We start from the raw sequence: 60,948 nt of genomic DNA on the forward strand, positions 1-60,948 counted from the left end.
CAATCCCCTCTTGAACATTTCCAGAGACGGGGACTCCACCACCTCCCTGGGCAGCACAGTCCAATGGGCAATCACTTTTTCTGTGAAGAACTTTCTCCTCACCTCAAGCCTAAACCTCCCTTGGCACAGCTTGAGACTGTGTCCTCTTGTTCTGGTGCTGGTTGCCTGGGAGAAGAGACCAACCCCCACCTGGCTACAACCTCCCTTCAGGGCGTCGTAGACAGCAATAAGGTCACCCCTGAGCCTCCTCTTCTCCAGGCTAAACAACCCCAGCTCCCTCAGCCTCTCCTCACAGGGCTTGTGCTTGAGACCTCTCCCCAGCTTCATTGCCCTTCTCTGGACATGTTCAAAAGCCTTAATGTCCTTCTTAAAATTATACAATAGATGTGTTTATGTAATATATAATTTATTAAAATACATACACATTAAGAGTATTTTAATATTATTCACCATCCTCCACTTTTTTCTGGTTACTTCCAGTAGATCATAACAAATGTCTTATTCATTTACTAATTGTATTCTGCTAGGAATTGAGCTTACACCCTAACTCAGACAGAATTTATATCTAATCTGTTTATTCAGGTTCATACACTAATGTTAGTAGATTTTTAGTGGTCTAATTACTGAAAGTGATGCAGAAATCTGGTGGTTCTGGCTTAATGTGAAATTTGTTGTGAATAAATGATGAAGGATGAACAAACTATGACAAAGCAAAGCCAGACAAGCTTCTGTCTGCAGCAGAGACTTCCACTGGTGCCCAAAATGTAATCAAGACATTGGTGTGATTGCTAGGCCTTCTCATGGAATCAGAGACTTGTCAGGGTTGGAAGAGACCTCAAAGATCATCCAGTTCCAACCCCCTGCCATGGGCAGGGACACCTCACACTACATCAGGTTGCTCAGAGCCTCATCCAGCCTGGCCTTAAAAACCTCCAGGGATGAGGCTTCCACCACCTCCCTGGGCAACCTGTTCCAGTGTCTCACCACCCTCATGGAGAAGAACTTCTTCCTAATATCCAATCTGAATCTTCCCATTTCTAGTTTTGCTCCATTTCCCCCAGTTCTATCACTGCCTAACATCCTAAAAAGTCCTTCCCCAGTTTTCTTGTAGGCCCCCTTTGGAGGAAGGCCACAATAAGGTTTCAGAGCCTTCTCTTCTCCAGACTGAATAGCCTCAACTCCCTCAGTCAATCTGCATGGCAGAGGTGCTCCAGGCCTCTGATCATCCTCGTGTTCCTTCTCTGGACATATTCCAGCACCTCCAGATCCTTCCTGTAATAGGGGCTCTGGAACTGGACGCAGTACTCCAGGTGAGGTCTCCCCAGAGTGGAGTAGAGGGGGAGAATCGCCTCCCTCAACCTGCTGGCTATGTTTCTATTGATGCAGCCCAGGATGTGATTGGCTTTCTGGGCTGCAAGTGCACACTGGTGGCTCATGTTGAGCTTCTCATCCACCAGCACCCCCAAGTCCTTTTCTTCAGGGCAGCTCTCAAGCCAGTCACGGCCAAGCTGTGCTGGTTTGAGCCCTAACTGGAGTTTAAAAGCTCAAATGCTAACAGGCATGTCTCCTAGCATTCTTTCCTGCCTTCCTTTGTGGGTATACTTCTCTCCTGGGCACAGAGAAGGTGATCCTTGAACACTGACCAGCTGTCCTGGGGCCCTCTTCCCTCTAGGGATTTGTCCCACAGTAGTTTAGCCAGGAGATCCCTGAAGATCCCTTTGCAGTCATGTTTTCCTTCATTCCTCCTGCTACCTGCTGCTACCACTCCAGCCTGTTTCTAGTAACCTAGTTCCTACTTGTCTTTCCATGACCAATGACAATATTTTAACAAAAATGTTGTGCAAATAACACTACAGCTAGCACCTCATTATGCAATTATTTTCTTTCCACATTTCCCTGTGAGTGCATTAGCTCATCAAAGGAAAAACTAGCTATTATTTTTTAGTCTAAAAAAGGCAGAACAAGCAATGAGAAAATCACACCTTACAATATGCTTTTGGGACAGAATTCAAAGCCAGTGTATCTGGAGTTTAATTTCAGGTCAGTGATGAATAAGCTTTTAATTTTAGGGCAGAGTGATGTAGCAGGCTTCTGAAGTTGTGACTAAATGGGCATTTTCCTCACATGTATCTATATTCCTGCCACAAACTACACCATCATTTTAAGATTTATTTTTTCTTTTATTTGAGATTAACTGAATCTCTTTTTCTGGTAGAGGCTCTCAGGACACTTTCTGTTAAGTATTTCACATAGAAGCAGGGGATCTGGTCAATGACAGACACCTCTAGCGATGAATATACTGCCAGAAGCCACAACTAACAACAGACCTAATGAGGCTACTTGACAAAGGAATATTGTAGCCACAGTTTCTCAAAATCAGAGACTATAAAGTCTCTGTATAAATTTACTTCTTCCAAGTTAATATGAAACACTAGGAACCAGGTCTTTTACATCTTTCCACGTGTAGTTAAGGAACTTATCTTCCAGTTGTCATTTCAGGTGAACATAAAAATAGTCTGTGTGACTTGAAGTTTTTGCTCTGTAGTAAAAGAGTGTTCTCTCCATCTGTTAAACAGCCCAGAATTCATACCAGTTTAGTTCAGTGTTGTGAGGAGAAAGTTCTTCACAGAGAGAGTTGTTAGCCACTGGAATGTGCTGCCCAGGAGATGGTGGAGTCACCATCCCTAGAGGTGTTCAAGAGGGGATTGGACATGGCACTTGGTTCCATGGTCTAGTAGTCATGAGGTCTTGGGTGATAGGCTGGACTTGATGATCTTTGAGGTCTTTTCTAATATTATTGATTCTATGATTCTAAGATCCCATTTAATTAAAGAGATTATCACTTACTTTTCATATTCCCCATAAGTTTGACTGTTGATTCCATCTATAAAGGGAATTTAGTAATGTCAAACCTCATTGATGAAATTGAATTTGTTCTTCTAACCATGCCTGTGACATGTGTCTTTTGACACCTCAGGGTAATGCACTGAAAGCCACAGGACAGAACATTGGAGAAAGTTTTTGAGGATGTCATCCAGCATGCAGTGACATTCTTTGTAGAGAACAAAATGAGAAAGCATCTCTAAATGAGAAAGCATCTCTGTACTCTTTTATCATCACTTCTTGTGCTCCTGCTTATTTTCTCAGCTGCAGTGAGCATTAGCAAAGTATAAACAAAGAACAATAAATAAAATGCATGATTTCTGTCCCAGGAACAGCTACTGCTTTTGTGAATATAACTCAATACCCATATATTTTCCCCTTTTGGACAATTCATAAAGATAAAAATGTCTCTCTCAGAGCCCACTTCACCTCCTGTGGCAACTTTATCACCAGAGAGGAAGAAATGCAGTGTGCACTGTGATTAGCTTCCTTGCACTTATCTCCTTTTATAACTCTACTGCTTACTTTCTTTGTCACATACCTTGCAGTTTATAGATACCTTTTGGATTTTCATTTGTATCAGGACACACTTGCATTTAGTAAGCCAACAATTTTTATAGCTTTTAAGATAGCTTAAATGTGATGGTTTAGTTTAAGCTAAGAAAACACCAGATAACAGACCAGAGATTAACTGAATGGTGGCATGCCCTTGCTTAGGCAGAAGAAAAGTACACTTAGAGTGCAGTTACCAAAACTGTGATTACTGTAAGTTTTTAATCATTGTAGTAGAGCACATTGATACTGCATTTTAAGGATTTCAGATTCTGCTCAGACCTCTTACCATAGGCATTGATCTTAGACATTGCACTATAGAAAAATCATGGCTCCTAATCAGATCTTTCAGATCACAGAAGTCCTTCATATCTTTAATAAGAAGACATTATGAAGAGTTCCTAGGATGAAAGCCAATCAGATCCTAGGCTGCATCAAGCGAAGTGTGGCCAGCAGGTCAAGGGAGGTGATTCTCCCCCTCTACTCAGCTCTGGTGAGACCCCACCTGGAGTACTGCCTCCAGTTCTGGAGCCCCTATTACAATAGGGATATGGACATGCTGGGACGTGTCCAGAGAAGGGCCACAAGGATGATCAGAGGGCTGGAGCACCTCTCCTATGAGGACAGACTGAAGGAGTTGGGGCTGTTCAGTCTGGAGAAGAGAAGGCTCTGATCTGAATGATCAGACAAGTTCTCAGGAACCACTTAAAAAATTAACTGCAAATCTACAACATTACATGAGAGTTCTCAGTGCAATTTTATTACTACTCCTGCTGACATTTTGTGGAGGAACTGTGATACAAAAGAAGACAGATAAGAAGTTGGGTTAAATGCAGCTGTTAGGTACCCCCAGGTTTTGAATACAGCAAGGAAATAAACACAAAATCATTTCACAGTATCGCAGTATCACTAAGGTTGGAAGAGACCTCAAGGATCATTGAGTCCAACCTGTCACCACAGACCTCATGACTAGACCATGACACCAAGTGCCACGTCCAATCTCCTCTTGAACACCTCCAGGGATGGTGACTCCACCACCTGCCTGGGCAGCACTTTCCAATGATGAATGACTCTCTCAGTGAAGAACTTTCTCCTCACCTCGACCCTAAACTTCCCCTGGCGCAGATTGAGACTATGTCCTCTTGTTCTGGTGCTGGTTGCCTGGGAGAGGAGACCAACCCCTTCCTGGCTACAACCACCTTTCAGGTAGTTGTAGAGGACAATGAGGTCACCCCTGAGCCTCCTCTTCTCCAGGCTAAACAACCCCAGCTCCCTCAGCCTCTCCTCATAGGGCCTGTGCTCAAGGCCTTTCCCCAGCCTTGTTGCCCTTCTCTGGACACGTTCAGGTGTTTCGATGTCCTTCTTAAACTGAAGGGCCCAGAGCTGGACACAGTACTCAAGGTATGGCCTAACCAATGCAGAGTACAGGGGCAGAATGACTTCCCTAAAATTCTGGTTGAATTTTAAAAGAGGCTATAGTGTCAATCAAACTCTCCAATGTTTTAATGTCTAGTGCAAAAAAAAAAAGGCCTCTTTTGAAATAAAATGCTATTCAGACTGTTTCCTTTTGAAATATTTATAGTCAGTAAAAGCCTACTGAATGTAAAAAAAATGTCACTTTCCAATGCAGTGGCTTGTAAATGGAAATTAGCTGGGGAAATGCCATAAGGAAACCCTTTTTTCTGTAATGGTGACTGTCACAACAACAAAATGAACAAATTAGAATGAATCAATTACAACAGCGTTAGAATGTTAATAGCCTTCATAGGGCTTACTTTGAAATGTTTTGTTGGAAAACTTCTGATATAGCAGTAGCAGGGAAAGCATTCAAATGTTGTGAGAAAATCTGACAACACAAAGAAATGAATTGATTACAGAGTCATAGAGTGGTTTGTTTTGGAAGGGACTTTTCCATGTAATCCAGTCCAACGTCTCAGCCATGGGCAGGGACACCTTTAACCAGATCAAGATGCTCAAAGCTTAGGAATAGAATAGAATAAACCAGGTTGGAAGAGACCTTCAAGATCATCGTGTCCAACCTATCATCCAACACCACCCAACCAACTAAACCATGCAACCAAGCACCCCATCAAGTCTCCTCCTGAACACTTCCAATGATGGTGACTCCACCACCTCCTCGGGCAGCCCATTCCAGTGGGCAATCACTCTCTCTGTGTAAAACTTCCTCCTGACCTCCAGCCTAAACTTCCCCTGGTGCAGCCTGAGACTGTGTCCTCTTGTTCTGGTACTGGTTGCCTAGGAGAAGAGACCAACTTCTGCCTGTCTACAACCCCCCTTCAGGTAGTTGTAGACAGCAATAAGGTCACCCGAGTCTCCTCTTCTCCAGGAGAAGAACTTCCAGGACTTCCAGGACTTCCAGGGAGGGGGCTTGAACATTATGGACAGGACAACATGAAGAAAAAAGCTAAAGTTTTCAGTGAAAGTTCATAGAAATCATGTGGCATCACTGTAAATCAATGCCCAGTAAGTGTCCTAAAAATAAAGAACCCAAATTGCTTTCCTTAAATAATGACAATTCAGCATAATTATTGTGAACATTAATGAACTGAGCATATTTGGTGGTCATAAAAATGAAATTAGGAGGGACAACAGGAAACCTGGACAACTGTTAAGATTTAGACAAATAATGCAAGTAGCACACATCTCTGTTTCTGGGGAAATTGCAGGTATTTACAGTCACATGGCCTTGCTTGTATACAAGATCAGCAGCTAAGTCATTAACAGTAGGGAGTTGGTCTGGTGTTCAAGAGGGGATTGGACGTGGCACTTGGTGCCATGGTCTAGTCATGAGGTCTGTGGTGACAGGTTGGACTTGATGATCTTTGAGGTCTCTTCCAACCTTGGTGATACTGTGATACTGTGTTGCTTCACTTCAGGACCCCTCTGTTCCTGCCATTTGTAGCTCCTGATCTCTCCTAGTCCTGACACAGTAGAAATGAGGCATATTAATGCAAGGGAACAGGAATTTGGAGCACATTCCTATACTGGTGCAGGCTATGAATGCTGCATACATTTGGGGAAGTGGAAATGAGAAATCAAGACAACAGCAATGAACAGGCATGACAGCTATCTGACTAAGCATGAAAACATCAGGGGAAAACCAAAATCAGTATGGAGATGAACTTCTGTCTCTTCTGTGAAAAAGAAGGCTTGGGACAAGGGAGAAATACTGCGGCATGAAACCCAGAAACTCAGTAGGCAATGAAGCACTTCAAATTATTCACTTTAATAACCAGAGCAGGACTGGATAGGGTCTTCTGGAAACATTCTTTAACATCAGTTCTACTGACATGTTTTAGGAAGATATCTTCACAAGCCCTATGAGGAGAGGCTGAGGGAGCTGGGATTGTTTAGCCTGGAGAAGAGGAGGCTCAGGGGTGACCTCATTGTCCTCTACAACTACCTGAAAGGTGGTTGTAGCCAGGAAGGGGTTGGTCTCTTCTCCCAAGCAACCAGCAACAGAACAAGAGGACACAGTCTCAAGCTGTGCCAGGGGAATTTTAGGCTCAAGGTGAGGAGAAAGTTCTTTACTGAGAGAGTCGTTCATCATTGGAATGTGCTGCCCAGGGAGGTGGTGGAGTCACCATCCCTGGAGGTGTTCAAGAGGGGACTGGACATGGCACTTGGTCCCATGGTCTATTCATGAGGTCTGTGGTGACAGGTTGGACTCGATGATCTTCGAGGTCTCTTCCAACCTTAGCAATACTGTGATACTGTAATTCTTGCTACTTGCTGATCAGTGTGAGACATAAGAAGTACACACTGATGTATGTAATTCTGTTGAATATCCTGGACCTGGTGCCTACATGACATCTAAGTTTTAAAGTGTTAGCTATTCTCACAATGCCACAATTCCTTTAAGAAAAGTGAAAAAAACCCTACTGATTTTCTCTTGCAACCTAAGGTAATGAATGGTAGACTCCCAAAGCAGTCTATAAGCCAGTGTTTTGCCAATGACACAGAAAGTACACACCACCTCTAGTAAGGTTTATGTAAAGATACTGCTTCTATAAACTTGTCCTGCATGACTTTTGATGACAGCATTCAAAAGAGAAATAATTTCCAAAAGTTTTTGGTTTTTTTTTCTCCCCAGACTGCACATTTCTGCAAGAACCACAAATCACTGATTGTACATCAATCATGATGTACAATCCCATGTTAATTTATCCTTTGTGTCTTTCAACACAAGTTTAGTTTTTAGACATTTCTGTACAATGCAAATGATATGAAGAGTGGGGTTTAGGTTTCTTTGGGTTTTGTGGTTGTTCTTGTTGGTGTGTTTTGTTTTCAATTACTAATTATCTTATTGATCTGAATGGGTTCTTTCACAAAGCCAGCAGAGTAGACAAAATGTCAGGCAGCATTTGGGGGCAGCTTCTTGATCAGAACTAACTTGGGCTGGACTGTAACTTGCTATGCATAGGCTGGTTGACCAACCCCAGTTAACCAGGTCTATTCATGTCTTCTCATTCACCCTGACAAAGTGATTAAAGGAAAATATTAGAAGCAAAGAATTCCTCATTTTCCAAATATTTTGTAGGGAAAAAATAATAATAATTGTGCTTTCTTGGTGTTGAGGATGCTCTGAGGTCCCTGGATGTATTTTAAGTGCTTTACAATGCCTTGGTCACTTTGCTGCTGGAAAAAATGTTGCATCAGGACAGGAATTGGACCAGAGCTTAATGCTGAAAAATTACAGTGAATGTCTGAAGTGAACAACGAAAAACACACAAACAGAGGAAGACTCTACTGTCATGACTTTCATGTATGTAAAGATTGTGTTGCTCTCTGCTCTCCAGAACACCAACCTACTCAACCTGCTTGTAGCCTGTGCCCGCTCCAGTGTCACTTCTCAGGATGGTGGAGCGTCAGGACGGGTCACTTGCTCGAGACATGGGAGTTTAAAGGGTGAGAAGGCAGGGAGAAAGCCAGGTGGTGAGAGAGGCCCGAAAGCGCAGACCTCAGTCACGAGGAGATGGACAGGGTGGGAGAGGGATGCGGGCATTGCGAGAGATGAGAGGGACGGGCCTGGACAGGCGGAGCGGAGGAGGAGCCGATGAAAAAGCTGTTGAGGGAGTCACCGTGCCCGCAACCGGGTGCCCCGGAGGCAGAGCAGAGTGGCGGGCGACGCAAGCGGAGAACGAGGGGGCTGTGAGGGGTGAGCCCCTGCCCCGCAGTAGCAGCGCAGCCCTCGGTAAGAGCACGGGCTAGTGACGGAGAGGGGCGGGCAAGGAGGCGTGGAGCCGGCAGCCAGCCGCGGCCGAACGGGGACGGCGGGAAGCAGTTGAGGGAAAAGTGGAGTGCGGAGCTTGGGGGAGTCTAGCGGCAGCCCGCCCGCCGCCGGAGCCTGGCGGTTACCTCCCTCTCCTGTCCGCATCGCCTCCCGCCCCTCCGACACGTTCCTATCGTTTCCTCTCTGTAGGCTGCCACGCCTGCGGCTCCGTTTCACCCTACTCCCGGCGGCGGTGGCCGGAGCTGAGCAACCCTCGACGGCAACGCCATGTGAGCAGGACCCTCGCCACCGCCTTAGCAGGCACGTCCAGGATGTGAAGAACCTCCCGGCTGCCTGCACCCTGCCGCAGCCCGGCCGCTTCGAGGGCCAAAAAGTCGCTGGCTTCCAGCCCTACCCCGCGCCGGCATGACCGAGGTGAAGGCCAAGGAGCCCAGACCGCCTCCGCCTGCCAGAGACGGGGCGGTCCTCCTGCAGGGCCAGCCCGGCCGAGACCCCTTCCGCAGGGAAGCCGAAGCCATTGACATCTCTCTGGACGGACTGCTCTACCCTAAGAGCAGCGACGAGGAGGTTGACGAGGAGGAGGAAGAGGACGAGGAGGAAGAGCCGCGGCAGCAGCAGCAGCAGCTTGAGGAGGAGGAGGACCGGGACTCCCTTTCGTACCGACCGGGGTGCGGCTCCCTCTCGGACAAGGACTCCTTGGACACCGTGCTGGACACCTTCCTGGCGCCCGCGGGTCATGCCAGCTCCTCAGTGGCCGCGGCGTCTTGGTCCTTCTTCGGGGCGGAGGCCGCGGAGCCGCCTGACGCCCCTTTGAGCCGCGGCCCCTCGCAGAAAGTGGGCGAGGCAGCCCAAGGCGCGCCTGGCACCTCGCAGCTTGCACCGCGGCCCGCCCTGCTCTGGCCGGCTGGCGACGCCCTGACCACCGCCGCTAAACCGCGGCCGGCAGGGCCGGGGACCGGCGCGGAGGGTCCCACCACGGCCCCCAAGGGTGAACCGCCGGGGTTGGCGGCGCTGCCCGGCGGCGGGGGCCGGCCGGGAGCAGGAGAGCCGGGGCAGGAGTACCTGCATGTGCCCCTGCTGCCGCTCAACTCTGCCTACCTGGCATCGCGTACCCGGCAGCTGCTGGACGTGGCGGAGTACGAGGCCGGCAGCCCCGCCGCGGGGCCGCGCTCCTCGCCCCCCGCCTCGGACCTGGCGGGCTACGTCTACCCGCCGGCGGACGCCAAGGAGGGGCATTTCGCCTACGGCGACTTCCAGCCCAATTTGAAGATCAAAGAGGAGGGTCTCAGCCTCGCCACCCCGTATCAGGGCGGCAGAGCCACCGCTGCGGCCGGCTCCGCCGAATTCCCGCAACCCCCGAGGGCCGGGCAGGAGTCCTCGCTGGAGTGTGTTCTCTACAAGACGGAGCCCACCCTCCTGGCTGGGGTGTATGGGTCAGCGGCGGCGCCTCCTGATAGCCTGCCCTCCACCTCGGCCGCGCCACCGGGCCTCTACCCGCCCCTGGGTCTCAACGGCCACCAGCCGCTGGGCTTCCCGGCGGCGGTGCTGAAGGAAGGCTTGCCCCAGCTGTGCCCACCCTACCTCGGCTACGTTAGGTAAGGAGGGCGGCGGGCGGCAGCCAGGCCCTTTAGCGGGGGTGTCCTCGCTGAGAGGACGAGTCGAGGGGTCGCGCCACTCCGCGGGAGAGCTTCGCACTTTCCCTTCAGGGAGGGCGGCTGTGCCGCAGGGTGAGGGGCTGACACTGAGAGGCACTCTCGGACGGCCCCTAGTCAAAGACGGGCTAAGTTTTGCTCTTCGAAGCCCCCTTCAAGTTTTTGATGCACTAACTGCAGCCGCGCTTCCATTTTCTGTGTCGTTTGTGCTCTTCTGGGTGTCTCAGGTCCGTGTGTGACCAACACAATACTAACTGTGCGGCAGGCACCTCTCATTTCTTCCTGGCACGATAACGCTCCTGGAGAAGCTGCGGTTTTATCCCCATGATGGTTCAGTGCCATCCGATGTTTCAACAAGTGACTGTCTCCAGAGAGGTCCAGGGATTCAGAATGTTTTCCAGGTTGTCCTCACTGACAGCGAGACAATATTCATAAACATCTAAGTAATCTCCAAAATATTATCCCTGGTATGGGAAAAATAGTTAATTTCAAACACACACACACACACACAAATTCAAACATTTGTGTATTGATTTGTTAAAGTGAAATGGCTTACTATTGTGCTGAGATGTTGTGCTCTACCTAGAAATGTATGCAGAAGAATGTATATGTGATGCTACAGTTTCAAATGAAATTATTTTTATGAGCTTAATGGTTAAACTAAACTAGTCAGTTTAGTTTCTTGGAGAGGAATTTGGAAATATCCCCTGATGTGCTCATCAGAGTTACTTACTGATGAGAATGCTGCAGCTGAATGGGAGGTGACAAACTCATTAGTAACGATTTTTCTAGCTGAGATAAAACTCAATTATTTCCCACTTGAAAGAGGCTTTTGAAATTCAATTTACTTCTGTCTCATGCTGTGTCTGTACCATTCTGTGTACAGGAAAAGCATTCTCAGTCGGTATGACTTCACTCGCAGGAGCTGTTGATCTGAGGATGATGGGCATTGTAATGTAGTATTAGCTGTACCATTTTCAGCTAAAATGGATTAAAATACAGCTATGTTTTTTAATCACTACTTTCTTGTTTAATTACTCTCTAGATATTACAAATGTGCCTTTTACGCTGGTAGACACAAACCCTTTATCAGGAAAGACGATTGTGCTCCGCTTTTTCTTCTCCTTCTGTACTTTGGTTATGAATTCTAAAAGGAAATTTTTGTTATAAAACTGATTAATGCAAGTAAATATTTAACTGTTGCAAAACCAGATGATTCATTTCTCTTAATCCTTTTTATTTTGAAGGTCAGATACAGAGACCAGCCAAAGTTCTCAGTACGGTTTTGATTCGCTACCCCAGAAGATTTGCCTCATCTGCGGAGATGAGGCTTCTGGTTGCCACTACGGAGTACTTACCTGTGGAAGTTGTAAAGTCTTCTTTAAAAGGGCAATGGAAGGTACTACGTGATGCCATTGTTCCTAATCATTTGAAATAAATCTCTCCAGGCACTGATAAGGACATACTGTTTATTTACTGTTAATATCATCACTGCAGGTCATGTTTTCTGTTTTGGCAGCTGTTTAAGTATTGCACTGAATACTAAAGGTTTTCTGAATTGATTTTTTCTTACAATTGTTTTACTTTAATTGCTTGCTATTTATTACTCACTGTTTTTTAATTAGGCTGAGCAGGCAGTTCCATAAAAATCTTGTGTATTACTTAATTTGTTTTAGAAAGTGGAAACGCTTTTCCAAGGAAACATTTGTGGTTATGAACTAGTGATAGGCAGAGAAGAATTTACTTTGGCTTCGTTCTCTTCTTGAAGTTGTGGAATTTTTATTGCTTGCAAGATGCAGAATTTGGCTTTCTGGGAACTATGGAAGTATTTCAAGTTTCATGGAACTATTTCAAGTCATAATAATAGTAAATGGGTTTGACTTTTGTCCCAAATAGCTGCTAAATCACAAAGTGAAGCTTCAGGTTTAATAAAGCAGTAGGAATACCTCTGTTTATTTTTGATTATTTTTGTTTTATTATATGCCTTTTCCACTTAGTTTTTAAATATGAATGCAGGAGCAGATTGCTTTGTATAGTTTGATGAATCACTAAACCAAATCCATCCACATCTGATGCTTTGTTTCCTTTCCTGATTTTTATCTGATCCAGTCAGAACTAGGATATTCAGAGTTCTTCTCCATATACTTAACAAAACCAGTGCTACAATACATGGGATTCCTTAAAATAAAACACAGTGTTTTGTTTCTTGTTGTGATACATAGCTCATTCAACTGTATAGAGTTTATTGATCTCTGCAGAACAAGGGGAATGTTGGAAAATTAAAAGCTTAGCAAAATAGTGTAGCTAGAATTGTTTCCAGTTGCTGTTAGGCTCGTGCTCATGTTCTCCCTTTAATACAGTAGATGCTGGCAAAGTGTTAGCACAAGACTAGGTGGGCTAGATGAACTTTGGAGTTAGTGATGCATTTTCCCTAATACATTTAACAGGATTCTTAAGGAAGCCATTAGAAACATACATGGTAACACCTGGCACTGAAGTCACTTACAGGAATACGTTTAAGTTTCATTGATTGTGCTACCTGGTCTCTTTGTTTGTCTTCTTTTTTTTCACCTTTTTTTTTCTCCTATGTTTGTTTAAGAAAATCAATGATATACTTAAAAAAAAAAAAAAAAAAGTAGGTTTGGTTTGTTTGTTTCTTTCTTTAATTCTATGAATTTGATTCTATCACTGTTGAATTTCATCGCTTTCCTAACTAGGGTTGAATTATTTTTGTGCAGGAGGTGAACTTGCACAAACCCACATTGTATTACTGTTCAGTGTAAATATTCTATACAGAGAGAGTGATTGCCCGTTGGAATGGGCTGCCCAAGGAGGTGGTGGAGTCGCCATCATTGGAGGTGTTCAGGAGGAGACTTGATGGGGTGCTTGGTGCTGTGGTTTGGTTGTTTAGGTGGGTTGGATTGGTTGATGGGTTGGACGCGATGATCTTGAAGGTCTCTTCCAACCTGGTTTGGTTTATTCTATGTAATTCAATGTATTCTAATGATAAATGTTAAGAAGGCATATAAATTGGTACTAGGAATATCTTAAAGCTGCTTTACCCTGATTATTTCATCAGAGTCTGTATTTACAGAATCTTACCAGATCAAGAATATAGACATGCAGAAAACTAAAGTCAGCAGAGTTACACTAACATAGCAACTTCATACTGTCAATATCTAAATGGTTCTCCTGTCCATCATTTATTGTCTCCGTCACTGGTGACATTCAAAACCTGCTTGGCTGTGCTCCTGTGTGACCTTCTCAAGGTGAACCTGCCTGGGCAAGGGACTTGTACTTGATGATCTCCAGAGCTCCCTTTCAAGCCCCACCATTCAGTGATTTCTTTGAGTTGGAATGCATTGTTTACCTTTTAAAATGGTCAGTACTACTGCAGACATGGGGTTTTGGTTTTAACAATAATTCATGCAAACAAGATGTTAAACTTCCTGAGTGCAAATTCACCATCAAATCTCTACTTTTCATATACTTTCCACACTGATCACTATGAGAAATTAAAACATTGTTGGATGTAGCTGGCTTTTGCTACTTCATGGATTTTCTGTATTTTGAGATGTCTTTCTTATTTTGCAAGGCTTTAAAATGCATAGGTGTTGGCTGTTTCATACCCAATAGCATATGTAGTTTGGTTTCCCCCCTTTCCCCCCAGACATTGTTCTGTTCACACACAATTTATTTTACCCTCCCCTAGTGTGTGGAAAACACTGTACTGGTTAAATACTTCCTTTGGGATAGAATGGATAATTCAGAAAGCTCTTTTTCTGTCTCTCATCTTTCTGAAATAAAATCAGAGCTTATTTAAAATGCTTAGACTGAACAATCATTTAAAACTATGGAGGGGAACCTAGAAATGTTTCTATACTAAAGAGACCTTACTACTTTGTACAGCTGCCTGAAAGCATGTTGCAGCAAGGTGGGTGTTAGTCTGTTCTCCCAACTAACAAGACATAGGACAAGAGGAAGCAGCCTTAGGTCGTGCCAGGGGAGGTTTAGCTTGGAAGTTATTCACAGAAAGATTTGTTCAGCAGTGGAACAGGCTGCCCAGTTGAGTCAACATCTCTGGAAGTGTTTAAAAGATTCGTAGATGTGACAGTTAGGGACATGGTTTAGTGGTGGACTTGGGTCCTTTTGACCAACAGTGTGAACTTTTCTTCTCTCTTGAGATACGAATTTGGCAAACTTTACCTGAAGCCTGTAGTGTTTCCTCAAGAGTCTTCGCTGTCTGTACATGGAGAGGTACCAGAGAGGGAAGCGGGGAATTAAAGATGGGCTAAGTCTTAGTAAGGAGGCTGACTATGGTTTCAGGCAAACTTTCTGATAGAGTTTATCTCACTTGTGTTATGTGTGGGCAGTTTTGTGAGGGTGGTGTGATTCACTGTGGAAGCTGTGAGGAAAATTGTGAGTCTAACCCGTTGTGCTTTTCTGTAGCTGAAGAATGCAAACAGCACAGCATGCCAAGTATTCTCAAAAAATGCTAGCCACTAACAGAAAATCCTTTTTGAAAACAGACTGAAATGCAATACTACAGAGATCCTTCAGGTGTGAATTTGATGAGGCAGATGTAAAAAGTTCAGGCTTTTCTCCAAACTTTGCAGGAATTTTTAATCTTCAATCCAGCTTTCCAGGCTGGGTCTTGCTATTAGAATTTGTAAACATCTGCTGTAAACCCGAGAGTAAAAATGTCTCATGAAGCAGAAAGCATGTAAACATACACAGGCAAGTTGGGAGATGAAAAAGCTTTTCATTTAATGTGACAGTTTAAATATTATTAAAGCTCTTTTGTTTTTGCACATGACCAAAAATCTGTTGATGCATAGTAAGCTAAGTGTACTTCCAAATTCAAATATAACATACAAAGTTACTTCATTGAGGGTCCTAAAACTGAAGTAGGAAAAGTCATCTTTGTGAGAATAATGAATTTGTGTCATGAAAAGGGCAAGAAGAAAATCTGTATCATATGCATAGTTGGATACCTTCATGATGTTTCTGATTTCAAAAGTATTTGTTGTTCAGCCATTTGTCAAACATGAATTTGATGAATTAATTCATGTGAGGCTCAGCAACTGTGTGAGCTAAGATTGCACTGCTTCTGGTACTTTGGTTGTTGTGCTACTGCTCTCCTTGTGACTTATTACTGGTTTCCTGATAGGCATGGCTTAGAAGATAATCAGCTGCAGAAATGTGAACAACTAAATTTTTAGCTTATGTAGTAGTTTAGAAACAGGATTGAATATTATATTAAACATCTGTTTTGGGTAGTGTAGCACTGCATGATTGAAAGAGCACCAGCAACTGACTGCTCAGTGTTGCTGATACTCCGTCATTCTGACTTCACGTGTGCAATGTGAGTAATCTGAGCTGCTCATTTTAAGTTCACTTCACAGTGAATGGAGAGAAACAGGAATTTCTAGGAAGTAATTTACTGACTTAAATACCTACTTGGGAGTAAGCAGTATTCTAGCAGTAGCTGTTTCTCAGCACTGAGTGTAAAGGAGCATCAGGGATGTACACTGCGTTGGGTGATATGAATCCCTCCCGTATCAAGGTAGCTAATACATTTCTGTAGTATATAAAACAAATATAACAGGTACATGACATATTTCTTTTGTATTACCTAAGCATTATATAGATGAAGTATTAGGTATCTTATTGCATATTGGCATGGCATTTATTTTAAATATTAAAATACTTATCAATTAATTTTATAACATAAGTACATAAAATACAAGTGTTTACAGTCAAACTGTTATCTGCCAAAACAGATACAGGTTTAATAGTGTCTGTCTCCTGAAGCTGTGTGTCTGTTCCACAGCATTGAAGATCTGCTAGGAAGAGGTGGTTCTTTAGTTGCTGCTTAACAAATGGTATGTTACGATCTGCAGTTACATGTAGTGACACATGGCTGCACTTGGGTTTCCTGGTTATACCTAGTCACAACTTTTTCACAAGTGTCTGTTGCTTAACATCAGTTAACACTTGAGCACATTTCAACATCCTGGAATGTTTTGTACTTACAGAGTTACATGCAGATGTCGAGATTAGAAGATTACCCTATTCTTGTTATACTGTCTTACTTTTTCCTCAAAGAGCAGTGTTTTGTGTGAGATTTGTTTCAGCAAGCTACAGGCATTTGCAGTGTGGACATCCATATTTGGGCAAATCACTTTATAAATATCCTGTGGAGAGCAATAAGCAATTAAAGAAATAAAATTCAGACATCTGATCGAAGAAGATTCATACTAAAACATCTGGTTTTCTCTTAAGAAGGGTGCATGGTTTTACAGAGGCAATGTTTCTAAACTTGAGCAGGGTAGATTTAGGTTGGGTATTAGGAGGAAAATATTCACAATGAGAGTAGTGAAATACTGAAACAGGTTGCCTGCAGATGTGGTGGAAGCACTACCCCTGGAGACATTCAGGGTCAAACTTGATGGGGTCCTGAGCAACCCAATCTATTTAAAGATGTCCCTGCTCACTGCAGGGGAGTTAGACAAGATGACTTTGGAGGGTCCCGTCCAGTCCAAAGCATTCTATGATTCTAAGGCAATCTACACTACTTGTTTTGATGGTTGTCTAAGCTTTAGAATCTAATTAATCAAATTAATCTCTTTCAAGTTTTTCAGCAGTTGATTGTCCATTGGGTATTTCAATCAGTGGGTAGCAATATCTGCCTTTTGCACATTGCCTTTTTCTGCCAGTAATGTTTGTTTATTTCTACCTCTATTACTCTGAGAGAGTTACTGACCCTATCTTCCAGTTGTAGGACAAGTCAAGGAATAAGAGGAACTATTTCTGAAAAGGTGTACCATAGTAATGGTTGTAGACAGGTGGGGGTTGGTCTTTTCTCCCAGGCAACCAGCACCAGAACGAGAGCACACAGTCTCAAGCTGCACCAGGGGAAGTTTAGGCTTGAGGTGAGGAGAAAGTTCGTCACAGAAAGAGTGGTTGGGCATTGAAATGTGCTGCCCAGGGAGTTGGTGGAGTCACTGTCCCTGGAGGTGTTCACAAAAGGATTGGATGTGGCACTTGGAGCCATGGTTTAGTTGTCAGGAGGTGTTAGGTAATAGGTTGGACTTGATGGTCTCTGAGGTATTTTCTGACCTGGTTGATTCTGTGATTCTGTGAAACCTTTATTATGGGAAACTACGTGAGTCTGTTGTATAGATTTATTATTTACAGGAAAAATCCTGATACTGCTGTATTTAATAGTTAAATCTGTCCTCCTAGTATCTAGTTGGTCTTTTCCAACCTTATTGATTCTATGATTCTATGATAATGATGGGATGACTGAAATATAATGCTTCTTATGTTGGTAGAAGACTATAGTGCTCAGGGATCAGAGGAAGAACAAGGGGCATTTTAATGATGCATACCTCTGAAATAGTTGGAGTGTTTTTAAAGTGAATTTTGTGCTTGAATCTCATGTTCTATATGTTTAAGAAATGGACCTTTACTGGCAAAAGAGCTGACAGTTCTATCAGTTTACATATTTCTGCCACTGATGCAGTTAATTACTTAAAAGCAGTGACCGAGGACCAATTGTGATACGCCGCCACAACAAGAACTGGAAGTACTGAACTGTAGAAGCCAGTATCTCTTCTGAAAGGCATCAGCTGTGAAATGTTTTAATTTATTTTTTTTTCCAGTTCCTGTATTTAGACTCCAAAACTTCATGGCTTTCAAGATGTTGTACTCGTAAACAATCTTGGCAAATCACCTGCAAAGAGTAATCCTGGTTTTGTAATAATTCGTGGTAGTTTCTGTGAAATAGGACTGAATGTTGCTTCTCTTTTTGTTTGTTTTGGTCTTTTTTGGGGGTGGTGGATTATTTTTTGTTTGTTTGATTAATGGTTTTGGTTTTTGAAATGATGAAACAGGGAAATTTAAATGGCTGAAAAACAGGACTAACTTTCAGGTCTGTTCAGAAGTGAAGGTTTTCCCTTTTGAAAACAGGATAGATAACATTATATTGTTCTGTTCTGTAGATACCATAAAATCCACGTGGTGCAGCTGATGTATGGAGAAGTGTTTTTGGAAGGAAAAAGGCAATGTTGTTGCAGCATTGACAGCAAAAGGCAGAAAGATTTCGAAATCAGTATACAAGAGAAGGAAAGAGTCAGACAAGGAAGGTTCAAACATTGGAAGTGGTTTAGGAGGGGAGGCTTAGGTTGGATGTTAGGAAGAAGTTCTATACAGAGAGAGTGATTGCCCATTGGAATGGGCTGCCCAGGGAGGTGGTGGAGTCGCCATCATTGGAGGTGTTCATGAGGAGACTTGATGGGGTGCTTGGTGCCATGGTTTAGTTGTTTAGGTGGGTTGGATTGGTTGATGGGTTGGACACCATGATCTTGAAGGTCTCTTCCAACCTGGTTTATTCTATTCTATTCTATTGATGAGAGGGAAAGCAGTGCAAGATATATGGTGATTTGAAAATGTACTGTTCTAGAGTAAAAAAACACAATACTGACAGAGGATTTTAATATTACAATCTTAAAAGCAGTTGACAGTGGAGTGGAGGAAGACACTGAAACAGGTTTCATAGAGAGATGGAAGAAGCCCCATCCCTGGAAATATTCATGGTCAGATTGGAGGGTGTCTGAGCAACCTCATCTACTTAATGATGTCCCAGCTCATTGCAGGGCAGTCAAACTAAATGACCTTTAGAGATACTTTCCCACCTACCTTTTGCCTTGTCTGGTTCTGGATGCTCTGCTGTGAAGCAGATTTGTGTCAGCGGCAGGTCTTAATGTCAGTGTAGACTACAACGTAGTAGCCAGGACACCTGCTTAAGAGCTTTGAGATGAGAGTTTTGTTTCAATGGACAAAGAAGGAGATTGAAAGCAGTCTCCCACTAGTTGCTGAGCTTTTAATATAAAGGTTATGCATGTTAAGGTTACTGGGGGATGTGTGGTTTTGGTCTCACTTTGGGAACTGGTGTTTTTTTGGTTTTATTTGGTTACAGAAAACATTAGCTCAGAAATGAAACAGGTATTAAATGATTAAAAAATACTGTTTGGAGACTGTAATGGCATAAAATGGCATGCATGGACATGAACAGTCTATTTTCAGTATTACAAACTGTGTAGCATATATTCCTACTTCTCCAAGATCAAAGCTCATGAACCCACATAGGGAGAGGTAAACTCAACCCACACTTGGTTTTTGCACATTGAAATAGTGTAAGTAAAAGAGTGTTAGGTGTAGGTCAAAGCAAAGGTCAAGTTAAGTGCTGTTTTCCATTACTGATGCTGAACTAGGCTAGATCTAGTTGCAGAAAACCTGACTGTCAGAGCAATCCTTACTTTACTACATTGTGTTAACTTTCAGAAGTCAAAGTTTTACTCAAAAGCTACATCTGCACCATTGTGTTTAGTACAGGTGTACAGGTGGACCTGTTCCCCATTTTATTTTGAAACCATCTTTATTATCACTTTCCACAAAACCCCCCTGCTAAAAAAAAACGTATCTGGTTTTCTAAACCTATTTCTTTAATTGGTACTTTTGAAATATATTGTTAAGACTGGTAAATTATTGAGCAAAACCTGGAGGCATGCCCTCAGGAAGCAAAAAGTTGGCACTGGGAGACATCTGGCAATAAAATACTTTACAAAGAGATGCAGTAGATGCTTTCAGGTTGTAGGACTGAAATTTAGACTAAATAAAACACCATTACTTATTTTGCAAAGAGTCATCCTCCAGTGGTGAGGATAGAATGATTCCATACAAAAGCATTGCCAGTCAGGAGTGGCATAGGGAGGCAAAGTCACATATGGGAGAGAGAAAAAAGACTTGCAAAAGTACTTTTATTTGCAGACAGGAAGAACTGAGAGTGCAAACAAGTTGTTTGCTCCTGTGAAGGGTGGCAGCAGCTGGGCACAGATGCACTTACCCAAATAACTGATTGCTTGCATCAGATACCTCTCCAGTGTGGATAGAGCCTTATGTTTTCCAGATTTTGTACATCTGCAAAACTTTTGCAACTCATTAATGTACTTGAATTATTTTAAGTGACTTAACAGCATGTCAGTGAGCTCAGTCAGTAGTGGAGTTTGACAGACACGATGAGCTACTTCCAGCAGTGTTCGGATGACAATGTCTCTCTGCTGGAGTGACATCTGTGCAGCTTTACTGACAGCATAACCTGTGATTGTGCTTGTGGACCAGTGACATTCTGACCACTTGCCCATATAAACCTGCCAGTATAGCAACAGTTATTACAGTACTGAAAACTGTATTTGCCTGTTTGCATTAGGACTTTCACCTTTGCTAACACAAATGGACTTTGAATAGAGGTAAAGAAAAATGCTAACCTACAAGAACATAGAAATAACAGGTGAATTTGTCTCGATATTCTCTATTAAATCTAGGTCAGAAGCTGATACATTGATACACTGGGAGAGAGCTACAACATGCACTTTCAAAAAGAGGTGAAAAGTAAACCTGCAAATAAACCTGTACAGGAAACTTAGCATTGCATGAAGACTTCTGAGAAAGTGGCAGTTGCCAGCTAGCTGCCAGATTCATATTTCTGTAAGAAACACAAATATCAGTCTTTACTTTCTGACTTGTGCTCTAGTGATTAGACTACTGTCCTGTTTTTTTCTTTTCCTGTTTTTATTTTCTTGATAATAATCACAGCAGTTATAGAAAAGACAGTGAATGATAAGCTACCAACTGAACAGGAATTTTATCTTGATTAACCAAATATCTGGTGGATTTTCCATTTCAATCTGACCTTCGGATGGTTCCTGCCACTTAATGTGAAGCAAGTAACAGTTTCTCAGAACCCAGCTCTGTACAGTAGGAGAATATAATAATAATAATAATAATAATAATAATAATAATAATAATAATAATAATAATAATAAAAAACAACCAGGTTGGAAGAGACCTTCAAGATCATCGCATCCAACCCATCAACCAATCCAACACCACCTAAACAACTAAACCATGGCACCAAGCACCCCATCAAGTCTCCTCCTGAACACCTCCAATGATGGTGACTCCACCACCTCCCTGGGCAGCCCATTCCAATGGGCAATCACTCTCTCTGTATAGAACTTCTTCCTAACATCCAATCTAAACCTCCCCTGGTGCAGCCTGAGACTGTGTCCTCTTGTTCTGGTGCTGGCTGCCTGGGAGAGGAGACCAACATCCGCCTGTCTACAACTTCCCTTCAGGTAGTTGTAGAGAGCAATAAGGTTACCCCTGAGTCTCCTCCCCTCCAGGCTGAGCAACCCCAGCTCCCTCAGCCTCTCCTCATAGAATAGAATAGAATAGAATAGAATAGAATAGAATAGAATAGAATAGAATCAACAAGGTTGGAAAAGACCTTTGAGAAAGAGAGCATTTGCTCAGATTTACCTGTAGGTACAAGATCCAATCAGTTGACTGAGACCACAAAAAATTCTTGACAGCTGGGGCTAAAAATACTATATAATTGAACTTACATGTTTTCTAGATAAACTGCAGCTAAATCAAAATTAAATATGAGACAGGAAGTGCTGGGGAGAGATCGATAGGGGCAAGTGGAGTGGAAAACTCACATGAAGGTGTAATTTAGGTGCTTGTGACTGTGGCTTTTTTTTTGTGCTCCTGAAAACAAGGAAGTGGTTGATAGTAAGAATCAAGAAGTGCCTGAGATTTTATCACCATAATCTTGTGGGGAGGGTTGGGCTGGCAGGGTTTTGGCATTTTCTTGCTTCCTTTTTTGTTTTGTTAATGCTAGTATGATGGGGGTGTTATGGAAGAAATACAAGTGATGGCATAATAAAGATAAAATCATTGGTCATTGCTAGATTTTTAAAACACAGTTTATGAAGTAAACAGGAGTGAAATAATGTTGGCTTTTTGAAGATCAAAGCAAATTCTTACTATGCCTGAATGCCAGTTAACAGACTTCATTTTTTTTCCTGTGGTATGCACTGAATGGAGTGCTTAATAGTCTAATCTTCAGCTCCAGAGTGTATGAACACTGAAAAGTAGTTTTCATAATTGCACTTCATTTGCAATTTGTTTTGCAAATGTGGAAAGTTCTGTTGAATCTTGGAGTTACAGTAAGCAGTTTGTGATGTGTCATGTAATGTTGAAGTAATTGATGCATTTTTAATTAAGCAGACATTAGGGCTACTGACAGCTCCTCAGTTATGAAGAGGTTTTTAAGAGCTGTGTAACTGTATCATAGTATCATAGTATCATAGTATCAGTCAGGGTTGGAAGGGACCACAAGGATCATCTAGTTCCAACCCCTCTGCCATGGGCAGGGACACCCCACACTAGATCAGGCTGGCCAGAGCCTCATCCAGCCTGGGCTTAAACACCTCCAGGGACGGGCCCTCCACCACCGCCCTGGACAACCCATCCAAGGACTCTCATGGGGAAGAACTTCCTCCTCACATCCAGCCTGAATCTCCCCACCTCCAGCTTCATTCCATTCCCCCTAGTCCTATCACTACCTGAGATCCTGAGAAGTCCCTCCCCAGCCTTCCTGTAGGCCCCCTTCAGATACTGGAAGGCTACAATCAGGTCACCTCGGAGCCTTCTCTTCTCCAGTCTGAACTGTAAAGTTTTGTGATTTAATTTGTAATGCTTAATCTTAGATACATATATTTAAACACTATTATATAAACAACAGAGGCTATTTACATGTGTATCAGTATAAATCAAGCTGTTAACTTCTGTTTCTGCAGATAATTTCCTGTTCCAACAGGAACAGTGTTGCCATCACTGCTTTTACCCCAACTCTTTAGCCTTCTTGTAGCAGTTAAGAGCACGCAGTGGGATGCTGAGTACGCAAACCACATGCTGCTATCAGGAGTGAATTCTAAATATCGACATCATTCTAGGATGAATGAAGAGTTCTTTGAGTGCTTGGAGAGTGATATTTCATGTTTTAGTAGCTCAATCTTGTTCTGTGCCATGATAGCAGGAAAAGTACAACGTCAGTTCCTATAGCATTGTCAACTGCCTGTGAACATTTACTGCCATACTGCAAATACAAAGTCCCATGTTTTGGTGGACATGGATTACATGGACTCAGATCATGTTGTGTACAGTCAAAGCATTCCCTGGAAGAGGTCCAGAAGGGACATCTTTTTGGTGTTTTTTAGGCACCAAAGAACCAAATTAAAACACCCACAAACAAAAGTTAACCTATGCTTGAGTGTTTCCTTGTAAATTAACTGTACATTAATACATCAGAATGCCACAGAGCTGAGATAATCTTATGCCTCACAGATTTCAGTTACACTGAGAGTATTAAAACTGTTGTTGCTTATCAAAAGCTTTTTTGTAGCTAATAAGGGTAAAGCAAGACAAGGAAAAACTGCAATTAATCCCAAGGAAGGTGTGTTTAAAGTATGTGTTTTGCTTCCTGGTCCACTGCCAAAAGCAAGAGAGATTTTTAGTCATTCTGCTACTTTTGTTGATGTTTGCTCCAAAAAGGAATCCAGATTAGAATCAATGGGAGCAACTAAATGAGAATCCCATCTGATTTAATGCATTGTTTCATTTGAAAATGTTGGGCAGCATGTGAGGCAAGGGGTTTTACCTACCTCTAATAAAAAAAAGAGGCAGTAATAAAACTGACTGTAATTAGTTAACTGTAATAAAAATGAATTTCAGGTAATCAGATTTCTTGTAACTGAAACCAACCAATTTATTCTTAAAAGTTTATGTGTAAAAACATAATTCCTGAAAAAAATAAGAGGTGAGCTCAAAAACTTAATCCAGTCTTTTCAAATGGTTGAGCACTAGCTCCTTTCTTTTGTTGGCATAGAGTGTTCTTCCTCCTGCATTTTCATCTGAGGTTTCCTTTTCAGTTTGTCTTTGAGCTGTGGAGAAAAGTTAACTGGTGAATCATGGCTGATTTTTGCCATGTGCAGAGAAAGGACAGAACGTGGTTACAAAGGAAGCTGAATAACAGCATCTGAGTAGAATGATCATCTCAGTTTTGTTTGCTGCTGGTAACATCAGATGGCTACCTCAGAATAGTACTCATCTAGGTATGAGGGAAAATGTAATAAGTTTAGTATTGATGTCTATTATATTTGGAACTCCACACCCATAATAATCCATTAAGCATACACTTGTCTACACTTTTTTTTGATCCATTTTGTTGCTCTCAGAATGAATACTTCAGTATTTCAGTATCATTAAGGTTGGAAGAGGCCTCAAAGATCATCAAGTCTAACCTGTCACCACAGACCTCATGACTAGAGTAGAGAGGACACTACTGCCCGCTGCAGGCTTGAACCTTCCCATTAAGGGTCTTACGTGCTACCAACTGAGCCACATCCTGGCCTTACTTGTTTATTGTTGCTGTTGTTTTCATGCTAGCTACAGGTAAGAAACTGAAAATAGAGAAATGCCAGGCAGAATATTGAAGTTAAACCTCACAGAGTATACCTGGGCTTAATTTGACAGGCTATGTGAAAACAAGCTTTGATTTCTTCTTGCTTAGATACTTAGCTTTGTTTACTTATTCAGTATAAAAATCCAATCACAGAAATTGTAACTATTGTGGTAAAGCATAAAAGTAAACTTTCTGTCATTCTCTTCAAGTGAAATTTGGAGGTATAACTGAAGTTTGTATTCAGAAGAATGTCAGGATATCAGCTGATTGTTTGGGGTTTTTTCTCTGCTGGAAACTAATTTCATTAAAAAGATTAAATTTTAATATAGTAATGACAGGCTTTTCCTGACTAAGTCCTCCAGAACTAAACAATAGGTAGCCTGAACCAAAAAGTTGCAGCTGCCTTCTGTTTGTGCTTTTTGACTATGCTGGCTGCATCTATTCAACTGCTGTTTGAGCAGGTCTAGTAAAACAACCTCCTTCTCCATCAGAGGTAATTTACTCTGCTTCAGAGGGTTTTTAGTTTTGTTCTGTCCCAACTTCTTGATAGAGTTTTATGTTGGAAACTCCCCATATCCATTCAAGAAAAAATTACTGAAATTCTTTAAATGCAGGAGCAATAACTTAAAATATGTTTGAAATAAACAAACTGATCTCCCCTCATGCTTGATTCTCTTCCAACCTGGTCTGGTCTGGTCTGGTCTATTCGATTCGATTCGATTCAATTCGATTCGATTCAACTTGATTCTACTCTACTCTACTCTACTCTACTCTACTCTACTCTACTCTACTCTACTCTACTCTACTCTACACTATTCTATTCTATTCTATTCCATTCCATTTGATTCTACTCTGCTCTACTCTACTCTACTCTACTCTACTCTACTCTACTCTACTCTACTCTACTCTATTCTATTTGCAGTGTGCACAGCTCCATAAAACTGGATTCACAGAATCACCAAGGTTGGAAGAGACCTCAAAGATCATCAAGTCCAACCTGTCACCACAGACCCCATGACTAAACCATGGCACCAAGTGCCATGTCCAATCCCCTCTTGAACACCTCCAGGGACCGTGACTCCACCACCTCCCTGGGCAGCCCATTCCAATTTACTTAAGAAATAATTGATATCTGTTCATACTGCCTGGTAACTATTTTGGAATTTCATAGATGGAAAGTTTCACTCTAAAACAGGCCATATAAATTATTAGAGTTAAATAGAGATGCAAGATTACTTGAAAGTTCCCATGAAATGAAGAAGTCCTGTAAAGGTTCAAGCATACTTATTTTGACTCCTCTGTTATTTCTGGAACATTTGTACACAGAAATAATTTTGCCACGTTAGAAAACAAAATATTCATCTTGTTTTCCTCTTGCCTACAGGGCAGCACAACTATTTATGTGCTGGAAGAAATGACTGCATAGTCGATAAGATTCGTAGGAAGAACTGTCCAGCTTGTCGCTTGAGGAAGTGCTGTCAAGCCGGCATGGTCCTGGGAGGTGAGCTGCTTTCCTAATCTGATTCAGTCAAGAGTACTACCTTCAACCTGTTGAGTTTAAGCAATGTTACTTTGATACTGTAAAGGAAAGAGCCACATTAAAATGCTGTTCTTTGCAGAATTAGCTGATGTTTTTAAATTCCTTAAAACTTTTTTCTCTAGTGAATATCACAGAATCACCGAGGTTGGAAGAGACCTCAAAGATCATCAAGTCCAACCTGTCACCACAGACCTCAGGACTAGACCATGGCACCAAGTGCCACATCCAATCCCCTCTTGAACACCTCCAGGGACGGTGACTCCACCACCTCCCTGGGCAGCACATTCCAACAGCTAACAACTCTCTCTGTGAAGAACTTTCTCCTCACCTCCAGCCTAAACTTTTAGTGGCACAGCTTGAGACTGTGTCCTCTCGTTCTGGTGCTGGTTGCCTGGGAGAGGAGACCAACCCCCTCCTGGCTATAACCACCCTTCAGTAGACAGCAATAAGGTCTCCTCTGAGCCTCCTCTTCTCCAGGCTAAACAACCCCAGCTCCCTCAACCTCTCCTCATAGGGCCTGTGCTTGAGGCCTCTCCCCAGCCTCATTGCCCTTCTCTGGACACGTTCAAGTGTCTCAATGCCCTTCTTAAAGTGGGGGGCCCAGAACTGGACACAGTACTCAAGGTGTGGCCTAACCAATGCAGAGTACAGGGGCAGAATGACTTCGCTGCTCCTGCTGGCCGCACTATTCTTGATGCAGGCCAGGATGCCACTGGCCTTCTTGGCCACCTGGGCACACTGTTGGCTCATGTTCAGCCAGCTGTCAATCCGCACCCCCAGGTCCCTTTCTGGAAATTCTGAAGCAAAAATGCATTTCTGTAGGAGTCTCTCTCCTCCTGTGCACCTTTATATTCATTTTCTTGCAAGGGCTGGAACTGTGTGTTTGGTGTGTGCCTGGGTGCCATCCTGTGCAGCCTGATCTAGGTGACCCTACTTTGACAGAGGGGTTGGACTGGATGATCTTTGGAGATCCTCTGCAACCCTCATTGCTCTGTGATTCAGTGATCTTGGTTACACACCACTGGGAGATACCCTGTTGCTGAGAAGATCCTGTGCTGAGACTTTTTAACCATGATTATGAGGGTGGTGGAACACTGGAATGGGTTGCCCAGGGAGGTGGTGGGGGCCCCACTGCTGGAGGCACTCAAGGTCAGGCTCTGAGCAACCCACTGTAGTTGGGGCTGTCTCTGCATACTGCAGTGGGGGTGGACTAGATGTCCTCTAAAGGTCCCTTTCAACCCCAATGCATTTTATGATTTTATGATTCTATTTATTAACAATTGTGAATCAGAAAATGTGATTTAAATAAAAACTAAAGAAGCCAATGGAGATTGACACTCCAAATCAGGATTCAGCACTATCTTCTCTTTTCATTTGTGTTCTCCATCATTGCTTGGAGTACATGTCAACAAAATTATACCCTTCTGCTCCACTGAAGAGGGTCAGGTAGCAGTTGGACCAACATGACAGCTTGCATATTAGATGTTGGGAATTCTCATCTTCGTATTAGTTGTTGCTGTAATGGATTTGCCTTTTTCAAATGTCACATTAAGCAAAGCTGAGCACCATGCCTTTGAAAACATACAGGGAGAAACCAGTCTGGGATCAGGTAGTCACATTGCAAGTTTTGGTGTATGCAGGAATGGTCCCTAATTGTCCTGTAAGCTTTTCATATCTTTCATGAGAACTTGTAAATGCATACCTAAGATTAGAAGAAAATAAGTTTATAAATGTGATTGAAAGATTATGTTCTCAAAAGGAATCAAAGAAAGGAAGACAAACCCCTACTTTCTTTCTAATATAATTTTTTTGAGTGCATCAACATCTCTTTCTATTTCTGCATTTCATGCATTATTTTTTATCCCTGACATGATATACTGTGCATAATTTCATTATCTTGCTGATCTGTGTTCATTCCTAAATCAAAGCATGTCATTTGTTTTTTAATTGATATTTTGATTGTACAGCTCTATGCTTTCAGCTTCTGTACTGTTGTATGCAGTTGGAGTGATCTGCACACAAGGCCATTGTGTCATTCTTACATTTGATACCTTTACTGGTGATGTGAATCAGTAGTTCCTAAACAATGAGCAGCTCTTGCTAGCTTTTGGCACTTGATCTGTAAGCAGCAGTGCTGCAGCTCCAGAGAGCAGCTGGTGGGATGAGGTGATGCTGCAGTATTCACTGCGTTCTGTGGTGTGCCCCTGAACCTCCCTAGACCTTCAGCACTGCCTCACCTTAGAGTCATCTTCTCCAAACTGCATCCCTGGCACCTCACAGCACTAGGAACAGAGTAGCAAGAGTCATCAACCTATTTGATGTCTCTGTGCCTTGGTGGGTCAGTGCCACCTCATAAAAAGGCAGACAGGCATGTTGGTAGTACTGGACTGGATGAAGAGAGACAAACGGAAGAGTATGTTCTTTGGTATGCTTCTCAGAGAGAAGTGTTGTTTTAAAGCTGGAGTAGTAGTGCAGTAGAGAGTAGTGCAGTATTACTACAAAGTCAGAGCCTAAAGTGTTGTTTACTCATGCTTGGAAGAGGAGAAAGCTAAGGATGCAAGGAACCACAGTGGGCTGTGGCTTGGCAAAGGAGGAGGTGGTAGATAAAATGCCTGTCTTTTAAGGATTGGGACAACTTGTAAGATTGTCTTGAAAAGTTTGAGCAACTTGATCCATAAAAGATGTCCCCAGCAGGGAAGCTGGACTGGATGATCACAGACTCACAGATGTTAGGGGCTGCAAGGGACCTGGAAAGATCATCTAGTCCAACCCCCCTGCCAGAGCACACTGGAACACATTCAGGCAGGTTTTGAGTATCTCCAGAGAGGAAGACTCCACAAACCCCTGGGCAGCCTGTTCCAGTGTTCCATCACCCTCACAGTGAAAACATTTTTCCTCATGTTCCCATGGAACTTCCAGTGCCTCAACTTTCACCCATTGGCCCTTGTTCTGTCATTGGGCATCACCAAGAAGAGCCTGACTCCATCTTCAAAGGCCTCTTTCCAACCCATACCATTCTGTGATTCTAACTGGTGTAAACAGGTCTGTGAATTTTGAACCACCATGAGTCTGATGATGATCTAACTTGAATTTTTATATGTGACAGCCTGGACAACACTAATAGCTAAGCCTCAAATTCATGGGCAGCACTGTTTTGACAAGCAGAAGAGTATGTGGTAGCTCACTACCATAATGTCCTTCTGCTTCAGCATTGTTCTGCAGAGAAATTCTACACAGGAAAGCAGCCAGAAGGCTTGACTTGTTCTACATTTTGCATGTGTTTATGGATGGTTTTGCTCTGGATTTAGGTACCTAAACCTGAAAAAGCAGGATGCTTTTGCAGTATTGCTGAGATGGTATGTCCTCATTAGTGTGTCTTCATCTGAGGATGTTATACCCTTATACTTGAAGCCAGAACTTGAGGGTAAAGGTGATCTGATTGTTAGTTCTTTACTATCAGGTATAAAGAGAGTAAAAACTTTCTCTTTGGATCACTTTTTTTCTCAGCTATGACTAAGCAAGTGTGCTTTTATGTTATTGCTAGGTTATCTAGCCAGTTTGTTGTGTTGTTCAGCCTTTTTCTGAGCATACCTAATCAAAGCTGTCTTCTAGTTTTTGAGGAGACTCTTCTAGTCTAGTTCTCAGAGAGTCGTGGCATATCAGGTCTCTACCCTGATATCTTCACCTACCCCATCTTCTGGCAAGAGGTGCAAACAGGACATAGAAGAGAACAGTGAGGCAACGGAGAAAGGGAAATACCAAATGGAGCCAAGGCTGTAACATCTCTATATTTTCCTCAGCTGCATCAGGTCGAGTGTAGCATTTCAGGCGCTTTTAGCAATGTCAACAGTTCTGAGGGGATTGAGAAGCTAACTATTCTGTGCAGGTTGAACTGAAGTGTTTAATGCTGAAAGGAAAAGAAAAGTCAAATGTAGGCCAAAAAAATAAAGTGAGGTGAACTAGAGTGAGATTAGATTATTTGTAAGTGAGGGTTTAAAGTTCAGGCTCAGAAAAAACCCTGAAGAGAAACTTTAACTGTAATGTGCTTTCTGCTGTCCCTGACATCATTCTTACTTTTGCTCTTCTGACATTTCTTACATTTCCTTTATCTTAGAGGAATCTTATAGCAGTGTTACAGCTATCTTGTAGCAATAGTTCTTGCTGTGCTGGTCAATGCAGCATGATTCATATATGGAATACTACTGCAAATAGTTTTCCCCAGGACACTAGTGTCCATGATCAAATTTCCACTTCATGGAACAAATTACATTCTTATCTATACCTTTGGGTATTTTCAACTAATCACAACTGTAAATGCTTTAAATATTTTCTAGTGTTTACAGCCTGTATTATACTTGAAGATTTTTTGTGTATTTTCTGGTTTCTGCCATTCAGAACTTACCGTAGCTGTGCTTTTGTTCTTTTCTCCTGCTACTTAGTTTCTTGATGCTAGCCTGCAGTTACTAAACACAGACCTCCATTATTGTGTAATCAAAATGAGAAAGGTTAAGGTATTACAAGGTGTTAACTACAAGATACTAACGACTCTTTGGGCATTGGAACAGGTTGCCCAGGGAGGTGTTGGAAAGCCCTGTCCCTGGGGTTTTTTAAGGCCTGGCTGGATGTGGCTTTGGGCAACCTGATCTAGTGTGAAGTATCCCTGCCCATGGCAGGGGGGTTGGAACTGGATGATTCTTGAGGTCCCTTCCAACCCTAACAATTCTATGATTCTGTGATTAATTAAAGTAAACTTGCTGCTGGGAGAAGTACACCTGCCAGTCTCAAGCTGCACCAGGGGAGGTTTAGGCTGGATGTTAGGAAGAAGTTCTTCATGGAAAGAGTGATTGGCAATTGGAATGTGCTGCCCAGGGAGGTGGTGGAGTCACCATCACTGGAGGTGTTTAGGGAGAGACTGGATGAGGCACTTGGTGCCATGGTTTAGTTGATTAGGTAGTGTTGGATGATAGGTTGGACTCAATGATCTCAAGGGTCTCTTCCAACCTGGTTAATTCCATTCCATTCCATTCCATTCCATTCCATTCCATTCCATTCCATTCCATTCCATTCCATTCCACCTTCCACTGAATGATAGTGAGTGGCAGCCATAGAGTAATATTATATTACATTGATAATAGTTCCATTTTTTGACTCTAAGTACAAAGCCATAAAATGAACATGAATTGTAGTCAGTTGTAAGGAAATTACAGAACAGTGACAAAGAGCTTTAGCAACTGATTTCCCTATATGGACTGTTTCTTCTTTCTTAATATATATAGGAGGAAAGTATAAATGAAAGCATATATTCCTTCATTCCTTAGCTGTCATGCTCTGTGAGAGTATAAATTGTATTTGATGTTTATAATCTCATAACTGGACATGTTAATACAGTCCCTTTGTAATCTTCTACCTAATAGGATAGCAGGTAGCTTGGTCAGGTCCTGGAATAATCAAATACCCAGCTATCAGTGAATCTGTAATTTTCCCAGGCTGAATACTGCAAATTTCCTGTTAAGCTGTACTGGTAAAGTCCAGCTTTCTTCATTGTTTCAGTCAGCTTTGAATTCCTGTTGCAGTGGTCACATGCAGGAAATGTTGAATTACTTTCCAGGCAATCTTTTCTGATACAGCTTCAAAGATTTTATTAAAATCAAGGTGTATCACTCCTACTTGGCTGCTTTGCCCTTTGGTTTTATATACACCATCCTAAGGTGTACACAGATCGTTCTGCTACACAAAATACAAGAGCAGAGTGACCTTAGAGTCAGAGCCATACTGTTCTGTCAAGGATAATAAGTTATTGCCATTTTTCACTGATTACAGGATATGGAGACTTGAGACTTTTACTAGGCTCTGTATACCTAGCTAAAGCAAAGCACATAGGTATTTAAATACAGAATAATGATGATGAGACAAAGGCAGTCTTATGTTTAAAATGTCTTTATGCTTTCTGGGTATGGGTAGTGCAAAGACACCAAACACATGCTGTTTGTAGTAATGGAGGGTAAGGGAACTGTGATCACTAATAAGGTGCTTAAGTAGCTGGCTGTCTCAAAGCAAATTACTGAAAACATAAAGAAAAGGTGTGCTGTCTAAATAGGCACAGAGAGGTTCTAATCTTAAGATTAAATGTTGCTAGAGCAGGTTAGTATTGTTTACACTTTATAGTACTAGGTAGAGACATTTGTTTATTGTACAGCAGGAACTCCTCTTCACAGTATCACAGTATAACTAAGGTTGGAAGAGACCTCGAGGATCATCGAGTCCAACCTATCAACAGAGACCCCATGACTAGACCATGGCACCAAATGCCACGTCCAGTCCCCTCTTGAACGCCTCCAGGGATGGTGACTCCACCACCTCCCTGGGCAACCCGTTCCAATGACGAATGACTCGCTCAGTGAAGAACTTTCCCCTCACCTCGAGCCTAAACCTCCCCTGGTGCAGCTTGAGACTGTGTCCCCTTGTTCTGGTGCTGGTTGCCTGGGAGAAGAGACCAACCCCTTCTTGGCTACAACCACCCTTCAGGTAGTTGTAGAGGGCAATGAGGTCACCCCGAGCCTCCTCTTCTCCAGGCTAAACAATCCCAGCTCCCTCAGCCTCTCCTCATAGGGCTTGTGTTCAAGGCCTCTCACCAGCCTTGTTGCCCTTCTCTGGACACGTTCAAGTGTTTCGATGTCCTTCTTAAACTGAGGGGCCCAGAAGTGGACACAGTACTCAAGGTGTGGCCTAACCAGTGCAGAGTACAGGGGCACAATGACTTCCCTGCTCCTGCTGGCCACACTATTCCTAATGCAGGCCAGGATGCCATTGGCCCTCTTGGCCACCTGGGCACACTGCTGGCTCATATTTAGGCGGCTGTCAATCAGCAGCCCCAGGTCCCTCTCTGTTTGGGACCTCTCCAGCCACTCTGACCCTCTTGATATTTCTGTGAGCAGCAGCTGAAAATCAAACATGTTGTCAAATCTCTGATGTCTTCCTTATGTCCCTAAGAGTCTGGGTTACTTTAACACGGTAGATGGGAAAGTGTACTGTGAGTTATTAATAGTCACCTGTGCAGTAGGTAGGCAACAAGTGGAGTTTCTTTGCTTACAGCTGTTGAGCAACATAATCAGAAATGAACACATAAGCAATTCTGCAAACCAACGTGACATTAATTCTGATCCTTTTAATCACTTGGAAACCTGAGTACTTATTAACTACTAACATTTCCATGTGACAAGCACTCTGTTTGGTTTCTTTTTTTACTTGTTCTCTGAAGTGTAAAAGTATCTGAAGCCATTATTTCAGAAAATACCTGAAATCATTATTTGTGAACTATCAAATGCATTGTTCCTTCTGTTTTCCTTCGTAGCTAAAACAATAGCAGTGGGAAATTCCCAGCATGTTTAGGACTATGTATAGCTTTGTTGTGATAGAAATTGGCCCCAGATCTCCTGTCATAATATATTGTCCATTCTTTGGGGTTGGATTCTACTCTATTTTTCTGGGTTCAGCTGCAGTGTAAGGTGTAAGTTTGTGCGTGCCTCTGTGCTAAGGAGTCACTGATCAGAGATGTTTGCATTCTGACCACAGGTGATCAAATGAATATAAGATTGGGGTTCCAAAAGGACTGGAAAGAAAGATTTTTTTGCTTCTTGGAAGCTTCATGGAGGAGGAGGGATGTCCCTGGACAACTTGGTGCCATGGTTTAGTAGACATGAGGTCTTGGGTGATGGGTTGGACTTGATGGTCTTTGGTGTCTCTTCCAACCTTATCGATTCTATGATTCTAATGTTCTATAGCCAACCCCTGACAGATCTCTGAGATCTCCTCCTAGAATTGTTTGGAGAGGAGGAACCAAAGCAAGATAGGCTTGAGGGACATCTTGCTCAAGAGACAGTCATCAAAATCATGCTGCAAAGATGGAGTTATTCTGCCAAGTTTTCCTGTGGTTAGTGATTAATTATCTGAGTGCTAATGATGAGTCCAACTGTGGTGGACCTGAATACTTAGGTGTTCAAGAGGGGACTGGATGTGGCACTTGGTGCCATGGTTTAGTAGACATGAGGTCTTGGGTGAGAGGTTGGACTTGATGATCTTTGAGGTTTCTTCCAACCTTATTGATTCTATGATTCTGTTCTATTCTATGATTCTAAAATGCCCTCAATTTAGTGAGGTTTGACCCCAGGCTTCTCCCACTGACAAGTGTTACTGAAGAGCCCATCACCCATATTAACACTGTCACTGGAGGGTTTCTTGAAATGTGGTTTAATATGCTCCCTTTAGGTTTTAATTATTAACACTCCCCCCCAAAAAAAAGCCCTAAAAGTTTTAATTATTCAAAACAGTTTCAATTTAAACTTGTGGTTGTTTTTTTTTGCCCCATTTTTGTGTGTGAAAAGCATAAACATGCATATTTAAGATAGAATAACACAAACTTGTGGGTTGTTTTTTTCTCTAAGCAGATGTTGGCATCTTAGATTATGTTTTTCTGTTGGGTCCTGTCAGGTTCCCAAAGAAAAAGGATTGATTTCTGTCTCCAGGTATGAGTGTATCTCAAGAATAACTAATTTAAGTAATAGCATTTGTTCTATATAAAGGATTTGGAAATGACATAAAAAATCATCCCATGTTTGATGCATCAATCTTGCTTGAAGTTATACTACCTGTGTAGTAATGAATGTTTTCCAAAAGGTCAATTTAATTCTCTGGAGTGTACATCCTAGTGCTCCCCAAAGTGGAGACATTGGATTTTCATAAAACTCCCTATGAAGAAAATGGAATAGGCATCACCCTAAGAAAAGCCAGCTTAGTCAAACTTTTCTCTTTTGGTGTGTAGTTTGGAAGACTCTGACTTCTCAAGGAGGAAAGTAACAGATGAATCTAACAATTCTAGCATCTCTCCATTCCTTGCATAAATAGTTGAGATTGGATTCAGGGAATGTGCTGAAGTTTAGGTGCACTTCCCTACTCTTCCCTGCACTCCCCACCTTTTTGGTGGAGGTTGCATTCTAACAGCACAGCGCTACGTGTAACTAAGATAAAAAGAGGGCATCAAGAGACAGAGAAGTCTTTGTCCTCTTCCTTAGGGGTGTGCTAAGTTCCCTTGTCTAATCTTTGACTTATAAGTAAAAGTATCAGTTTTCAGAGGCTTTCACCTCCTGTTGTAGACAAGTGGATGATGGTCTCTTCTCCCAGGCAGCCAGCACCAGAACAAGAGGACACAGTCTCAGGCTGCGCCAGGGGAGGTTTAGGTTGGATGTTAGGAAGAAGTTCCTAAGAGTGATTGCCCATTGGAATGGGCTGCCTGGGGAGGTGGTGGAGTCGCCGCCATTGGAGGTTTTCAGGAGGAGACTTGATGGGGTGCTTGGTGCCATGGATTAGTTGTTTAGGTGGGTTGGATTGGTTGATGGGTTGGACACGATGGTCTTGAAGGTCTCTTCCAACCTGGTTTGGTTATTCTGGTTATTCTACTTTAGAGCAATTTTTGCATGCTGCTATTTTATAATGGCAGTAGCAAACTGCAGCTTTTATAATGCTGTTTCTCAGTGGCTCAGCAGTTTGATAGGCCTGGATTTGCTTCTCATCCGGTGAAATTTGGTTCACCTCTTTTTCTCCTGTTCTTCAAGTATGCAAAACCTCAACAAGTCAAAATAGCCATCTGATTTTTTTGTGTTGGCTTTTGTAACCAAACCTTCTCCTCCTGGAATGGGTTGTCCAAGGAGGTGGTTGAGGCCCTGTCCCTGGAGGTGTTTAAGCCCAGGCTGGACGAGGCTCTGGCCAGGCTGATCTAGTGTGGGGTGTCCCTGCCCATGGCAGGGGGGTTGGAACTAGATGATCCTTGTGGTCCCTTCCAACCCTGACTGATACTATGATACTATGATACTATTTTCTTTGAGGTTGAAACATGTCAACTTTATTTTTCTTTGTTAATGACTGAGTTACCTTTTTCTTTTTGTCACCATCCTGTGTCTCTTACTGTACCACACATCTAAATCAGAACATAAGTATCAGTACCTTTATTGCATTTTTAAACCATTTTTTCACTAAGCCAAACTTGTTTGGCAGAACTAATGAGCTAACAGACTTTTTCATCACTGTTAAGGATCTGTTAAGATGTTGAGTTGCTGAAACATGTCCAGAGAAGGGCAACAAAGCTGGTGAGGGGTTTGGAACACAAGCCCTATGAGGAGAGGCTGAGGGAGCTGGGGTTGCTTAGCCTGGAGAAGAGGAGGCTCAGGGGAGACCTTATTGCTGTCTATAACTACCTGAAGGGAGGCTGTAGACAGGTAGGGGTTGGTCTCTTCTCCCAGGCAACCAGCACCAGAACAAGAGCACACAGTCTCAGGCTGTGCCTGGGGAGGTTTAGGGTGGATGTTAGGAAGAAGTTCTTCATGGAAAGAGTGATTGGCCATTGGAATGTGCTGCCCAAGGAGGTGGTGGAGTCACCATCCCTGGAGGTGTTTAGGAAGAGACTGGATGGGGTGCTTGGTGCCATGGTTTAGTTGATTAGGTAGTGTTGGCTGATAGGTTGGACTCAATGATCTCAAAGGTCTTTTCCAACCTGGTTTCTTTCTATTCTATTCTATTCTATTCTATTCTATTCTATTCTATTCTATTCTATTCTATTCTATTCTATTCTATTCTATTCTATTCTATTCTATTCTATTCTATCCTATTCTAATTAAAAGCAAATGTGTCCAATGCAGCCACCTCTACATGGATTTGTCTTTTTATTGAAAGTTGTGATGTGGCAGTATGTTCCTGAACGTTGCTGTCTTTGAGCCCCTGAAGGTTTGATTTCTCTGTGTCAGACTGTTCCCATGAAAAACAAAAATTGATGACTTTCTACCTCAAGCTTTGTATTTCCATAGCCATGCCAGATGCAGTATCTGTGCTTGTTTTAGGAAGACACATCAGCTATTTATTTCTTTTGTTTAGTTAATGCTCTTTAAACCACTGCAGCTCTTTAAACCGTTTGCAGATTTGCAAATAATGAGAAAGATAAATTCTTCTGTAGAAACTGAAGGGTTTTGTTAAGTAATGACATAAGATTTCACAGTCATTTGTTGGCATTTCACTCATCTCCTGAATTTTCTGTTTTCTTTCTGGTAAAAAGCAAGTAGTACATGACATACCACCTTAACAGCATTTAGCCACCAAACTGAAATGTCCTTATGGCACTGGAGGGAAGGAATTTCTGTGTGTAGTAATTGATAACTATCATTTTTGTTTCTGAGTAGTAAAGAGAAGAAAGAAACTGTATCCTTAATTAACATTGAATAGAGACTTGATTTGTAGAGCCAGCTGGCTCTGCTGTCGGCATTTGATTCAACAGTGGGAACTGAACCAGAAAACACTTTCTGAGGTTACTGTAACCTAGAATTCGTGGCAATAATTTCACTGGGTGGGTGCCATTTATCTCTTAGTGAAGGGAGGAGAATATGGAGCAACTCTGAAGAATTTTCCATGGTTATTTCTTAATTATATAAATAGTCAAAGAAAAAAAAGAAAAAAGAAAATGAAAGAAAAGAAAAGAGAAAAAAGAAAATAAAAGAAAAAAAAGGAAAAGGAAAAGGGAAGGGAAGGGAAGGGAAGGGAAGGGAAGGGAAGGGAAGGGAAGGGAAGGGAAGGGAAGGGAAAAGGGAAGGGAAGGGAAAAGGGAAGGGAAGGGAAGGGAAGGGAAGGGAAGGGAAGGGAAGGGAAGGGAAGGGAAGGGAAGGGAAGGGAAGGGAAGGGAAGGGAAGGGAAGGGAAGGGAAGGGAAGGGAAGGGAAGGGAAGGGAAGGGAAGGGAAGGGAAGGGAAGGGAAAAGGGAAGGGAAGGGAAGGGAAGGGAAGGGAAGGGAAGGGAAGGGAAGGGAAGGGAAGGGAAGGGAAGGGAAGGGAAGGGAAGGGAAGGGAAAAGTAAAGAAGAGAAAAGAAAAGAAGAGAAAAGAAAAGAAGAGAAAAGAGAAAAGAAAAGAAGAAAAAAGAAAAGAAGAAAAAAGAAAAGAAGAAAAAAGAAAAGAAAAGAAAAGAAAAGAAAAGAAAAGAAAAGAAAAGAAAAGAAAAGAAAAGAAAAGAAAAGAAAAGAAAAGAAAAGAAAAGAAAAGAAAAGAAAAGAAAAGAAAAGAGAAAAGAAAAAGAAAAGAGAAGGAAAAGAAAAGGAAAAGAAAAAAGAAAAGAAAAGAAAGGAAAAGAAAAGGAAAAGAAAAAAGAAAAGAAAAGAAAGGAAAAGGAGAAGAAAATAAAAGAAAAAAGAAAAAATAAGAGAAAATGAAAGGAAAAAGAAGAAGAGAAAAGAAAAGTAAAGAAAAAAAAAGAGAAAAGAAAAAAGAAAAGAAAAGAAAGGAAAAGAAAAGGAAAAGAAAAAAGAAAAGAAAAGAAAGGAAAAGGAAAAGAAAATAAAAGAAAAAAGAAAAAATAAGAGAAAATGAAAGGAAAAAGAAAAGAAGAGAAAAGAAAAGTAAAGAAAAAAAGAGAAAAGAAAAAAGAAAAGAAAAAAGAAAAGAAAAAAGAAAAGAAAAAAAAAAAAGAAAGAAAAGAGAAAATAAAAAAGAAATAATAAAAAAAAAAAAGAAATAAAAAAAAAGAAAATAAAAGACTGTATCCTGAAGACAGTTGTAGTTTGTTTGTGTAGGTTAAAAGTAGAATCCAGCACTGCTGGACAATGTGAATGTTTCTGGTTAATTCTTTCTAACTGATCCACAATTTTCTTTTGCAGGTCGAAAGTTTAAGAAGTTTAACAAAATTAAGGTCGTGAGGACGTTAGATGTTGCCCTCCAGCAGCCAGCAGCCCTCCAAGATGAAAGCCAGTCCCTAAGCCAAAGGCTGTCCTTTTCTCCAAATCAAGAAATACAGTTTGTTCCCCCAATGATAAGTGTTTTACGAGGCATTGAGCCAGAAGTTGTCTATGCTGGTTATGACAATACAAAACCCGAAACACCAAGTTCATTGCTGACCAGTCTAAATCACCTTTGTGAGAGGCAACTGCTTTGTGTAGTCAAATGGTCTAAATTGCTACCAGGTAATAGCACTTCTTGTATCTAGTGAATTCTAGTTAAGCAAACGTGTCATAGGTGAGCAATCAAAACCAAACAGAATTGTCTGCTTAACAGATTCTAAAATGATTAAGCTTCTGGTTTATCAGATTAAATGCATTTTAATAGGAGGGCACTTTTGAAGGAAGGCATCTAAATATTTCAATTCACTCAAAAAAACCCCAGCAGAAGCCCAGAGAGTTCCTGGATGTGGTTGTTAGAGCCAGTCTTTCACCCCAACCCCTCATTGTGTGTGTGTGTATATACATATATACATACATATATATATATATACATGTGTATATATATATATACACACACATATACCTATACATACACATATATATATATATATACATGTGTATATATATATATACACACACATATTCTTTGCCTTTTGTTTTTGGTGGTTTTCCAGTTTTGGTCCTTCAAGTGGCTCAGTTGGTAGTGCATCAGACCCTTAATGAGAAGGTTGTGAGTTCAAAGCCTGCAGTGGGCAGTAGTGTCCTCCCTACTCTAGTCATGAGGTCTGGGGTGACAGGTTGGACTTGATGATCTTTGAGGTCCCTTCCAACCTTAGGAATACTGAATATACATACACACACACATATATGTGTGAAGAGCCCCAGGGAAAGAATGACTGCCATCTTAATGGATGCTCTAAGGACATCTCTTGCAGTGGTTCTGCCAATCAGAAACTGGAAGCCAATTCTCTTAAGAACAAGGGCTCAGGATTTGCAGAGTCAGCACTGGTCTGTCCAGAAGTCACAGCCTGGCCAGATCCTTCTGCAGATCCTCCCTACCCTCAAGCAGATCAACACTCCCACCTAATGTAGTGTCATCTGCAAACATACTGAACAAAGAACAAGAACACGAGAAAGGATCTGTGGAATTAAGCCCAAAGACCATGGAGTAGAACATCATGAGTCTCTCCAGTCATCAGTTCAACTCCAGTGTAACCTAGGCAAGCCAAAGTCAAAATCTTCCTCAGTTAAATCACCCAACGCTACAACTCAACCAGAAACAAAGACAGATGATTCGGTTGGTCAAAAAGATGTGTGTATATCAGACCCTTAATGAGAAGGTCGTGAGTTCAAGCCTGCAGTGGGCAGTAGTGTCCTCCCTACTCTAGTCATGAGGTCTATGGTGACAGGTTGGACTTGATGATCTTTGAGGTCTCTTCCAACCTTAGGAATACTGAATGATACTGAATGGTGTATATGTATATACACACACTCACATATATATATATAAATTGTATTTCTGCACATTCTTTATTCTCACTGAAATAAAAGCAGCAGAGAAAATTTGTCATACACAGTACCAGAAGTAAAGGAATTTATAGATTCTAAAAAGGAAATGCCCATGTTATGTATGTGCATGTGCTGCATGGTCATAGGGGCCCAGTCTTGGGATATATAAAAATCACTATATTGAGCAGGAAGCCTGGAAAATACGGCTTCCTGTGAGCTCAGTTTGACACTTCATTGCCACATGAGAGGGGAGTCCCTATCACTGGCCTTCCCCCTTGCAGCTTGTGCTTGTCTAAACCTCTTGATTGAACTGATTCATCTCAGTGAGTGAGAAGAAAGCAACCCTTCTTTTGTTTTTTTAACCCTCTACAGTTTTCTGATGGCCTCATGAGTTGAATCAGTTCATTGAAGTAGCATGAATGCTACAGCTAGCTGGAAGGAGGTTACAGGACCAGGAAATCACAGTATCACCAAGGTTGGAAGAGACCTCAAAGATCATCGAGTCCAACCTGTCACCACAGACCTCATGACTAAACCATGGCACCAAGTGCCATGTCCAGTCCCCTCTTGAACACCTCCAAGGATGGTGACTCCACCACCTCTCTGGGCAGCCCATTCCAATGGCCAGTCAGTCTCTCAGTGAAGAACTTTCTCCTCACCTTGAACCTAAACTTCCCCTGGCACAGCTTGAGACTGTGTCCTCTTGTTCTGGTTCTGTTTGCTAGAGAGAAGAGACCAACCCCTTCCTGGCTACAACCACCTTTCAGGTAGTTGTAGAGAGCAATGAAGTCTCCCCTGAGCCTCCTCTTCTCCAGGCTGATCAGCCCCAGCTCCCTCAGCCTCTCTTCGTAGGGCTTGTGCTCAAGGCCTCTCCCCAGCCTTGTTGCCCTTCTCTGGACACGTTCAAGTGTCTCAATGTCCTTCTTAAACTGAGGGGCCCAGAACTGGACACAGTACTCAAGGTGTGGTGAAGAATGTGACACTACATTCAGTGTCTGTGACACTACATTCAGTGTCAGAAAGCTGTTAGGCTGATAATTCATAGTAATCCTTAAAGTTACCAAAGAGAGAAAATCATCAAAGGGAAATGCACAACTGAATATGCTTCTCTTTAGTGAAATGCAAAATGTGGATATTTACTGTGTTACAGCTGTACCTTTTGTTAAGAACACCAAGTCCTTGCAAGCTGCCTGTATTGAATAAACTCTCTTAACTTTCCATTTCACTTCTAGGATTTCGGAATTTACATATCGATGATCAGATAACCCTCATCCAGTATTCCTGGATGAGCCTAATGGTGTTTGCAATGGGATGGAGATCCTACAAGCATGTCAGTGGTCAGATGTTGTATTTTGCACCAGATCTGATCCTAAATGAGTAAGTAGACTCTGCTGTTGCATAATGTGAATGGCATGTTGAACTGAACTTTGGTCAGCGTGGCTTTGTCGTGGCTGAGATTTTATTCGTTCCTGGTTATGCTTCAAAGTGAGTAGCAGAGGAAAGTCCTCTGACCCTATTAGAGTTTAGGTGTTTGAATAGTGTTTTAATTTTCTAAGAGAATAGCAAAAATAGAAGAATTATACTGTCAGAAGATTGACCTGAATTAATATGAATAAGGCATGAGTTAATCTTTAATAAATGGAACTAAATGGGATTTTCTTTGATCATTATTGGTTGGGTAGCTTATACACATTGTGCATAGTCTAAATCCTCAGTTTTGACACCTTTCTGATACAACTGGTGTTGTAAAGTACATTTATTGTTAGACAATTGTAATAATTTTGCAAGAAAGGATTTTAATATCAAGGATGCAATATGTGGGACTGCTCTTTTCTGGCTTAACTGAGGAGATCGTTGCCTTGTATTTTGCTTCAGTGCTGGTACATTCAGCTACTCTTAATTTCAGTCTTTGGTAGTTTTTCATCTCTGCAAATTAGTATAGTCAAAGGTGTAATTTTAGAGGCTTTGGTTATAGTACATGGGAGGTTTCCAGGAAGAGTAAACCATAATTTTATCTCCATATTTATTTTTCCTCAACATGTTTTTCTTAGCTGTTTTTTTCTTATAAGCCTGAAAGAGCTACTATGAAGGGAAGTTAAACAGCTTTTCTTGTAACACATATCTGTCTAAGGGTTCAAAGATGGGTTTGCAGAAGATCTAGGCACCTGAATTTAAAATCCACAGGCATTCAAGTTCTTGCCAGTGGAGTTCTTTACAGAAAATACTCTTTAGAGCAGGCCATGTAGCTCTTGGCCTTTTCATTTCCAGAGGACAGTAAATCACTGTGAGGTTACAGAGTAATTAATTTTTTTCCTCTCCCATGTGCATTAATTATTTTGTACACATTGAAATACTTTGAAGTGATGAGACTGAGAGAACTTCTGGCTGTATTCTGTCCCAGCATAGTCTGTGATGTGTCTCATGGTTAGAATAGAATAAATATAAATAGAATAATAAACCAGGTTGGAAGAGACCTTCAAGATAATCGTGTCCAACCCATCAACCAATCCAACCCACCTAAACAACCAAACCATGGCACCAAGCACCCCAGCAAGTCTCCTCCTGAACACCTCCAATGTTACATTCAGAAGAAACAGTAAGATGGCTTTAGGCAGTAATGGCATGTCTTGGAGTGTTGCCCTGTGTGTGTACCACTGCTGCCACCTTGTGAAGAAGACTTTAAGTACTTGACTCTAGATTAGAGTTGAAGTTTAGGAACCTTGATTATAACCCCTCATAGACACCTTCTTACGTAGCTCAAGACCATCTAGATTTAGAAGGAGGTATTCTCTTGGCTGTAGAACACCTCAGCAGAGTCATATTAGAAATGTTACAAAGAGTTAGACATGCAAACTAACTGGCACACTGAACAAATTAGCTTTTAGATCAATAAAATGTAAGCATCTTCCTTGTCTATGATGATATCTAGGATTGTACTTCCACTAGGACTGTAAGCAAAACTGATGAACATTGCCAAAACATTTAACTCCTTTTGCCTCCCTGCCCTGATTGTGCATGCCCATGATTTCACCTAAGATGGATCAAACACTATTTGGCTGCACAAACAGATAAGAAAATTACATGCTTGGGAAACACCCCATAAAAATCTATTACTTATCAGGTGGAGGATGATTGCTGATCTGACTCCATGTGGGAGAACAGGCACTAATGGCAGAGCAACAGAAATGCACACCTAGAGGTGGAGAGAGATGATGGAAATTCCTTCTGCAGAGGCCACACACAGCTGAATTGCTTCACAATGACCATGAAACCACAAGCCAAAGATTGTTTCACGGCCAATCTGTTGTTTAGCAAACAGAGTTGTAGTGCTGCTTGGGAATGACTTGGTTCGATAGCATCAATGTCACACCAAGAAACACAGGGGAGTTAGTTGGACAAAGATTTTGTGACTGATCCTGCAAGCATGCAGGTCAAGGGAGGTGATTCTTCCCCTCTACTCTGCTCTGGGGAGACTCCACCTAGAGTACTGCATCCAGTTCTGGAGCCCCTATTACAGGAAGGATCTGGACATGCTGGAACATGTCTAGAGGAGGGCCACAAGGATGATTAGAGGGCTGGAGCACCTCTCCTGTGAGGACAGACTGAGAGCTGGGGCTATTCAGTCTGGAGAAGAGAAGGCTTCATGGAGACCTTGTTGTGGCCTTCCAGTATCTTAGGGGAGCCTACAAGAAATCTGGGGAGGGACTTTTTAGGGTGTCAGGTAGTGATAGGACTAGGGGGAATGGGAAAAAAATGGGTAGATTCAGATTGGATGTTAGGAAGAAGTTCTTCACCATGAGGGTGGTGAGACACTGGAACAGGTTGCCCAGGGAAGTGGTAGAAGCCCCATCCCTGGAGGTTTTTAAGGCCAGGCTGGATGTGGCTTTGGGCAACCTGATGTAGTGTGAGGTGTCCCTGCCCATGGCAGGGGGGTTGGAACTAGATGATCTTTGAGGTGTCTTCCAACCCTAACAATTCTATGATTTACTGATATTTACACTTTGCAGTGTCTGAGGTGTCCCTGCCTAAGGCAGTGAGGTTGGACTTGATCTTTAAGGTCCCTTCCAACCTAAGCCATTGTAGGATTCTGTGATTTACACATACTGAAAGCTGCTATAGTCTCCATAGAAGATAACTAGGAGTAGAGACTACCAGAAAGGAATAGAAAGGGAGATTTAAAGTAGATACAGAAGTAAACAGTCTGTTCAGATCTAACAGATCAGATGTCAATGTTTATGCCATTTAAAAGCTGCTACAAGCTATCAGATGTTAAACAAAGCTGAAAGAGTTTTAATTTAAGATAACAATAACACTTAGAAGAAAGAAAAATCCAATTCATTGAGTAAAGTTTTCTATTCATGGAAAATGTCTTTGTTTTCATCGTTAAGGGTACTATCTGCAGTCAGGTTGGAATGCTGAGCTAAACTTCACAAGGGGCAGGGCCGGGGGCAAAATGTGATCTTGTCATTGTCAAAATGCCATCTTGTACTTGTTGCACCTAACTCATCTGGATGGGAAAACACTTTGTAAAATTAGCCCAAGGTACTGGATCTTTAGGTTATTGTACAATGAATTCAGTCTGGTTTACAAGCTTTGTAATGCCGCTGTTGCCTTCCCAACAGATAGATGCAATAAAATAGCATACCACAGTCTCAAAGAGAAAATTAAAACTGAAGAGTTTTATGTATTGTCTTGCATGATTTGTGCTGTTTACTTCCCCTGAAGTTTAGAAAAGGCTCTGTTAATGACTAAGTTTACTTTAAAATATTTTTGTATATATCTGTGTGTAACATTTGAAACAGTTTCTTTAGTGCCATGAAAGGCTGCAAAATAGTACAGTTGCTGTTAGCAGCATGTTAGACTTGCAAAGGATTTTGATGCAGACACTTTTGCAAATCTTAAGAAGGAGTTTTCTTTTTATTAGAACCTTTATTAGAATAAACCAAACCAGGTTGGAAGAGACCTTCAAGATCATCGTGTCCAACCCATCAACCAATCCAACCCACCCAAACAGCTAACCCATGGCACCAAGCACCCCATCAAGTCTCCTTCTGAACACCTTCAATGACGGCGACTCCACCACCTCCCCGGGCAACCCATTCCATAGCGCAATCACTCTTTCTGTATCGAACTTCTTCCTAATATCTAACCTGAACCTCCCCTGGCGCAGCCTGAGACTGTGTCCTCTTGTTCTGGTACTGGGTGCCTGGGAGAAGAGACCATCATCAGCCTGTCTACAACCTCCCTTCAGGTAGTTGTAGAGAGCAATAAGGTCACCCCTGAGTCTCCTCTTCTCCAGGCTGAGCAACCCCAGCTCCCTCAGTGTCTCCTCATAGGGCTTGTGTTCCAAACCCCTCACCAAGTTTGTTGCCCTTCTCTGGACTCGTTCCAGCAAGTCAACCTCCTTCCTAAACTGAGGGGCCCAGAACTGGACACAGGACTCGAGGTGTGGCCTAACCAGTGCAGTGTCCAGGGGCAGAATGACCTCCCTGCTCCTGCTGGCCACAAAATTAATTAAACTACTAGCAAGGCACTTTCTTCAAACAATTCTTCAACCAATTTCAGAGCTGTTCTTTTTCTTTATTCTCATGGTTTTTCTAATGTATGCTTGTCTTTTTTACCTTTTCTGGGTGTAAGACAGAGGATGAAGGAATCATCGTTCTACTCCCTGTGTCTGTCCATGTGGCAACTCCCACAGGAATTTGTTCGACTTCAAGTTAGCCAAGAAGAGTTCCTGTGTATGAAAGCACTGTTACTTCTCAACACAAGTAGGTGCTTTTATTTCTTTGCAATATATCACTAGTAATAGAATTTTGAAGCATGTTGTTTAGCTTGACAATTGCTGAGCTATCTGGCTTAACAAGTGGAAACTTCTTTAGGAGGAATGTTAGTATTTCAAGACCTAAAAATACACTTTTTGCTAGTGTTTATAAGGAAGAAATAACTTGTGATTTATTGTTGCCTTTAGTCTGTGTAAAGACACTGGGGAAATGTTGGATCCCTTTTGATACATAGCTATACTGCATTGCACATTTTCTAAACCCCTAAACCCCTCTCTATTATATTTCAAAAGTCATGGCAGTCTGGGGAAGTCCCCACAGACTGGAAAAGGGGAAACATTGCCCCCATCTTCAAAAAGGGCAAGAAGGAGGAACCAGGGAACTACAGGCCAGTCAGTCTCACCTCTGTGCCTGGAAAGATCATGGAGCAGATCCTCCTGGAGTCACTACTCGCTCAAAAGAATAGTGAAGAGGTGATTGGGAACAGTCAGCATGGCTTTGCCAAGGGCAAATCCTGCCTGACCAACCTGGTGGCCTTCTATGAGCAGGTGACAAAATTAATAGATGAGGGGCGAGCAACTGATGTCATTTACCTGGACCTGAGCAAAGCCTTCAACACTGTCCCGCACCACATCCTGGTCTCCAAACTGGTGACACATGGGTTTGATGGGTGGACCACTAGATGGATAAGGAACTGGCTTGATGGCCGCACCCAAAGAGTGGCTGTCAATGGCTCCATGTCCCAGTGGAGGCCAGTGACAAGCAGAGTCCCTCAGGGATCAGTCCTGGGACCTGTCTTATTCAACATCTTTGTGGGGGACATGGACAGTGGCATTGAGTGCACCCTCAGCAAGTTTGCTGATGACACCAAGCTGTGTGGTGCAGCAGACACGCTGGAGGGAAGGGAGGCCATCCAGAGGGACCTTGACAGGCTGGAGAGGTGGGCACAAGCCAACCTCATGAAGTTCAATGAGAACAAGTGCAGGGTCCTGCATCTGGGTCGAGGCAATCTCAAGCACATATACAGGCTGGGCAGTGACTGGCTGGAAAGTAGCCCTGAAGAGAGAGACTTGGGGGTGCTGGTGGACAAGAAGCTCAACATGAGCTCTCAGTGTGCACTTGCAGCCCGCAAAGCCAATCAGATCCTGGGCTGCATCAGGAGAAGTGTGGCCAGCAGGTCGAGGGAGGTGATCCTCCCCCTCTACTCAGCCCTGGTGAGACCCCACCTGGAGTACTGCATCCAGTTCTGGAGCCCCTATTACAAGAGGGATGTGGAGGTGCTGGAACATGTCCAGAGAAGGGCCACGAGGATGAGCAGAGGGCTGGAGCACCTCTCCTATGAGGACAGACTGAAGGAGTTGGGGCTGTTCAGTCTGCAGAAGAGAAGGCTCCGAGGTGACCTAATTGTGGCCTTCCAGTATCTGAAGGGGGCCTACAGGAAGGCTGGGGAGGGACTTCTCAGGATCTCAGGTAGTGATAGGACTAGGGGGAATGGAATGAAGCTGGAGGTGGGGAGATTCAGGCTAGATGTGAGGAGGAGGTTCTTCACCATGAGAGTGGTGAAACCCTGGAATGGGTTGTCCAGGGAGGTGGTCGAGACCCCATCCCTGGGGGTGTTTAAGAGCAGGCTGGATGAGGCTCTGTCCAGCCTGACCTAGTGTGGGGTGTCCCTGCCCATGGCAGGGGGGTTGGAACTAGATGATCCTTGTGGTCCCTTCCAACCCTGAATGAAACTATGAAACTATGAAACTATGAAATGGGAAGTATCTCTGCCTGGAAGGCCTCCATCCTGAATGATTCTACACAGATGCAAAACAAAACAAAAGCCCTTAGAAGCATTGGAAATCTATGAACAAATATTTAGTGCCTTGTCAGAATTAAGGGCTTTATCTTGGCCAACAACTTAATGACTGCTTATGTCAAAGATCTAGGAAATTGGAGATGGCAGACTGCTAAGATTTATTCAACTTTTTGTAGATATAAATAGGTCAAGTTTAACACAGGTATAAACAAGAGGAAATGTTTTCTTCCCCTGGTTTGTTTCTCTAGGACAGAATCTGTGATCACTTCTAATCTCACACATCCTTTAAAAAATACAGTGTATAGCCTCATTACACTTGAAATGAGAAATTTGGGAGTTATGGAATCATAGAATGGTTTAGGTTGGAAGGGACCTTAAAGATCATCTAGTTCTAACCTCCCTGCCATGCACAGGGACATGGCCAGGTTGCTCAAGGCCTCATCCAACCTGGCCTCGAACAAGTCCAGGGAGGGGGGCATTCATGACCTCCCATGGCAACCTGTTCCAATGTCTCACCAGCCTCAATGTAAAGAATTTCTTCATAATTTCCAGTCTAAATCTACCCTCTTCAAGTTTCAATCCATTCCCACTCATCCTATCACTACCAGCCCATGTAAAAAGTCCTTTCCCGGCTTTCTTGTAGGCTCCTTTTCCGGTACTTGGAAGGATGCTATAATGCCTCCCTGGTGCCTTTTCTGCTCCAGGCTGAACAGCCCCAAATCTTATAGGCTGTCCCCACAGGGCATGTGCTCCAGTCCTCTGATTGTCTTTCCTCTGGACCTGCTCCAGCAGCTCCATGTCCCTCTTACCCTGGATATGGTACTCTAGGTGGAGTCTAACATGAACAGGGTAGAAGGTCAGAATCACCTCCCTCATCCTGCTGGTCACAATTCTTTTGATGCAGCCCAGAATACAGTTGGCCTCCTGGGCTGCAAATGTACATTGCCAGCTCATGTTGAGTTTTTCATCAAATGACACCCCCGAGTTCTTCTCATTGAGACTGCTCTCAAGCCACTTCTTGCCCAGCCTGCATTTGTACTCAGGATTGCCCTGACCCAGGTGTAGGATCTTGCAGTTGGCCTTCTTGAGCTTCATGAAGTTGGCTTGGGCCAACTTTTACTGTCCAAGTCCCTCTGGATGGCATCCAGAGTTTCTGAACTTATCTTCCTAAATCTTTTCTAAAGTACTAAAATGCACATCTGTTGAGGCTGTAATTGTTAGTTATGAATCCTCAAGCAGAAAGTTTCAAAATGGTACCGGAGCTGTTAGAAATGAGAATGAACACCTCTGAAAACTACGTAGAAAGAATGGTGAAGTTTGGTTATCTGCACACAGGCAGAAAGGGACCTGGGGGTACTGGTTGACAGTAGGCTCAACATGAGCCAGCAGTGTGCCCAGGTGGCCAAGAGGGCCAATGGCATCCTGGCCTGGATCAGAAATAGTATGGCCAGCAGGAGCAGGGAAGTCATTGTGCCTTGTACTCAGCACTGGTTAGGCCACACCTTGAGTCCTGTGTCCAGTTCTGGGCCCCTCAGTTTAGGAAAGATGTTTAGTTGCTGGAGCGTGTTGAGAGAAGGGCAACAAAGCTGGGGAAGGGTTTGGAACACAGCCCTATGAAGAGAGGCTGAGGGAGCTGGGGTTGCTTAGCCTGCAGAAGAGGAGGCTCAGAGGAGGCCTTATTGCTCTCTACAACTACCTGAAGGGAGGTTGTAGCCAGGTGGGGGTTAGTCTCTTCTCCCAGGTGGCCAGCACCAGAACAAGAGGACACAGTCTCAAGCTGTGCCAGGGGAGGTTTAGGTTGGATGTTAGGAAGAAGTTATATACAGAGAGAGTGACTGCCCATTGGAATGGGCTGCCCAGGAAGGGGGTGGAATCACCTTCACTGAAGGAAGAGACTGGGTGAGGCACTTGGTGCCATGGTTTAGTTGATTAGATAGTGTTGGATGATAGGTTGGACTTGATGATCTCGAAGCTCTTTTCCAACCTGATTAATTCTGTATTCTGTATTCTCTGTGCTTGGGAAGGCAGAAGAGAGATTTGCAAATCCTGCATGAGCTGCTTGTTGATTATACAAAATTTCAGTAAAAGATAAGGACCTAAAATGTATTCCCTCCTAAGCTGTGTTTGGCTGCGATTTGCATAAGATTGTGCTTAATGGAGAATTGATCTCAGCAAAGCACAAACAGTAAAGATTAAATTTAACTCATTTGATATAAAAATTACTAAAATAATAGCAAAACCACCATATACTCTGCTGAAGCCATATAGAACACCAGTTGCTTAGGTTTAATCAGGATATATTCCCCTTTTAAATGTTTTCCACCTTGTTTTTGTCGTAAATGAACTCTGTGAGGGAATCTGAGAGGGAAGTTTTGAGTTTCAGTCAAATTTACATATATTATGATGTTCCAACTACCCATTAGTGTCCCAGAAGAAAGAGCACACCTAACTGTTGCTGAGGCATTTAGTAAATGTTTGGTACTGTTTAAATGTAACTACACAAAAGTATTTTCCAACAGCCACATAACCTCATTGTTAATATAAAGGGGGGTTTAAGACTTTTAGTTTAGTCATGGTATGCATCTTAATCCTCTTTAAATGTGAAAGGCTGGCCATTTCAAGCTGTCATATACTAACAGTAAATCAAGTCTGAATTTTAGAATCATAGAATCATAGAATCAACAAGGTTGGAAAAGACCTCAAGTCCAACCTGTCACCCAAGACCGCCACGTGCCACATCCAGTCCCCTCTTGAACACCTTAGGCTTGAATGGAATAGAATAGAAATGGAATAGAAATGGAATAGAAATGGAATGGAATGGAATGGAATGGAATAGAATAGAATAGAATAGAATAGAATAGAATAGAATAGAATAGAATAGAATAGAATAGAATAGAATAGAATAGAATAGAATAGATTTAACCAGCTTGGGAAAGACCTTTGAGATCATCAAGTCCAACCTATCACCCAACACCATCTAATCAACTAAACCATGGCACCAAGCACCCCATCCAGTCTCTTCCTAAACACCTCCAGTGAGGGTGACTCCACCACCTCCCTGGGCAGCCCATTCCAATGGCCAATCACTCCTTCTGTGAAGAACTTCTTCCTAACATCCAACCTAAACCTCCCCTGGTGCAGCTTGAGACTGTGTCCTCTTGTTCTGGTGTTGGTCTCTGGCCCGTGAGAAGAGACCAACCCCCACCTGGCTACGACCTCCCTTTAGGTAGTTGTAGAGAGCAATAAGGTCTCCCCTGAGCCTCCTCTTCTCCAGGTTATGCTGTCTTCTGTCTGATTTATTATTTAGGTTAACTGGTGTTAACTTTTTACATGGTGTTTAAGAAACAGAAGTCTGTATTAAGTATAACTTCATGTCAGTTTCAATGCATTTCTAATGCTGAATCTACCTCCCAGCCTGAGTTTCAACATTACTTTTAATTCACAGTTTTTCCATTGAGTTTTTTATGGCTTAGACATTTTCTTTGTTGCACTTGTGACAGTTGTAAATCTGTCTTGAAAGCAAAATTAGTCTTTGCCAGAAGGACCAAGATTTTTCTTTTCTGCAATTCTTTCCATCTTACAGGTTGTTATTTACTGTGTGTAACATGCTCTCTTGTAGCAGTGCCTCATAAAGCTCTAAATAGGGCTCCATCTCACTTTGCAGATGTTTGATACAGAGGAACTGCAAAATCTTGTGCAAAAGATTTTGGCTGGGCTCTTGCCACTGAATAAAGCATCCAGAGTCTTTAAACATGTTCAGGGGGAAGGAGCATTTCAGCTACCTGTGTTTAAATTGCATTTGTTCATGTGAGACTTTGTAATTCTTCACTCAAATATATGGCTCAGTGGAACTTCTTGTGATTGGATGGGATTGTGACCAAGCTTTAGCAGAATACTAGGGGAAAAGGTCACTCATTCCTGGAAGAAATCTTTTACCTTAATTCATAATGGAGTCAAGAATACCATCTACCTCATTCTGAAGTCCACCAGAATATCACTCACATGAAAAAGATACCATGGAAGTCTGTAAATCTATGATTAAGATGTGCCTGGAACCACCTAGGCTTTGAAAGTTAAGCAGTTCTTTTTCCATGACATGACTTCTCCTCACTGTGAGTATTCCTGCCTGTAGCACTTCTAAGCACATTGCATTTTCCACAAACCAGAACTTTTCTCTTCCATTCAGACTCTTGATGTAGGTGTGACACGCACACTTTCAGAGACCTCCTTTGTCTGTCTGGCCTTGAGTGGCCATACTGAGTCAAACCATCTCACCTAGCATTTCATCTCCATCAGCTGCCAAAAGAAAGCTACCATGGAATTCATTAAAGGTGGATTATCATTAAGCATGGTGTTATAAACCTGCTTTCTGTAGAAGCAGTCAGTTTATTTTATGTTTGAATTCTGGTTTAGTTAGGAGTCAGACCCTGACTTCCAGAGGCCAGCTCAGTGCTTAGACACTTGGTCTTTAAAGCAAACTTGCTGTTTTCTGTAGGACATTATGAGCCAAGCTGCAATCTGGGGGGGGGAAAGAAGGCTGAAATGAAATCTGTTGTGGCCTAGTGTTAATTATGGTCTTATACCAGATTGAAGATGTACCAAATACCTCTATAGTTACCCTACCCAGTGGCTTATTTAACTATGTGAACTAGTTCCCATGATATTAGTTTAGAGTCTAGGGGATAAGTAAGTTTCTCTACAGCATAATTAATTTATTTCTAAGGATACTTCTGAAACAATGAATATGCCTTGTACCCAAGGCTTCCCTGATTCTCCCCCCTGAAGCTGCAAGCTGTGGCATCTAGCCCAGATGGAGATGGCTATACTGTAAAATGCCTAATATGTGGTAAAGTGACTTGTTCCCCTTATGCTTGCTGTCAGAATATGCAATGTTAACTGTGGCACTGTGAAACATCACTGGCAAGAGGAAATGGAAAGAAGATATTTAACAGCTCGTTCAAAACCACTGTTTGGAGTATGACTGTGCTTTTATGTGTGATTATTATAGAGAAGCAAGGATTTAGACTTGATTGCCAGACCAGGTCATTATTTTTCTGTTGTTGTTTCTTTTATCATGTCTCAGTTGCCTTTAACAACATAAATTGTAAGACTTGTTTATTGCTGTCTACAACTACCTGAAGGGTGGTTGTAGCCAGGAGGGGGTTGGTCTCTTCTCCCAGGCAACCAGCACCAGAACAAGAGGACACAGTCTCAAGCTGTGCCAGGGCAAGTTTAGGCTGGAGGTGAGGAGAAAGTGCTTCACAGAGAGAGTTGTTAGCCATTGGAATGTGCTGCCCAGGGAGGTGGTTCAGTCACCATCCCTGGAGGTGTTCAAGAGGGGACTGGACGTGGCACTTGAAGCCATGGTTTAGTTAGTCATGAGGTGTTGGGTGACAGGTTGGACTTGATGATCTTTGAGGTCTTTTCCAACATTGATTCTATGATTCTGTGATATGCTAATGAATTGTACTGCACAGCATGAAATACTAACATATTCCTTTCTTTTTAGTTCCTTTGGAAGGTCTTAGAAGCCAAAGCCAATTTGATGAGATGAGAACGAGTTACATTAGAGAGCTGGTGAAGGCCATCGGTTTGCGCCAGAAAGGCGTCGTGGCCAACTCGCAACGCTTCTATCAACTGACAAAGCTGATGGACTCCATGCATGATGTAAGTTTACTTTGTCACTGTGTTTTGCTTTTTTAGGTAAGAAGGAGCTAGTGGTTAAAAGCAATTCTATGGAAAGTGCCCAGAAGAACAAAAGAACATCATCTCCAAAGAACAAAAGAAAAACCCTCTCCATTTTTCCTTTAGTGTGTCTATTGGTGTGAATAGATAGAATAGAATAGAATAGAATGGAGGTAGTGTTTCTGTAAAAGTAATTCTATGGAAAGTGCCCAGAAGAACAAAAGAACATCTTATTCAACATCTTTGTCAGTGACATGGACAGTGGCATTGAGTGCACCCTCAGCAAGTTTGCTGATGATACTAAGCTGTGTGGTGCAGCAGACACGCTGGAGGGAAGGGAGGCCATCCAGAGGGACCTTGACAGGCTGGAGCGGTGGGCACAAGTCAACCTCATGAAGTTCAATAAGAGCAAGTGCAGGGTCCTGCATCTGGGTCGAGGCAATCCCAGGCACAAATACAGGCTGGGCAGTGAGTGGCTGGAAAGCAGCCCTGAGGAGAGAGACTTGGGGGTGCTGGTGGACAAAAAGCTCAACATGAGCTCTCAATGTACACTTGCAGCCCGCAAAGCCAATCAGATCCTGGGCTGCATCAGGAGAAGTGTGGCTAGCAGGTCAAGGGAGGTGATCCTCCCCCTCTACTCAGCTCTGGTGAGACCCCACCTGGAGTACTGTGTCCAGTTCTGGAGCCCCTATTACAAGAGGGATGTGGAGGTGCTGGAGCGTGTCCAGAGAAGGGCCACAAGGATGATCAGAGGGCTGGAGCACCTCTCCTATGAGGACAGACTGAAGGAGTTGGGTCTGTTCAGTCTGGAGAAGAGAAGGCTCCGAGGTGACCTAATTGTGGCCTTCCAGTATCTGAAGGGGGCCTACAAGAAGGCTGGGGAAGGACTTCTCAGGATATCAGGTAGTGATAAGACTAGGGGGAATGGAATGAAGCTGGAGGTGGGGAGATTCAGGCTGGGTGTGAGGAGGAGGTTCTTCCCCATGAGAGTGGTGAAACCCTGGAATGGGTTGTCCAGGGAGGTGGTCGAGGCCCCATCCCTGGGGGTGTTTAAGAGCAGGCTGGATGAGACTCTGTCCAGCCTGATGTAGTGTGGGGTGTCCCTGCCCATGGCATGGGGGTTGGAACTAGATGATCCTTGTGGTCCCTTCCAACCCTGAATGAAACTATGAAACTATGAAACTATAATCATCTCCAAAGAGCAAAAGAAAACCCCTCTCCTTTTTTCCTTTAGTGTGTATATTGGTGTGAATAGTTAAACATTTGCCATCAGTATATGTTGGACACAAGATTTAAGCATTTGAGAAACATGCATTTGAGTGCTACCATTTTGTTTGTGGTGGGTTGAAGTTTCCCCCCCAACAGTAACTCAATTTTAAAGGCACAGCCTAAAACCACCACAGTGTTTCAGTATTGCTATAGCATAACTGGTAGAGATATAGTTTTGGGTAGGGGATTGCATGTATTTGTGTGCCTGTTTATTTGTGTTCAGAAAAGCATTTAAATAATGCAAAGAACAGGCAACTCCATTGGCAAAATCAGGCTACTAAGAATTAGGGAAAAAGAACCAAGATTGGTTTTGCAGCTGTAATTCAACTACCTTTCTGTGGGTATTCTATGCCATTTTTTCAATCTGTCTATATTTGGGAACTGAGTAGTCTTTGAAAACCCTAGTGATGATGTCACAGAGATTCATGTGTCTTAAAAGATGCAGGTGAATCCTTTCCATGTCTCTGAGAATCCTGCTTGTATCCTATCAGCTTAACATCCACAGACAATGAGGATGGGCATTTTGTATAAACCTTTGCCCATGTAAAAATTATTTTGTAGTGGCTTCTGTGTCTCTGCAAGAGAGACAGAAAGCAGAAGTAGAGGGCTAGAACTTGATGGTTGAGCAAGTGCTGAGGGAGTGGCATTGCACCTCGAGTACTGTGTCCATTTCTGGGCCCCTCAGTTTAGGAAGGATGTTGACTTGCTGGAACGAGTCCAGAGAAGGACAATGAAGTTGGTGAGGGGTTTGGAACACAAGCCCTATGAGGAAAGACTGAAGGAGCTGGGATTGCTCAGCCTGGAGAAGAGGAGACTCAGGGGTGACCTTATCACTCTCTACTACTACCTGAAGGGAGGTTGTAGACAGGCGGATGTTGGTCTCTTCTCCCAGGCAGCCAGCACCAGAACAAGAGGACATAGTCTCAGGCTGCGTCAGGGGAGGTTTAGGCTGGATGTTAGGACGAAGTTCTATACAGAGAGAGTGATTGCCCATTGGAATGGACTGCCCGGAGAGGTGGTGGAGTCGCCGTCATTGGAGGTGTTCAGGAGGAGACTTGATGGGATGCTTGGTGCCATGGTTTTGTTTTTTAGGTGGGTTGGATTGGTTGATGGGTTGGAGACGATGATCTTGAAGGTCTCTTCCAACCTGGTTTATTGTATATTCTATATTCTGTATTCTGTATTCTATATGCTATAGAATCAGGGAATCATAGAATCATTAGGGTTGGACAAGACCTCTAAGATCATCAATTCAGGAACAGTCTTTTGAGTTCAGTGCTGATTGTCAGGAGCTCACAGGGAGTTCAGGGAAGGATGGGGTCTTTGCATAATTGTATTGTTCTGCACTTGGGAAATCTGCATTTTAGATGAGTTATTTGGGAATAAATTCATTTAGTAATCCAAAAGCTCTCATTGTCACTAATTCCTCCTTCTGATGAGAGAAAAACAAAACAAAATGAAACAAACAAATGAACAACTGCTGCCCCCCCCCCCGAAAAAAACCCCAAAGCCAAAACAAAAAAACCCAAAGAAAAACCACAATTTTGAACCTTGAAGAGACCTTTTAGATTAGTTAAGAGAGGTAACCACATTGATAGTTATGAGGATCACCAGGTGGTCTGGAATCTTTTGATCCAGAACAGAAACCTCCTTAACCATTTCCATTATCCACAAACATCACAGTCACCATTTAGCTATTACATCACCTCAGATACCAGCAAAAGGAGAATGGGACAGGTATTAAAAGCATCCTTACAAGTGAAGGTAGACAAGAGAAAATTCTAAAGGAAGGATATGGAGCTTGAGTTTAAGTATGTAAGGTGGTCAGACTGCAGTCATCAGTGGGGCTGTCAGTCCTAACCCTTTCCCTGTACCTCAGTTGAAGTGGCATACACATAAGAAGACATGGAGACATGTTGAGCATAAGGATAAAATGAAAGATTGAATACTTGTTTAGCCATTGCCATTGTTCATGGTGCATGTCATGAGTGAGGATGATACTAGTTCCTGATATTAATGAGGCACTGCTTTTATATGGCCATCCTATTTAGCTGTGTTCAGGATTTTTGCCGTGGGGAGGATATTTTAATAGGGAATGACAAACACTCTCATTATTGATTCAAGGAATGACAGCTGGTGGATGTATGAATTAAGTGATTGACAGCATGTTTTCCTGGCTGCCTTACTCTTAGCCTGATTTATCATGTTTGTGTTTTATTAAATCCAGCTAGTGAAACAGCTCCATCTCTTCTGTCTGAACACATTTCTCCAGTCCCGCGCACTGAGTGTCGAATTCCCCGAGATGATGTCAGAGGTGATTGCTGCCCAGCTCCCCAAGATCCTGGCAGGAATGGTGAAGCCTCTCCTCTTTCACAAAAAGTGAAATGTTTTTTCTCTTATCATAGAGATGATTTCTGGGTCATATTTTGTTTGTTTATTTTGGTCAAGATTTTGCCATGTCAAGACTTCAGTACATTTGTCATACTTACCCTGCCTACCGCTTTATACTTGTAACATACACAAGCCCTGTAAGCTTGGTGTACATATTGTGAGTTCCTGATTCCTTAACTGCAAAAATCACAATAGGCACGAGAAATGTTTTGGAAACTCAGCTAGGCTGCTTTTTAGGTATGCTTAAAGAATGACAATGAATAGAGTTTTCAGATTTCTAAGAACTTGCACCTTTTTTTTCCTTACCTAACACATGCTCTCAAATTTCTGCTATGACATGGTGTCAGCTTTTTACTTCAGTCCATTGTGTGCATGGATACTTGTGGGCATGTTTGTCTAACACAAGATTTTGAGGAAGTAAAATAAATATTGCCCACATTTTCTCGTGGATATTTTACTTTTTATTAGCTCCTCTGCCTCACAGAGATATCCTTTCAAAGTCAGCTCTCTAGAATTAAGTAGATGTCACTGCAATACCTTCCTGAGTAACAGAAGTGCTAGCCACTAAATACGTGTTCATATTTGTGCCTGTGCTCATACTGCATTGAAAACCTGAGTTGAGGCTCTCTGCAGCCTTCAGTGCAGCTCTCCTTCAAAAGTGGGAAAGCTTAGGGAAATGTCTGTATGTTACACCAGAAGCAATGTGTGTGCAGAGCCACACTGCTTTGGTTTTCATCATTTTCCTTCAGCAGTTATTAAAGCTAAATCACTTAGCTATCTCAAATCAGTCAGCTTGGAAGTTCTGTGTTTCAAAAGCTTTAAATAGAGATGTTTTCATTGACTACAACTCTTAATAACCTGAAGGTTTTGAATTCCAATGCTGAATGCTCAAGCAGCCATTAACATCAAATTATAGCGAGACTAACTGCAAAAAGAGATGGAAAATCTGACTGCAAACATTTTGATACACATCAGGCTCACTTCAGTACTATTTAGTGGAGCTACATATTTTATGCTTCAAAGGCATGCCATTATGGTTGGGGTAACTATAAAAGGGGAATTGGACTAAATTAGGCTTATACATCCAAGGAGACTGAAAGATGTTAATGTGGTGCTGTTTGTTCATTTGATACGGATATGAAGCAGCTCGTGCATTGAAGGCAGTAAATTGTTGATGAATTTAAACCACAGAGAACTGGATAAAGCCTGAAAAGAATGTATTAAAACACAACAGATTCTGGCAGTCACTAAAGATGATACTCAGATTCTCTAACAACATAGCAAACAGTCTCTTTCTGGGGTACTTGCTGGCTGTATGCTCTTTGCATCCATTACGTGTTGCATGCATCCATCGCACGGAAGCACGCTGTTGACGGTGTGTAGCTTGGTTTGTATAGACATATCCTTGTCATGTGCACAAATGCCCAGAGGACATCACTCCAGCCTCCCTGATTAAATCAGGGTGCCCCTCATGAAAAGTTACTTGTTCATAAAAATGAAAAGTTACTTGTTCATAAAAATTAGGTCCTGACTCTTGGGAAAAATGTGGACAACTGAAAACTAAAGGTAGCTCTAAAGGTAACCAGTTATCATTTCCTAAAGCCAATCAACAAGAAGCTGCATTACAAATGGGGATAAAAACATCTTTGATATTTCCACATCATAGCAACACAAAACCCATTAGAGTTGGAGGAAAGCTGTGGCCCTGGGACTTGGTGTTGGTTGATTTGGTTTGTAATTTCTAACTGCCCAGAGGCAAGTTCTTTCATGTTCAATACAGTCTGACTTTCAACTGTGATCCTTAAAGCAATCATGTTTTAATAAATAACACACAATTCTGTGGTTCTACCTACTGGAGGTTTGTTTGCTTTGTTTTTCTTTGCATTTGCATTCAGTAATTGTGGAGCTTAGTGAAAAAAAGTCCATTTCAACCATTCCCCTTTAGTGCCTTTTTTGGGAACTTAATCATTGCCATATGATTTACCATTGGACAAACAGAACGTCTGTGTTACTGTTTAGATGAAAATGTTAATAGGAAGTTCCCACACTGAAAAGCATGAAATCTAATTCTGAAATTAGAAAGTAGAGCAGGCAATGGCTTAGGAATGCTGTAATCAGCCTGCATCTGCCTTTTACTCAATCCCTAACATTTGTTAGTAGCTGCCATGTCACTGTGTCCCGTGAATATGGCAGACTAGTCTGAAATGCTCTGTTTTTCTCAGAGGCATGATCAAAACAGAAGGCAAGACATCTTTTGAGGCTAGAGAGCAGAAGTTTAGAACCATTTTCAAATTGCATTTCTTAAAGAAAAACCATCCCAGAAGTTCATGCTCACGATAAACACACTACAGAAGGCAGGAAAGCTTTGGCTAAGCGTGACTGCTCTATGAATTTGGCAGTCTTGTGTTCATAATGTGACTGAAGTTCAAAGGGACTGGTTTAAGTTGGATTGCTTGATGGGTTGGACACGATGATCTTGAAGGTCTCTTCCAACCTGGTTTATTCTATTCTAAGTGGAGAACTTCCAGCTTTGGCCCCAGATGATAAAATTCCCTTTGGTCTCCATTTTGACACCATCTGGATTACGCTGACAGGGTGAACCACTACTGATCAAAATGCTGGATTGCTTCCTGACCTATACAAACCACTTGGACTGTGACCTTTCAACCCTGTGGCATTGTCCAGAAAGCCACCAGCAAGCTAGCTTTTCTCTTTGAGTTTTTGTAGAGACAACAAGGCTTTCCAGCTGTCTGAATTTCTTTGCATTAATATTTGTTTAAAGATTAATTTGTCGTTGTTGTTGTTTAAGTTAGGGTTGGGTTTTTTTTTTATCTGAACTTTGCAAATAGGTCTAAAGAAAACATCTTGTAGTGCTTCTCAATATACTGAACAAAGCATAGCAACATTGCAGCTTCTTCTGGTGCATTTTGCACACTGGAAGTGGGAGGTTTTGGCAGACAGGCCGCCTTGCTTTCTGACATCTATGATGTGCCTGTTTGACTTGGAGGATACGAGGTCTGTTGTCCTCATAAGAAAGCTTGCAACATTCTGTGGATTTCATAGTTTCATAGTTTCATAGTTTTATAGTTTCATTCAGGGTTGGAAGGGACCACACGGATCATCTAGTTCCAACCCCCCTGCCATGGGCAGGGACACCCCACACTAGATCAGGCTGGCCAGAGCCTCATCCAGCCTGCTCTTAAACACCCCCAGGGACGGGGCCTCGACCACCTCCCTGGACAACCCATTCCAGGGTCTCACCACTCTCATGGTGAAGAACCTCCTCCTCACATCTAGCCTGAATCTCCCCACCTCCAGCTTCATTCCATTCCCCCTAGTCCTATCACTACCTGAGATCCTGAGAAGTCCTTCCCCAGCCTTCCTGGAGGCCCCCTTCAGATACTGGAAGGCCACAATTAGGTCACCTCAGAGCCTTCTCTTCTCCAGACTGAACAGCCCCAACTCCCTCAGTCTGTCCTCATAGGAGAGGTGCTGCAGCCCTCTGATCATCCTTG

At 42.6% G+C, this 60,948-nt stretch overlaps 1 protein-coding gene across 1 annotated transcript; it reads left to right on the plus strand.

The window, feature by feature from the left end:
* The first annotated feature begins 8,563 nt into the window (after positions 1–8,563).
* PGR (progesterone receptor) lies at positions 8,564–60,509 on the plus strand. Its single transcript, XM_068145280.1, has 9 exons — positions 8,564–8,650; positions 8,879–10,284; positions 11,589–11,740; positions 26,100–26,216; positions 38,939–39,241; positions 41,740–41,884; positions 46,145–46,275; positions 53,598–53,755; positions 57,270–60,509. Exons 2-9 carry the CDS (start codon positions 9,095–9,097, stop codon positions 57,423–57,425), a joined length of 2,352 nt encoding a protein of 783 aa, XP_068001381.1. The 5' UTR covers positions 8,564–8,650; positions 8,879–9,094; the 3' UTR covers positions 57,426–60,509.
* The last annotated feature ends 439 nt before the right edge of the window (positions 60,510–60,948 follow it).

This window comes from Melanerpes formicivorus, unplaced genomic scaffold, assembly GCF_026170545.1.
Source record: "Melanerpes formicivorus ecotype bairdi unplaced genomic scaffold, bMelFor1.0.p_v2 SCAF_1, whole genome shotgun sequence".
NCBI lineage: Eukaryota > Metazoa > Chordata > Aves > Piciformes > Picidae > Melanerpes > Melanerpes formicivorus.

Coding starts and splice junctions, on each gene's coding strand:
- PGR (XM_068145280.1), top strand. CDS start 9,095: ATGACCGAGGTGAAGGCCAAGGAGCCCAGACCGCCTCCGCCTGCCAGA. Junction 39,242..41,739: donor ATGGTCTAAATTGCTACCAG/GTAATAGCACTT, acceptor TTTCACTTCTAG/GATTTCGGAATTTACATATC. Junction 46,276..53,597: donor ACTGTTACTTCTCAACACAA/GTAGGTGCTTTT, acceptor CTTTCTTTTTAG/TTCCTTTGGAAGGTCTTAGA.